At 47.3% G+C, this 72,089-nt stretch overlaps 1 protein-coding gene across 2 annotated transcripts; it reads left to right on the top strand.

Annotated features, from left to right (window-relative positions):
• The first annotated feature begins 22,757 nt into the window (after positions 1 to 22,757).
• Positions 22,758 to 68,907, top strand: wrap53 (WD repeat containing, antisense to TP53). Of its 2 annotated transcripts, none has more exons than XM_072258442.1 (12): positions 22,758 to 22,806; positions 24,072 to 24,265; positions 29,482 to 30,080; positions 44,120 to 44,218; positions 50,697 to 50,805; positions 52,905 to 52,993; positions 56,253 to 56,343; positions 58,194 to 58,326; positions 59,735 to 59,943; positions 62,546 to 62,649; positions 64,435 to 64,569; positions 67,669 to 68,907. In XM_072258442.1, exons 3-12 carry the CDS (start codon positions 29,662 to 29,664, stop codon positions 67,874 to 67,876), a joined length of 1,596 nt encoding a protein of 531 aa, XP_072114543.1. In that variant the 5' UTR covers positions 22,758 to 22,806; positions 24,072 to 24,265; positions 29,482 to 29,661; the 3' UTR covers positions 67,877 to 68,907. The 2 variants fall into 2 exon arrangements, with proteins under 2 accessions (XP_072114543.1, XP_072114544.1); XM_072258443.1 differs by having other exon boundaries at positions 29,442 to 30,080.
• The last annotated feature ends 3,182 nt before the right edge of the window (positions 68,908 to 72,089 follow it).

Raw genomic sequence — 72,089 nt, 5'->3', positions numbered from 1 at the left:
CTAAATTGGAGAAAGACCAATTTTGATGCTATCAGAAAGAATCTGGCAAGTATGGATTGGGACAAGCTGTTTTCAGGCAAAGGTGTGCTTGGTAAGTGGAAGCCTTCAAAAGTGAAATTTTGAGAGTGGAGTTCGTTTGTTCCTGTCAGAATAAAAGACAAGGGTAACGGGTTTAGGGAACCTTGGTTTTTGAGAGATTTTGAGGCCCTGGTTAAGAAGAAGGAGGAATGTAGCAGGTATAGGTAGAAAGGGACAAAAGAGGTACTTGAGGAATGTAAGAAATACAGGAGAACACTCAAGAAGGAAATCAGAAGGTCTAAAAGAAGGCATGAGGAAGTGAAGGAGAATCCCAAAGGCTTCCATAGATATATTAAGAGCAAAAGGATAGCAAGGGACAAAATTGGTCCTCTTGAAAATCAGAGTGGACATCTTTGCATAGAGCTGAAAGAGATGGGGGGAGATCTTAGATTTTTTTGCATCTGTATTTACTTGGGAGACAAACACAAAGTCTATAGAAGTGAGGTCACGGTCCAGATACAGATTACAGAGGAGGAGGTGTTTGCTACTTTAAGGCAAATTAAGGTGGATAAATAAATTAGTGTTCACGATAGACTGATGTCCTATCTGTGGGGGAGTCTCTTACTCTCAGTCGCTTCACGCCATGGAAACCGGCATAAGCACCGGCCTGATGAGCCTATAAGGCTCGGGACAGACTTTAAATTTAACTTTAACTTTAACTAAATTAGTGTGGGCCTGACAGCTGTTCCTAGACTTTGTGAGAGGTTAGTGCAGAAATTGCAGGGCCTCTAGCAGAGATATTTAAAAACTCCTTAACAATAGGCGAGTTGGCATAGCATTGGAAGATCACCCATGTTTTCCCATTGTTTAGAAAAGGCTCTAAATATAAGCCAGGATATTATAGGCTGATGAGCCTAACATTGGTAGTAGGTAAGTTATTGGAAGGTATTCTGAGAGATGGATATAAGAGTATTTGGATAGATAGGAACTGATTAGGGATTGTCAACATGACTTTGTGCATAGTAGGTCATATCTAGTCAATATAAGAATTTTTGAGGAAGTTAACGGGAAAATTGATGAACACGTGGAATTTGACAAAGTCCTGCATGGGAGGTTGGTCAAGAAAGTTCAGTTGCTTGGTATTCAGGATAAGGTAGTAAACTGGATTGTGGAAGAGAGGGAGTAGATGGTTGCCTCTCTGATTGGAGGCCTGTGACAAGTAGAGTGCTGAATGGATTGCTGCTGGATCCATTGTTGTTTGTTATCTGTATCTCTGATCAAAATGATAATGCGGTAAACTGGATCAGCAAATTTGTGAATGACAAGTTTGGGGGTATAGTGGACAGTGAGAAAGGTTATCAAAGCTTACAGCAGGATATGGACTAGCTGGAAAAATGGGCAGAAAAATGACAGAAAACATTTAATGCAGACAAGTGTGAGGTGTTACCTCTTTGGGAGGACCAACCAGGGTGTGTTACATGGTGAGTGGTAGGTCAGTAAGGAGTACAGTAAAACAGAGGGATCTGGGAATACAGATCCACAATTCTTTGAAAGTAGTGGCACAAGTAGATAGGGCCGTAAAGAGAGCTTTTGGCACATTGGACTTCATAAATCAATGCATTGAGTACAGGAGATGGGATGTAATGTTGAAGTTGTACAAGATGTTGGTGAGGCCTAATTTGGAGTATTGTGTGCAGTTCTGGTCACCAACCTACAGGAAACATATCAATAAGATTGAAAGAGTGCAGAGAAAATCTACAATTACGTTGCTAGGACTTGAGGATTTGAGTTCTAGGGAAAGGTTGAACAGGTTCAGACTTTACTCCCTGGAGTGTAGGAGACAGAGGGGAGATTTGATAGAGATATATAAAATTATGAAAGGTATAGATAGAATAAATGCAAGCCGGCTTGCTCTACTGAGGTTGGGTAAGACTAGAACTAGAGGTCATAGGCTTAGGGTGAAAAGTGAAATGTTTATGGGCAACATGAGAGGAAGCTTTTTCAGTCAGAGCGTGGTGAAAGTGCGGAATGAGCTGCCAGCAGAAGTGGTGGACGCGAGGTCAATTTCAACATTTAAGAGAAATTGGAATGGATACAGGGATGGGAGGGATATGGAGAGCTATGATCCGGGTGCAGATCAATGGAACTAGGCAGGTTAATATGTTGTTCCATGACTATGACTCTGGAGATACAACACAGTAATGGACCCTTCCGAGCTAATGAGCCCATGCCACCCCATTACATTGTGACCAATTAACCTACTGACCGTACATTCAAGGTTCCAAGTACAAAGTGAATTTATTGTCTATTCCACCTTGGTAGTCTCCAACCTGATGACATGAATGTTGATTTCTCTCAACACAAGAAACTCTGTGGATTCAAAATGCTGGAAGAACTCAGGAAGTCAAAGAGCATCTATGGAGGGGAATAAACAGTTGACGTTTTGAGCAGAGACCCTTCTTTGTAACCCCTCACGAAAGGCACCAAAACTACCTAACTGGAATTTGTAAAAAAAATCAGATAACTTGGTTTATTATATGGACACGTTGGATTGGGATGTAGAATTGTTATTTTTTTCTTAGTTTAACTTTTCTATGCTTACTTGGATTTTTTTTACAATTATCTATAATTGTTCAGTGAACTTCTCAGCAAGTACAGTTGCTTCTGTATTTTTCTAGAAACTTAGTTTTCAGTTTGAATCTGGCTACTTTATAGGTTAATTGTATCACGGAAATTTTTGATTATCTCTGGTCCGAGTATGAGATGACCATGGCTGCTTTATTCGTTGTTCTCTCTGCCCATTCTTCACCCTTGTAACATTTAATAAACAGTAAACGGCAAGTTTTATGCCTCATTCTTGACGTCTGAACCTTTGGATCGCAAAAATACTTGGATCCAATATATATCAAGAAGGCTTGTGGTGTCGTGGGACCATATAAGACAAAAGAGACTCCTCTGAATAAATAAAAGTCTTTAAAATGGTCAAATACGTAACTCAGTGACCACTCTATCACCTGTAACTAATGAAGAGGCCACTGAATGTATGTTCATGCTCTTCTGCTGCTGTAGCCCATCCACTTTCAGGTTCAACATGGTGTGTGTTCAGAGATGCTCTTCTGCACACCACTGTTGTAATGTGTGGTTATTCGAGTTACTGTTACCTTCCTGTCAGCTTGAACCAATCTAGCCATTCTCCTCTGACCTTCCTCATTAACAAGGTACTTTCATCTATAGAACTGCACCTCATTGAATGTTATTTTTTGTTTTTCACAGCATTCTCTGTAAACTCTAGAGACTGTTGTAATGAAAATCCCAGATCAGAAATTTCTGAGATACTCAAACCATCCCGTCTGGCACTAACATCATTCCACAGTCAAAGTCACTTATATCACATTTTACCCTATTCTGATGTTTGGTCTGAACAACAACTGAACCTCTTTACCATGTCTGCATGCTTCTTTTATCCACAGAGTTGCTGCCATATGATTGGCTGACTAAATATTTTCATTAATGAGCAGGTGTACCTAATAAAGTGGCCACTGAGTGTAGATGCTGAATGAAAGGAGGTGGTTCAGCCCACCAGTCTTATGCTAGTTCCTGGTACATCAAACCCATTGGCCCTATTTCCCATACATTGTGCAAATTGCTCACTCTAACTGTCTGTCCGATTTTCTTTTGTAGGCACTAATTAATTTTAAACTATCACTGTGGATAGCAAATTCAACATCAACCCCCTCCCTCCCTTGGAGTTATAGAGTTCTGCAGCCTGGAATGAAGCCCTTCGGCCCAATTTGTCCCTGCTGAGGCTAGCCCATAGCCCTCTCAGCCTCTCCTATCCACGTACTTATCTTGTCACCTTTTAAATATTGGTATTGAGTGCACTTCAACCACTATTTCTGGAAGCTCATTCCAAAAATCCAAATATCATTTGTGTGAAGGAGCTGCCCCTGATGTCTCTTTCGGCTCTCTCACTTTTGATGTTAAACATATACCCTCTTGTTTTTAGCACTCCTTCCTGGGAAAAAGACATGTTTTCAGTGGGACTATGGCCCTCATGATCTTGTATACCTCTGACTGGTCACCCCTCAACCTCCTACAGTCCAGGGAGTAAAGTCAGCCTCTTCGTAATCCTGGCCTCCAAGTCCAGGCAACATCTTAGTAAATCTTTTCTGTAAGCTTTCAAGTTTAATAACATTTGTCTTGTAAGAGGATGACCAAAACTGTACACAATACTCCAAGTGAGCTTCCAATGTCTTATATAACTACCACATAGCATCTCAACTCCAATATTCAATTACTCAAAGTTCTAAATGTATTCCCTGGTCCTGCTAATGTGAATACCTCCCTTCACTCAACTCGATTTAAACCGATCTCAACAATGGCATCCTCAATATTCTGAGTGCTATAAAAGTCCCTCTTTCTTTTTAAAAAATTATTCACAATACAAGAGTTTAAAATGATGAGTCAGCAGTAAAAGTTTTGAGGTCTAATGGCCAGAGCCCCAAGTCTGTGAATCTCTGCATGTTCGAAGGCCAATATCTGTGAACCTGCAAGTCCACTGGAGGCTGTGGGCCAAAGACGGCTTGTCCTCCAGTTAGAAGACTGCGCATGTGTGCAGGTGGATGGCTGGGAGGGAGAAATGGGATGTTTTGCTGTTGCTGCTTTGTCATTTGCTTGGTATGTTCTGTTTTGTTGAGTTCTGTGTTGTTCTGTGGAACATGGTGGGCGTGCAGTGTTGGTGCCAGAATGTGTGGCGACACTTGTGAACTGCCCCAGCACATCCTTGGGAGAGTTGGTTGTTAACACAAATGATCACATTCCACTATGTTACCGATAAACAAATTGAATCTGAATCTGAAGCCCTGGAGGCTAATGCCCAAGTGTATATCCAGATTCTCTTTAAATGCATTCCGGGGATTTGCCCTGACATCCCTCAAACTCCAGCTATCAAAACAAGAGGATGTAGTATTAAGGAAAGAGGTAAGAGTTTAAAAGAAGATATAAGTGTTTTGTTCGCAGCTACAGAGTGGTTGATATCTGGAAATTGCTGCCAGAGGTGGTAGTGGGTTCAGACACAATCACTATAGAAACATAGAAAACCTACAGCACAATACAGGCCCTTCGGCTCACAATGCTGTGCCAAACATGTACTTATGCTAGAAATTACTTAGGGTTACCCATAGCCCTCTATTTTTCTAAGCTCCATGTACCTATCCAGGAGTCTCTTAAAAGACCCTATCCGCCTTCATTACTGTTGCCAGTAGCCCATTCCACGCACTCACCACTCTCTACGTAATAAACTTACTCCTGTCATCAAGCAACACACATAAAAGTTGCTGGTGAACGCAGCAGGCCAGGCAGCATCTCTAGGAAGAGGTGCAGTCGACGTTTCAGGCCGAGACCCTTTGTCAGGACTCAGGCGCAGCAGCTTTGAGCATCCTATGGACTCAAACCGTAAGATCCCTCTGATCCTCCACACTGCCAAGAGTCTTACCATTAATACTATATTCTGCCATCATATTTGACCTACCAAAATGAACCACCTCACACTTATCTGGTTTGAACTCCATCTGCCACTTCTCAGCCCAGTTTTGCATCCTATCGATATCCTGCTGTAATCCCTCCACAGTATCCACAACACCCCCAACTTCTGTGTCATCAGCAAATTTACTAACCATCCCACCAACTCCTCATCCAGGTCATTTAAAATATCATGAAGAGAAGGCGTCCCAGAACAGACCCCTGAGGCACACCACTGGTCACCGACCTCCATGCAGAATATGACCCATCTACAACTACTCTTTGCCTTCTGTGGGCAAGCCAATTCTGGATCCACAAAGCAATGTCCCTTTGGATCTCATGCCTCCTTACTTTCTCAATAAGCCTTGCATGGGGTACCTTATCAAATGCCTTGCTGAAATCCATATACACTACATCTACGGCTTTACCTTCATCAATGTGTTTAGTCACATCCTCAAAAAATTCAATCAGACTCGTAAGGCATGACCTGTCTTTGACAAAGCCATGCTGACTATTCCTAATCATATTATACCTCTCCAAATGTTCATAAATCTTGCCTCTCAGGATCTCCTCCATCAACTTACCAACCACTGAGGTAAGACTCACTGGTCTATAATTTCCTGGGCTATATCTACTTCCTTTCTTGAATAACCGAACAACATCTGCAACCCTCCAATCCTCCAGAACCTCTCCCGTCCCCATTGATGATGCAAAGATCATTGCCAGAGGCTCAGCAATCTCCTCCCTCACCTCCCACAGTAGCCTGGGATACATCTCATCTGGTCCCGGAGACTTATCCAACTTGATGCTTTCCAAAAGCTTCAGTACATCCTTTTTCTTAATGTCAATATGCTTAAGCTTTACAATCTGCTGTAAGTCATCCGTACAATTGCCAAGATCCTTTTCCAATAGTGAAAACCGAAGCAAAGTATTCATTAAGTATCTCCACTATTTCCTCCAGTTCCATACACACTTTTCCACTGTCACACTTGATTGGTCCTATTCTCTCATGTCTTATCCTCTTGTTCTTCACATACTTGTAGAATGCCTTGGGGTTTTCCTTAATCCTGCTCGCCAAAGCCCTCTCATGACCCTTTCTGGCTCTCGTAATTTCATTTTTAAGCTCCTTCCTGCTAGCTTTTTAATCTTTTAGATCTCTATCATTACCTAGTTTTCTGAACCTTTCGTTAGCTTTTTTCTTTTTGACTAGATTTTCAACGGCCTTTGTACACCACGGTTCCTGTACCCTACCATCCTTTCCCTGTCTCATTAGAATGTATCTATGCAGAATGCCACACAAATATCCCCCTGAACATTTGCCACATTTTTGCTGTACATTTCCCCGATAACATCTGTTCTTAATTAATGCTTCCAAGTTCCTGCCTGATGGCTTCATATTTCCCTTTACTCCAATTAAACACTTTCCTAACTTGTCTGTTCCTATCCCTCTCCAATGCTATGGTAAAGGAGATAGAATTGTGATCACTGTCTCCAAAATACTCTCCCACTGAGAGGCCTGACACCTGACCAGGTTCATTTCCCAATACACAGATCAAGTACAGTCTCTTCTCTTGTAGGCTTATCTACATATTGTGTCGGGAAGCCTTCCTGAACACACCTAACAAACTCCACCCCATCTAAACCCCTCACTCCAGGGAGATGCCAATCAATATTTGGAAAATTAAAATCTCCCTCCACGACAACCCTGTTATTATTACACCTTTCCAGAATCTGTCTCCCTATCTGCTCCTCGATGTCCCTGTTACTATTGGGTGGTCTATAAAAAAAACCCAGTAGAGTTATTGATCCCTTCCTGTTTCTAACTTCCACCCACAGAGACTCAGTAGACAATCCCTCCATGTCTTCCTCCTTTTCTACACCAGTGACACTATCTCTGGTCAACAGCGCTACGCTCCCACCTCTTTTGCCTCCCTCCCTGTCCTTTCTGAAACATCTGAAGCCTGGCTCTCTAAGTAACCATTCCTGCCCCTAAGCCATCCAAGTCTCTGTAATGGCCACAACATCATAGCTCCAAGTGCTGATCCACGCTCTAAGCTCATCCATTATGTTTAAGAGACAATCGGATGGACATTTGGTTAGGCAAGACAAAGAAGGAAATGACCCTGACAGAGCAAATGGGATTAGTGTAGATTGGTGCAAAGGTTGGCATGGATGTGATGAGCTGATTTAGTCTCCTGATATTCTCTTTCCTCTTCTGTCTTAGGCTCTTAATTTCCTACTAAACTCCATGCCTCTCTGTACTAGTATCCTCTTCCATTCTATACCATCCACAATATTCCATCCTCCCTCTGCTCCCAATATCCCGTTAGTCCTATTGTTCCATGGCTCCTCCAGTATTTGCCCCATCCTCTGGCACCCAATATTCCCACCTCATGAACTGATGTTCTCGATCCACACCCCAAAGTTTCCAGCTAACACCCGCTACCTTGCCTCCAATTAACTCTTTTTATAGCCTTCCTGCCCTCAACGCCCTCCTTTTCCCCTGCTTCCTCCTAATTAATATTCCCAATATTTGCTCCTCCCATCCCACTCCAAAATGTTTGTCCATTACTTCTCGTCTCTCAAAATATTCCTTTAATCCTCACTATTTTATCTTCCTCTCCCTCCCCCATTCTTCATCCGCTCCAGACACCCGATACCTGTCCTCCCTCCCAAAATTCTGTACTATATCCCTCTCTCCACCTAATATTTTCCCGTCTTTCCTCAAGATTCCTCACTCCATCCATGACTGCCTCCAATAATCCATATCTGCTTGTCAATATTCCAATTTCCCTCAAATCCTGTGCCTTCAATATTCCCCCTCCCAGCACACAACATCTCATATTACCACCTCTGCCCGATATTCTTTTCTGCAGTTTTCATCCTCTTCCCCCAATATTCCATCCCTCCTTATCCCTTCAATATTCATATTGTCCTAATTTCCTGCAAAAGTAATCTTTCCCTGCACCCTATATTCCCCAAACCCACCTTTCCTGTCAACCAATAATCCACCCAATCTCACTGCTCCATTCCTGTGCCCTATACTCACCCTCTCACTCTGCCTTTCAATGCTAATGCCTCACTCCAATATTCCTCCCTCACACTCTGCTCCCCACTATTCCCCGATTTCTGCCTCTCACCTTGCACCGAATATTCCTCCCTCCCCGCCACCAAAGTTTCCATTCACCATTGTCAATTTTCCCAACTCTTTCCATTTAGTGTTTCCACCTTCTCATGTTCAAATGTTGTTCTCTTCCATCCCTACTTCCAATATTGTCTGTACATCCCCATCCATTATTGGACACCTTCCCTAAACTCCTTTGCAGCCAATTTCCTCTCTCCCCCTATGTTCCTGTCTCCTTCACAAATCCCACAGCGTCTCCGTCTTTTCTACTACACTTTTTATTATTAACCCCTCCATCCCTGCACATTCCATCGTCCCATAATTCCCTTTAATATTCTCCCCATTTTCACTTCCCTCTCACTGCCCCAATAGACCCTCCCTGCACCCCTCCTTTCCCTCCCTTTGACCCTGTGCCAATACAACCCCCATTCATTTGTATCCCAAATATTCCTCCACCTCTCTCTCCTCTGATCCAATATTCCCTTTCGTTATTAAACAACTCCCCAGTATCACCTCTCCTATCCCCCAAATTTCTCACCTCATTTCCCCATCGGGCTGCAGCATTCCACAACCCTCCCATTCTCCTCCCTAATAATTGCACTCCTCATGGTGTGTCCATGACTCTAATATTGATTGATCCCCCATTACCTTGCGATAATTACCCTCTCTCCAACTGATCCCTGAGTGATTCTCAATATTTAATCCCACACACTCTCCTGATAACCCACCCCCATCCCTACCTCACCCAATCTTCAGTCTCCTCCTCCATGTTCACCTCTTTTCTGCCCCCAATGTTTGTATGTTCCCTGTCCCACACTACACCAAAGCACCTACTCCGCATCTAATGAAACATGCATCTCCCACATATCGCCAACCCCGTTCCCAACCAGAGGTACCTCAACCCCAGTATATTGCTACAACACGCAGTTCCTTTCCAGACACATGTTATCTACTTCCTCGCCTTCAACATCTGTAGCAGCTTCCTTCACAATGTCCATTGCCATTACCTCAACTTCACATCTATATTGTCCACTTTCCTCCGTCTCCAAGCCATGTCCACCACACACACCCTCCACCTCACTCTCTCTTCATGAAACATCCTATGTAACTGATCATCCGCTCTCCACACAAATAATGTCAACCCCTCCATTCCCAAAGATCAACACCTCCAATCCCAAAGATCCTCAACCACTCCAATCCCAAAGATCCTCAGTCCTTTCACTCCCAATGATCCCCAATCCCTCCACTCCCAAAGACCCCCAATCCCTCCACTCCCAATGTTCCTCAATCCTTTGACTCCCAATGAACCTCAATATCTGCACTCCCAATGGTCCCAAACACTCCACTCCAAATCATCCCCAATCATTTCACTCCCAATGATACCCAACCTTCCAAATGATCCTCAATCCTTCCACTCCCAATAATCCTCAATCACTCTGTTCCCAGTGGGTCCCAATCCTTCCTCTCCCAATGATCCCAACACCCTCACAATGAACCCCAAACACTCCCAATCATCCCTAGTAACTCCACTCCCCATTATCCCTAACTCCTCCCACTGATCCCCAACCACTCCACTCCCAATGATCCCCAAACCCTCCACTCTCAATGATCCCAAATCTGTCCACTCTTAATGATCCCCTCTCTCTCCACTCCCAATAATTCCCCTGCCCCTGCAATCCTAATGATCTCCTCACCCCTGGGTTCTCAATGTTCTCCCCTCTGTCTCTCCTCCCACGCTAGGTTCCCCCTCTTCCTTCTCACCTCTGATATTCCCTCCACTCCATGTTCTCGCTCCCTCAATGTCATCCTCACTCTCCCCCTACCCTTCTGCCCCGAACACCACACTCTCCATTTTCCGCAATACTGTCTTTTCCTCTTCCGTCCCAACATTCCCACCCTGCTGCAAACCGCCCACCCTCCATCTTTCCCCTCGGCAGCCCTCCAGTTTACCTGACAAGGCGCCGCCCGTGTCGCTATGGAGACTGTGCTCCCCTCGCTCCCCCCTTGCTCTGTGATTTCACGCGTGTCGCTATCGAGATTCAATTTCAATCTGCAGCTGAGCGCGGGAGCCCACGTTGCTTGGCGGATTCTAACTGTCATTTGCTGGGCACCGTCATGAGAAGTTCGCGGGGAAACTTCGTGAATTTACTACTGTTCTCGGACACACAACATTGAGCGTATTATCTTAACTACCTTCTTTGCGTTTCAATTTTTTTTTCGAGTACGCAAAGCTTGCATTTAGAACTGGCTGAGAGTCTGTTCGACTCATTCTTTTCATAAAACTGCTGGGATTTCTCTGCTTGCAGGTTTTTGGGCAATTTAATTCCTGGACCATCTGTGCTTCAGAAGTGTCTACAAAATGTATGAAGGAAGTAAAAAATAAAGTCTTTTTTTTATATCGCCTTTCTCTTGCCTTCTAGAGTAGCCAATCTAGCAGTTTTATACACTTCAAATATAAATGTATAAAGTTATGAGAGGCATAGATAGGAGGGAGATTCCTTAAGGCTGTTTTAGCCAGGGTTGGTAGTGAGCATAAGCTCCCACTATTTATTAAATACTCCCAATGACGTTCGTCGCAAAGGGCCTCTGACAATCACGTCCAGCTCCTGGCCTTCACGTGTGGCTTAGGTAGTAAACCTGGTGGAACAGGAAAAGGAGCACTGGCGGCTTAAAGCCAGTCGCTTCGGGCAGATGGGGCTCGTCAGCCGTGGTCGCAGGTCACCCAGGCGAAGGAACACTCTAATCTCAAACCTCCACTGCCTGCCGGCTATACCCATCACCGAGAAGGCTTCAGTAGTAAACCCCGAGGGAAAAATCCGGAGCGGGGTCCCTAAGGCAGTCCTATGTTGAGTTCAATGCCGACTGGCAACTCTTGCGACGCTGCTGTATCGGTCTCTGCCGATCAAATGCGCGGGGTTGGGGGGCAACAGTGTGCTCTCCCTATTGTAGTGTCCAGGCTCGCACATCTAGACAGCTAGGATGCACCATCCACGGTCAACCATGAGTAACGGAGGCCTCCGGGAGAGTCTATTGCCTCATTTCCGCCATGGTGGTAATGTCAATAGTAGATGGATTAACTTTAAGGAGGGAGGGAAAGCTTTAAAGAAAGTTATGAACAAAGGTTTTTTTGTGTGTAGTGGGTGCCAGGGATAGCGATATTTAGATACAACATGAACATACAGGAAATGAAGTGATACAGACCATGTGCTGGCACATGGGATTAATTTCAGTTGGCAACATGGCCAGCATAGACATCGCGGGCCGAAGGACCTGATCCGGTGCCCTGCTGCTCGATATTCCATGCACGGTGACAGCACAGTTACAGCGGTCACGGCAACAACTATGGGAACATCCTCAGTTTTGCAATAATGACCATGTGATCACCTGAAACAGAGTCTCAGTCAGATCCCTCATCACTAACTTACACGTCATGAAACTGGTCACAAAAATTAGTCATTTACAATCAGATATAAGAGGAATATCGAGGTGGTGTTTGTGGATCGTTCAGAAACCTGGCGGCTCCTGAATCACTGCGTGTGTGCCTTTGGGCTCCCGTACTCCCTGTCTGATCAGAGGACAGAGAAGAGGGCACATCCCGGATGGTGACAGCTCTCAGTGTTGGTTTCGGCTTTCATAAGGCAGCTCCTTTTTAAAATGTCCTCAGTGGGTTATGCTCATGATGGGGCTGGCTGAATTTACCACCCTCCGCAGCTTCTTGTGACCCTGTGTACAGGAGGCTCCAAATCAGGCTGTAATGCATCCAGTCAGAAAGCTCTCCAACATACAAATCTGTAGAAATTTGCAAGACCCGTTGGCGACGTAACAATTTTCCTCAAATTCCTAACGAAACATAGCCACAGACAGGTGATACCTACCCGGCAACAGAGAGCAGTGTAGATAGTGATGGTTACCACACTAAAGTAAGGAAAGAGAATGCACAGGAGATTTACATAGAACATAGAACAGTACGGTACAGTACAGGCCCTTCGGCCCACAATGTTGTGCCGACCCTTAAACCCTGCCTCCCATATAACCCCCAACCTTAAATTCTTCCATATACCTGTCTAGTAGTCTCTTAAACTTCACTAGTGCACCTGCCTCCACCACTGACTCAGGCAGTGCATTCCACGCACCAACCACTCTCTGAGTAAAAAAACCTCCCTCTAATATCCCCCTTGAACTTCCCACCCCTTATCTTAAAGTCATGTCCTCTTGTATTGAGCAGTGGTGCCCTGGGGAAGAGGCACTGGCTGTCCACTCTATCTATTCCTCTTAATATCTTGTATACCTCTATCATGTCTCCTCTCTTCCTCCTTCTCTCCAAAGAGTAAAGCCCTAGCTCCCTTAATCTCTGATCATAATGCATACTCTCTAAACCAGGCAGCATCCTGGTAAATCTCCTCTGTACCCTTTCCAATGCTTCCACATCCTTCCTATAGTGAGGCGACCAGAACTGGACACAGTACTCCAAATGAGGCCTAACCAGAGTTTTATAGAGCTGAATCATTACCCCGCGACTCTTAAACTCTATCCCTCGACTTATGAAAGCTAACACCCCATAAGCTTTCTTAACTACCCTATCCACCTGTGAGGCAACTTTCAGGGATCTGTGGACATGTACCCCCAGATCCCTCTGCTCCACCATACTTCCAAGTATCCTGCCATTTACTTTGTACTCTGCCTTGGAGTTTGTCCTTCCAAAGTGTACCACCTCACACTTCTCCAGGTTGAACACCATCTGCCACTTCTCAGCCCACTTCTGCATCTTATCAATATCTCTCTGCAATCTTCGACAATCCTCTACACTATCCACAATACCACCAACCTTTGTGACATCTGCAAACTTGCCAACCCACCCTTCTACCCTCACATAAGACAAAGGAGCAGAAGTGGGCCATTCGGCCCATCGAATCTGCTCCACCATTCTATCATGAGCTGATCCAATCTCCCATTTAGTCCCACTCCCCCGCCTTCTCACCATAACCTTTAATGCCCTGGTTACTCAGATACTTATCAATCCCTGCCTTAAATACACCCAATGACTTGGCCTCCACTGCAGCCTGTGGCAGCAAATTCCACAGATTCACCATCCTCTGGCTGAAAAAATTTCTTCACATCTCTGTTCTGAATGGGCGCCCTTCAATCCTTAACAACTCCAACACCTCCTCTCCCTTAATATCACCATGCTCCAGAACATCAACCTCACTCATATTGTCCTCATTGTCATCGTTCCCTCTCACTGATGAATACCAAAGAGAAGTATTCATTGAGGACTTCGCTCACTTCCACAGCCTCCAGGCACATCTTCCCACCTTTATCTCTAATCGGTCCTATCTTCACTCCTGACATGCTTTTGTTCTTCACATAATTGAAGAATGCCTTGGAGTTTTCCTTTACCCTATTCGCCAAGGCCTTCTCATGCCCCTTTCTGGCTCTCCTCAGCCCCTTCTTAAGCTCCTTCCTTGCTACCCTATATTCCTCAATAGACCCATCTGATCCTTGCTTCCTAAACCTCATGTATGCTGCCTTCTTCCACCTGACTAGATTCTCCACCTCACTTGTCACCCAAGGTTCCTTCACCCTACCATTCTTTATCTTCCTCACCGCGACAAATTTATCCCTAACATCCTGCAAGAGATTCCTAAACATCGACCACAAGTCCACAGTACATATTGCTGCAAGAACATCATCCCTATTAACACCTGCAAGTTTTAGCCTTATAGCCTCATAATTTGTCCTTCCCTAATTAAAAATGTTCATGTCTTCTCTGATTCTATCCTTTTCCATGGTAATGTTAAAGGCCAGGGAGCGGTGGTCACTGTCCCCCAGATGCTCACCCACTGAGAGATCTGTGACCTGACCTGGTTCATTTACCAGGACATTGCTGTGATAGAGGAGAGCTTGGATATGTTGAGTTTGTTTCCTTTCGGGGTGGGGGGTGGTAGGTGCCTGACAGACCTTTAAAAATCACGAGGGACACAGATAGGAGAGGTAGAATTGTTTCCCCTTAGCAGAAGTGCTCATAGCTCGAGATAAGGAACAGAAGCTTTAGAGGCGACTTGAGGAAGAGCTTTTTCCATCTAGAGTGTGGTTGGACTTTGGAATTCACTATCAGAAGGGGTGGTGGAGGTGGAAATGTCAACATTTAGGGAATATTTGGAGGAGGCCTTAAATCACGAAGACATTGGAGCTGACAAACTAAAAATGTCTAATAGGATTACTATAGGTGGCCAGCAGTAACACAATAGGCTGAATGGCCTGCTTTCATGTTGTACTGCTCTTATAAGCATGCCTTGCTGATCTTTCCCCCTCACTAACATTTTATGTGCATTCTACAAGATTTCAACTGCAGTGCTCCATTGCCGGGTGGACTACATTTTCCCTGCTACACAGCCAGGTAGATTACACCCATCCCTCTCCATTGCTGGGTAGATTACACCCATCCCTCTCCATTATTGGGTAGATTACACCCATCCCTCTCCATTGTTGGGCAGATTACACCCATCCCTCTCCATTGCTGGGTAGATTACACCTGTTCCTCTCCATTGTTGGGTAGATTACACCCATCCCTCTCCATTGTTGGGTAGATTACACCTGTCCCTCTCCATTGTTGGGTAGATTACACCCATCCCTCTCCATTGCTGGGTAGATTACACCCATCCCTCTCCATTGCTGGGTAGATTACACCCATCCCTCTCCGTTGCTGGGTAGATTACACCCATCCCTCTCCATTACTGGGTAGATTACACCCAACCCTCTCTGTTGCTGGGTAGATTACACCCATCCCTCTCCATTACTGGGTAGATTACACCCATCCCTCTCCATTACTGGGTAAATTACACCCATCCCTCTCTATTACTGGGTAGATTACACCCATCCCTCTCCATTACTGGGTAGATTACACCCATCCCTCTCCATTGCTGGGTAGATTACACCCATCCCTCTCTATTACTGGGTAGATTACACCCATCCCTCTCCATTACTGGGTAGATTACACCCATCCCTCTCCATTGCTGGGTAGATTACACCCATCCCTCTCCATTGCTGGGTAGATTACACCCATCCCTCTCCGTTGCTGGGTAGATTACACCCATCCCTCTCCGTTGCTGGGTAGATTACACCCATCGCTCTCCATTACTGGGTAGATTACACCCAACCCTCTCCGTTGCTGGGTAGATTACACCCATCCCTCTCCATTACTGGGTAGATTACACCCATCCCTCTCCATTACTGGGTAAATTACACCCATCCCTCTCTATTACTGGGTAGATTACACCCATCCCTCTCCATTACTGGGTAGATTACACCCATCCCTCTCCATTGCTGGGTAGATTACACCTGTCCCTCTCCATTGTTGGGTGGATTACACCCATCCCTCTCCATTACTGGGTAGATTACACCCGTCCCTCTCTATTGTTGGGTAGATTACACCCATCCCTCTCCATTGCTGGGTAGATTACACCTGTCCCTCTCCATTGTTGGGTGGATTACACCCATCCCTCTCCATTGCTGGGTAGATTACACCCATCCTTCTCCGTTGCTGGGTAGATTACACCTGTCCCTCTCCATTGCTGGGCAGATTACACCCATCCCTCTCCGTTGCTGGGTAGATTACACCCATCCCTCTCCGTTGCTGGGTAGATTACACCTGTCTCTTTCCATTGCTGAGTAGATTACACCTGTCCCTTTCCATCGTTGGGTAGATTACACCAGTCCCACTCCATTACTGGGTAGATTACACCTGTCCCTCTCCATTGCTGGGTAGATTACACCTATCCCTCTCCGTTGCTGGGTAGATTACAGCTGTCCCTCTCCATTGTTGGGTAGATTACACCCATCCCTCTCCATTACTGGGTAGATTACACCCATCCCTCTCCGTTGCCGGGTAGATTACACCCATCCCTCTCCATTACTGGGTAGATTACACCCATCCCTCTCCATTACTGGGTATATTACACCCATTCCTCTCCATTGTTGAGTAGATTACACCCATCCCTCTCCATTGCTGGGTAGATTACACCCATCCCTCTCCATTGCTGGGTAGATTACACCCATCCCTCTCCGTTGCTGGGTAGATTACACCCATCCCTCTCCGTTGCTGGGTAGATTACACCTGTCCCTTTCCATTGCAGGATAGATTACACCTGTCTCTTTCCATTGCTGAGTAGATTACACCTATTCCTTTCCATCGTTGGGTAGATTACACCTGTTCCTTTCCATCGTTGGGTAGATTACACCTGTCCCTCTCCATTACTGGGTAGATTACACCTGTCCCTCTCCATTACTGGGTAGATTACACCTGTCCCTCTTCATTGCTGGGTAGATTACACCTATCCCTCTCCGTTGCTGGGTAGATTACACCTATCCCTCTCCATTGCTGAGTAGATTACACCTGTCCCTCTCCATTACTGGGTAGATTACACCTGTTCCTCTCTATTGTTGGGTAGATTACACCGATCCTTCTCCATTGTTGGGTAGATTACACTCATCCCTCTCCATTGTTGGGTAGATTACACCCATCCCTCTCCATTGCTGGGTAGATTACACCCGCCCCTTTCCATTGCTGGGTAGATTACACCTGTCTCTTTCCATTGCTGGGTAGATTACACCTGTCCCTTTCCATCGTTGGGTAGATTACACCTGTCCCTTTCCATCGTTGGGTAGATTACACCAGTCCTACTCCATTACTGGGTAGATTACACCCATCCCTCTCCATTACTGGGTAGATTACACCCATCCCTCTCCATTACTGGGTAGATTACAGCTGTCCCACGCTGCTGCTAGATAGATTACACCTGTCCCTCTCCATTGCTGGGTAGATTACACTTATCCCTCTCCGTTGCTGGGTAGATTACAGCTGTCCCACTCTGCTGCTAGATAGATTACACCCATCCCTCTCCATTGTTGGGTAGGTTACACCAGTCCCACTCCATTGCTGGGTAGATTACACCTGTTCCTCTCCATTGTTGGGTAGATTACACCCATCCCTCTCCATTGTTGGGTAGATTACACCCATCCCTCTCCATTGCTGGGTAGATTACACCCATCCCTCTCCGTTGCTGGGTAGATTACACCCATCCATCTCCATTGCTGGCTAGATTACATCTGTCTCTTTCCATTGTTGGGTAGATTACACCTGTCCCTTTGCATCATTGGGTAGATTTCACCAGTCCCTCTCCATTGTTGGGTAGATTACACCCATCCTTCTCCACTGCTGGGTAGATTACACCTGTCTCTTTCCATTGCTGGGTAGATTACACCTGTCCCTTTCCATCGTTGGGTAGATTACACCAGTCCCACTCCATTACTGGGCAGATTACACCTGACCCTCTCCATTGCTGGGTAGATTACACCTGTCCGTCTCCGTTGTTGGGTAGATTACACCTATCCCTCTCCGTTGCTGGGTAGATTACACCTATCCCTCTCCGTTGCTGAGTAGATTACACCTGTCCTTCTCCATTACTGGGTAGATTACAGCTGTCCCAGTCTGCTGCTAGATAGATTACACCCATCCCTCTCCATTGTTGGGTAGGTTACACCAGTCCCACTCCATTCCTGGGTAGATTACACCTGTTCCTCTCCATTGTTGGGTAGATTACACCCATCCCTCTCCATTTTTGGGTAGATTACACCAGCCCCACTCCATTGCTGGGTAGATTATACCTGGTCCTCTCCATTGTTGGGTAGATTACACTCATCCCTCTCCATTGTTGGGTAGATTACACCTGTCCCTCTCCATTGCTGTGTAGATTACACCTGTCCCTCTCTGCTGTTGGGTAGATTACACCTGTCCCTCTCCGTTGCTGGGTAGATTACACCTGTTCCTCTCTGCTGCTGGGTATTATTACACCTGTCCCTCTCCATTGTTGGGTAGATTACACTTGTCCCTCTCCGTTGCTGGGTAGATTACACATGTTCCTCTCTGCTGCTGGCTGGATTACACCTGTTCCTCTCCGTTGCTGGGTGGATTACACCGGTCCTGCTCCATTGCTAGGTAGATTACACCTGTCCCTCACCATTGCTGGGATAATTACACTTGTCCTGTTCTGTTGCCAGGTAGACTACACCTGTCCAGCTCTGTTCCTGGGGTGATTACACCTGTCCTGCTCTGGTTCTGGATCGATTACACCTGTCTCTCTCTCCCTTGCTGGATAGATTAAACCAGTTCTGCTCTGTTGCCGCGTAGATTCTTGGAAAACTGAAAGTTCTGAAAGTAGTTAACTCACCTGAACCAGGTGGTGTACACCCCACAGTTCTGAAAGAGGTGGTTGAGGAGATCGTGGAGGCATTAGTAATGATCTTCCAAGAATCACTAGGTTGTGGAATTATTCCGGAAGACTGGAAAATTGCAAATGTGACTGAAAGAGGCAGAAGAAAGGAAACTATAGGCCTGTTAGTCTGACCTCAGTGGTTGGGAAGATGTTAGAGTCGATTATGAAGGTTGATGTCTCAGGGTACTTGGAGGCACATGTAGTCAGCATGGTTTCCTCAAAGGAAATCTTGCCTGACTAATCTGTTGGAATTCTTTGAAGAAATAGCAAGCAGGATAGACAAAGGTTGATATTTTGTACTTGGATTTTCAGAAGGCCTTTGACAAGGTGCCACACATAAGGCTGCTTAACAAGCTACGAGCCCACGGTAGTACAGGAAAGATTTGAGTATGGATAAAGCAGTGGCCAATTGGCAGGAGGCAAAGAGTGGGAATAAAGAGAGCTTTTTCTGGTTGGCTGCTGGTAACTAGAGGTGTTCCACAGGGGTCTGTGTTGGGACCAGTTCTTTCTATATTATATGTCAATGATTTGGATGATGGAATTGATGGCTTTGTTGCACAGTTGGCAGACTTTGAAGATAGGTGGAAGGGCAGTTAGTTCTGAGGAAGTAGAAAGGCTACTGAAGGACTCAGGAGAATGGGCAAAGAAATGGCAGATGGAATACAGTGTCAGGAAATGTATGGTCATGCACTTTGGTAGAAGAAATGAAAGGGTTGAATGTTTTCTAAAGAACATAAGAAATAGGAGCAGGAGTCGGCCATCAGGCCTGTAAAACCTGCTCTGCCATTCAATAAGAGCATGGCTGATCTGACTATGGACTCATCTCCACCTACCTGCCTTTTCCCCAAAACCTTTAATTCCCCTACTATGCAAAAATTTATCCAAACTTGTCTTAAATATATTTCCTGAGGTAGCTTCCACTGCTTCATTGGGCAGAGAATTCCACAGATTTACCACTCTTTGGGAAAAGTAGTATCTCTGTCCTAAATTCACTCCCCTGAATCTTGAGGCTATGTCCCCTAGCTCTAGTCTCACTTACCAGTGGAAACAACTTTCCTGCCTTTATTTTATCTATCTCTTACATAATTTTACATGTTTCTACAAGATCTCCTCTCATCCTTCTGAATTCAAGCGAGTACAGTCCCAGGTGATTCAACCTCTCCTCATAGTCTAACCCCCTCATCTCTGGAATCACCCTGGTGAATCTCCTCTGCACCGCCTCCAAAGCCAGTATATCCTTCCTCAAGTAAGGAGACCAGAACTGCACACAGTTCTCCAGGTGTGGCCTCACCAGTACCCTGTACAGTTGCAGCATAACCTCCCTGCTCTTAAATTCAATCCTTCTAGTAATGAGGCTAACATACCATTTGCCTTCTTGATAGCCTGCTGTACCTGCAAACCAACCTTTTGTGTTTCATACATAAACACTCCCAAGTCCCTCTGCACAGCAGCATGCTGCAATATTTTACCACTTAAATAATAATCTGATCTTCCATTTTCCTTCCAAAATGGATGACCTTGCATTTATCAACATTGTACTCCATCTGCCAGACCCTTGCCCATTCACTTAACCTATCTATATGTCTCTGCAGTATCTTCTGTACGATTTGCTTTTCCACTCAATTTAGCATTATCAGCAAACTTAGATACACTACACTCAGTCCCCTCTTCCAGATCGTTAATGTATATTGTGAACAGTTGCAGGCCCAGCACTGACCCCTGCGGCACACCGCACACCACTGATTGCCAACCAGAGTAACACCCGTGTATCCCAACTCTCTGCTTTCTATTAGTTAACCAATCCTCTGTCCATGCTGATAAATCACCCCCAACTCTATGCATCCTTATCTTATGAATAAGTCTTTTATGTGGCACCTTATCGAACACCTTCTGAAAATCCAAGTAAATAATGTCCACTTCTTCCCCTCTACCCACTGCGCTCATTATATTCTCAAAAAATTCCAGTAAATTGGTCAAACAGGACCTGCCTTTGCTGAATCCATGTTGTGTCTGCCTGACGGATCCGTTTCTTTCCAGATGCCTGGCTATTTCTCTAATGATAGCTTCAAGCATTTTCCTAACTACAGATGTTAAACTAACTGGCCTATAGTTACCTGCCTTTTGCTTCCATCCTTTTTTGAACAGTGGCGTGACACTTGCCCTCTTCCAATCTGCTGGGAGCTGCCCGAGAATTTTGGTAAATTATCACTAAAGCCTCTACTATAACCTCTGCCATTTCTTTCAGTACCCTGGGATGCATTCCATCAGGACAAGGGGACTTATCTATCTTTAGGCCCAGAAGTTTGCTCAGCACTTCCTCTTTAGTGATAGCTATTGTACCGAGGTTCCCACCTCACATCACATCCATACCATCTCTCTTCAGCACGTTAGACATGTCCTCCACTGTGAAAACCGACACAAAATAGTCGTTCAAAGCCTTAGTCATTTCCTCATTACCCAATAGCAATTCCCCCTTCTCTAGATGGAGAGAAAATACAAAAAAACTGAAGCACAAAGGCACCTGGGTGTCCTTGTGCAGGATTCCCTAAAGGTTCATTTGCAGGTTGAGTCTGTGGTGAGGAAGGCAAATGCAATGTTCACATTCATTTCAAGAGGGCTAGAATATAAAAACAAGGATGTAACATTGAGACTTTACAAAGCACTGGTGAGGCCTGACTTGGAGTACTGTGAGCAGCTCTGGGCCACTTATCTTGGAAGGGATGTGCTGAAACTGGAGAGGGTTCAAAGGACTTCATGAAAGTGATTCCAGGATTGAACAGCTTGTCTTGTGAAGAACATTTGATGGCTCTGGGCCTATATTCAGTGGAATTAGAAGAATGAGGGGTGACCCCATTGAAACCTATTGAATAGTGAAAGGCCCTGATACAATGGATGTGGAGAGGATGTTTCCTATGGTGGGGGAATCTACGACCAGAGGACACAGCCTCGGAATAGATGGTGTCCTTTTAGAATGAAGATGAGGAGGAATTTCTTTAGCCAGGAAGCGGTAAATTTGTGGAATTCTTTGCCACAGGCAGCTGTGGAGGCCAAGTCTTTATGTATATTTAAGGCAGAGGTTAATAGATTCTTGATGGTCATGGCGTGATAGGATACGGGGAGAAGGCAGGAGACTGAGGCTGGAAGGGAAATAGGATCAACCCTGATGAATGACGACACAGACTCGTTAAGTCATGTGGCCTAATTCTGCTCCTATATCTTATGGTCTATCCATTGCCGGGTAGATTACACCTGTTCCTTTCTGTTGCTGGGTAGATTACATCTATCCCACTCTATTGCCGGGAAGATTACACTTGTCCCACTCTGTTGCCGGGTAGATTACACCTGTCCCACTCTGTTTCTGGGTAGATTACATCTGTCCCACTCCATTACTGGGTAGATTACACCTGTCCCTCTCCATTACTGGGTAGATTACGCCTATCCCTCTCCATTGCTGGGTAGATTACACTTGTCCCACTCCGTTGCCGGGTAGATTACACCTGTCCCACTCTGTTGCCGGGTAGATTACACTTGTCCCATTCTGTTGCCGGGTAGATTACATGATCTCTGGTCCTGATGAAGGATCTCGGCCCGAAACGTCGGCTGTACTTTTTTTCCATAGGTGCTGCCTGGCCTGCTGAGTGTGTTGTTTGATTTCCAGCCTCTGCAGATTTTCTCTTGTTCGTGATCACACCTGTCCCACTCTGTTGCCGGGTAGATTTCACATGACCCGGCTACGTGGGCGGGATGGAGAAACGAGCCGGTGATTGGTGGAGGACGGGAGTCCTGACAAACGTGCATTCTCGCGAGAGCGCCTCGATCTCGTTGGCCTGGCGCTGCAGTATGGCGGCGGTAGTGTGACGAGCGATAGAGAAAGTAAGCCTGGTCCGTTCCTGATATCAATAGAGAGAGAGAGACAGCGAGGCGTGGGGAGCTCCACCGCCATAACTGGGAGTTAACGTGTGTGCGGCCTGCTGTCCACACTGTGGGGCTGAGGCAGAGGGAGACCGCCCTCTCCCGTCCCCTTATCCCAGGCATTGAAGAGGGAAGGGGAAGCGGCCTCTCCCTGTAACCTGGGTTCAGAGGGAGATCCCTCCCTTCCCCAGCCTGGAGTACAAGACGGAGCGCGACCCTTCCCATTAACCTGGTGATTAAAGAGGGAGACTGCCACTCACAGTCTCCATCGGGGTTCAGAGGGAGGCGTCAACCCACCTCTCCCCCTCGCCCAACCTGGCATCAATGGTAGGGAGAGCTTGCCTTCCTCCTGTGGAGGGATCTGAAGGGGAGGAAGCTTTCCTTCTGCAGAGGTATTGGGGCGGGTGGTGGGGGGGCTCCCTAATCTGGGAATAGGAGGCAGTACTGGGCTAGCTTTGATCTGAAGGAGGAAGACCCCAGTCTGCCAGACCATATCTAAGCTCATTCACATTAGAAAGTTTACAGATTTCGTCCCTCACTTAACTTTACAGTAACTTGCTATTTTCTGGATTCTGCAATATTGTCCCACAGTTAATTACTTGTCTTTTCTTGCCCTGCTTCTGTGGTGGGATTCAAACTTGTGTCAGGCTCAGTGTTTAACCTGCATACTGTCGGTGGAGAATTCAGAAGCTGAGCAGCCCTCTTTGTTGAAGAAGTTTCTTGGTCTTAAGTCCTCAAAACTTCACTTCCTAGTTCTTCTCTCTACTATCACACAAAAAATGTTGGAGGATCTAAGCAAGTTAGGCAACATCTATGGAGGGGAATATACAGTTAACATTTTGGGTCAGGATCCTTCAGGACTAGAAAGGAAGGGAGAAGTCATCAGAATAAAAAGGTGGGGAGGTGGAGTACAAGCTGGCAGGTGATATGTAGGAGAAGGGGATAAAGTGAAAAGCTGGGAGGTGATGGGTGGAAAAGGTAACAGGATGAATCAGGCATTTGATTGGAGAAGAGGGTTGACCATGGAAGAAAGAGAAAGAGAGGACCACCTGAGGGATGGGTAGACAAAGAGAAGGAGTGAGAGGGGAGCCAGAAGGCAGTAGCTGACACCATCTGTCCTTCAAAGGGTTTGACACATTGCCTCTCATTCTAAACCTTTACACTTCTGTCCCAACTATGGCTGCCATTCACAAAAAACATCTTAAACTGAATCTCTTTCTTTTAAGGAGCGAAGATAAGAGGATATGAATGCGCTACTTTCTGGAGGATCCTGCCAATGTAAATGGCTGGTGGCAGCTGATCACTAGTGTTAAATCATCGTTTCTCACTCTGTACATTTGTCTCACTGTCTGACGAAAACAGAGGCTGCTCAGACTGAATCTCTTTATTCCTGACATCACACTTGTGCCCAGCACAGAGGGTAAGTACTTGTCTTGGCCTACATTGTCGATATCAAGGTAAATTTATTTTTTTCAAGTACGTGTATGCTGCCATATACATATCATCTTGAGAATTATTTGGAAGGACTAATTTTATTCTCTATATACGTTTACACATATTAAAATTTTCTGCCCGTGTTCAGCTTAAAACCCTCCAAGCCCCTCCGCTCCATGTACCTATCCAAATGCCTCTTCAATATTGCAATTGTACCCACCTTGACCACTTTCTCCTGCAATACCCTGTGCCTTCTGTGTAAAGAAGCTACCTCCCTTGTATCTGTGCCCTCTAGACTTGGACTTACCAACCGTAGAGTCATAGGGCACCGCAGCACAGAAACACACCCTTCAGCCCATCTTTAATCTGCTTGGTCCCATCGACATGCACCCAGACCATAGCCCTCCCACCCATGTACCTACCCAAGTTTCTCTTAAATGTTGAAATCAAACATGCACCCACCACTTGTGCTGGCAACTCGCTACACACTCTCACCACCCTAAGTGAAGAAGTTTCCCCTTATCTTTCATCCTTAACCTCTGATCTCTAGTTGTAGTCTCACCCAACCTAAGTGGAACAAGTCTACTTGCATCTACTGTATACTACTCAGAACTTTGTACACCCCTATCAAATTTTCCCTGAAACGTCTCTGTTCCAGGGAATAAAGTCCGAACCTGTTCAACTTTTTCCTACAGCTTGTGTCCTCAAGTCCTGGCAACATTCTTGTAAATTTTCTCCGTACTCTTTCAATCTTATTTACATCTTTCCTGTAGGTAGGTGACCAAAGCTACACATAATACTCCAAATTAGGCCTCACCAACATCTTATACAATTTTAACATAATGCCCCACTCCTGTACATTGATTTATGAAGGCCAATGTGACCCTATGTACCTGTGACTCGACTTTCAAGAAATTATGGATCTGTACTTCCAGACCCCTCTGTTCCACAGCGTTCCTCAGTGTCCTTCCGCTCACTGTAAGACCCACCCTGGTTGGTCCTACTGAAGTGCAACACTTCACACTTGTCTGTATTAATTTCCAGCAGGCCCAAATCCCTCTGTAAACTTTGATAGTCTTCCTCACTGTCTCCTACAGCCCCAGTCTTAGTGTCATCCACAAATTTGTTCATCCAGTTAACCACAATCATCAATAGATCATTGACATAGATGATAAACAACAACAGACCCAGCACCAATCCCTGCGGCACACCACTAGTCACAGGACTCCAGTCAGAGAGGCAGCATCTTCAACAGCTCTCTGGCTTCTTCCACAAAGCCAAGGCCTAGTCCAGTTTATGACCTCTGGCTGCTTACTCTCCCAATTAAGAATGCTATGGACTCGATCCAAGATGTTCCTGACCTTGGCACTTGGGAGGCAACAAACCATCCGGGAATCATTTCTCATCCACAGAACTTCCTTTCTGTTATCCTAACCAATGACTCCCCTATCACTACAGTTCATCTCTTCGCACTCCTTCCCCACTGGGCCTCAGTACCAGAGACCTGACTGCTGTGGCTTTCCTCTGCTGGGCTATTTCCTTCAACAGTGTCCAAAGTGTTGTGAGAGGAATGGCGCTGGGTGCTCTGTATAACCCCTTCTCCCCCCCCCCCACCCTGGCAGACACCTAGTCATCCATGTTCACTGGCTGTCTAGCCCCTTCTCCCCTCCCCCCCCCCCGGCAGACACCCAGTCATCCATGTCCACTGGCTGTCTAGCCCCTTCTCCCCCCCTCCCACCCCCCCCCCCGGCAGACACCCAGTCATCCATGTCCACTGGCTGTCTACCCCCTTCTCCCCGCTCCCACCCCCCCCCCCCCCGGCAGATGCCCAGTCATCCATGTTCACTGGCTGTCTAGCCCCTTCTCCCCCCCCCCCCACTGCCCCGGCAGATGCCCAGTCATCCATGTTCACTGGCTGTCTAGCCCCTTCTCCCCCCCCCCCCCACTGCCCCGGCAGATGCCCAGTCATCCATGTTCACTGGCTGTCTAGCCCCTTCTCCCCCCCCCCCCCACTGCCCCGGCAGATGCCCAGTCATCCATGTTCACTGGCTGTCTAGCCCCTTCTCCCCCCTCCCACCCCCCCCCCCAGCAGACACCCAGTCATCCATGTCCACTGGCTGTCTAGCCCCTTCTCCCCCCTCCCACCCCCCCCGGCAGACACCCAGTCATCCATGTTCACTGGCTGTCTAGCCCCTTCTCCCCCCTCCCACCCCCCCCCCCGGCAGACACCCAGTCATCCATGTCCACTGGCTGTCTAGCCCCTTCTCCCCCCTCCCACCCCCCCCGGCAGACACCCAGTCATCCATGTTCACTGGCTGTCTAGCCCCTTCTCCCCGCTCCCACCCCCCCCCCCCCGGCAGATGCCCAGTCATCCATGTTCACTGGCTGTCTAGCCCCTTCTCCCCCCCCACCACCACTGCCCCGGCAGATGCCCAGTCATCCATGTTCACTGGCTGTCTAGCCCCTTCTCCCCCCCCCCCCCACTGCCCCGGCAGACGCCCAGTCATCCATGTCCACTGGCTGTCTAGCCCCTTCTCCCCCCTCCCACCCCCCCCCCCGGCAGATGCCCAGTCATCCATGTTCACTGGCTGTTTAGCCCCTTCTCCCCCCCCCCCCCACTGCCCCGGCAGATGCCCAGTCATCCATATTCACTGGCTGTCTAGCCCCTTCTCCCCCCCCCCACTGCCCAGGCAGATGCCCAGTCATCCATGTCCACTGGCTGTCTAACCCCTTCTCTCCCCCTCCCACCCCCCCCCACCCCCCCAGCAGATGCCCAGTCATCCATGTTCACTGGCTGTCTAGCCCCTTCTCCCCCCCACTGCCCCGGCAGACGCCCAGTCATCCATGTTCACTGCCTGTCTAGCCCCTTCTCCCCCCTCCCACCCCCCCCAGCAGATGCCCAGTCATCCATGTCCACTGGCTGTCTAACCCCTTCTCCCCCTTCCCACCCCCCCCCGGCAGATGCCCAGTCATCCATGTCCACTGGCTGTCTAACCCCTTCTCCCCCTTCCCACCCCCCCCCAGCAGATGCCCAGTCATCCATGTCCACTGGCTGTCTAGCCCCTTCTCCTCCCCCCCCCCCCCCCGGCAGATGCCCAGTCATCCATGTCCACTGGCTGTCAAACCCCTTTAACTCCCCACCCCCGGCAGACACCCAGTCATCCATGTCCACTGGCTGTCTAGCCCCTTTAACTCCCCACCCCTGGCAGACACCCAGTCATCCATGTCCACTGGCTGTCTAGCCCCTTTAACTCCCCACCCCTGGCAGATGCCCAGTCATCCATGTCCACTGGCTGTCAAACCCCTTTAACTCCCCACCCCCGGCAGTCAACTAGTCATCCATGTTCACTGGCTGTCTAGCCCCTTCTCCCCCCTCCCACCCCCCACCCCCCACCCCCGGCAGACACCTAGTCATCCATGTCCTGTTCCTTGGGTGTAACTACCTCTATGTTCTGTCTGTCAACCCCTCAGCCTCCCAAATAACCTATAGTTCATCCAATTCCAGCTTCAACTCCTTAACACGATCTGCTAGAACCTGCAGGAGGCTGCCCTATCTTCCCACATCCCACAAGAGGAGCATTCCAGTACCCTGTCTGGCATCCCCACTGTTCTAAATGTTCAATAAGAAAGAAAGAATAAGTAACGAAAAATATTTGCCAACAGCCTACACCTCTCCAAAGCATCAATTCCCCAATCTAACACTGTCCCGCTCACACAATAGCTGCTCCAGTTAAACCCAGCCTCTTTACTGGACCTTGCTAAGTGCCTAGTAATGCACAGTCCAATGCCTTAGGAAACATGGCTCACAATATGTGCCAACTGCCCCCACTCACTTCTTTTAAGCTCTCACTCCTCCGCTTTTACACAAGCAGGTCTAATAAACTCTCTCTCCCTCTACACAACCTGAGGGAAAAGGCTACAAGAGTCCACCTTATCCACACCCCTCATGATTTTACAAACTCCTTGGTCACCGCCCATTCTCCTGTGCTTCAAGAAATATAGATTCAGCATGGCCACCCTCTCCCTGTAACTCGGGCCCTCTAGCATCCAGAATAAAGTGTAAAAGCCACCAAAAAAAGTGCAGTGCAGGTAAACAAAATGCAAGATCCTAACACAGCAGATTGTGAGGCCAAGGGTCTATCTTGCCACACAAAACAAAAACTTCTCACCACATCTCAGTGCACATGACATCAGCAAACCAATTATCTCACTGTGTCACAGCTGACTCAGTAACTTCTTCAGTTTTGACTTTCTTCACACTGAATAGTGGTAAACCCAAATGCAGAGAAAAGTTGCATGGAATTAGAGGGAAAAAAATCCAACAAGTCTTCACTGGTGGCCATTTTGAGGTGTGACACACTGTTGAACACATCTCTCATGCACTAAAAGTAAGCTCTGGATCTCCAGTTCTACCTTGTGGTGGCCCTTGTTGACTACCTGCACTGTGCTTTCTATGCCTGATAAGAAGCTAGGTTGTTGATTATTTATTAACTTTTAAAATATATTTCTTAATGTAAATAAAGCAATTTCAATTGTTTAATGTTTTCCACTGTACTGCCGTAAAACAAGAAATTTTAAGGCATACATTCAATGGCCACTTTATTAGGTACACCGATATATCTCGTTCATGCAAATATCTAATCAGCCAATCATGTTGCAGCAACCCAATGCGTAAAAGCATGCATAGTCAAGAGGTTCAGTTCAAACATCAGAATGTGGAAGAAATATGATCTAAGTGACTTTGACTGTGGAATGACTGTTGGTGCCAGACAGGTGGTTTGAGTGTCTCTGAAACTGCTGATCTCCTAGGATCTTCACGCACAGCAGTCTCGAGAGTTCACAGAGAAGGGTGCGAAAAACAAAGAAAAAGCATGCAGTGAGCAGCAATTCTGAGGGCAAAAACACCTTGTTAATGAGAGGGGTCAGAGGAGAATGGCCAGACTGGTTCAAGCTGACAGGAAGGCGACTAACTGAAATAACCATGTGTCACAGTAGTGGTGTGCAGAGTAGGCTCTCTCTATGCACAATATGTTGAACCTTAAAGTGGATGCTCTACAATAGCAGAAGACTGCATCATGTTCTACTCCTGTTCCTAATTAAGTGGCTACTGAGTGTATGTCATTGATAATAAAGCTGAATCTAATTGTATTTGGAAATTGCAGGTCTCAGGGGGTACTCTGACTGAATGTGTATTGTCCCCAGCTGCCTGCTGCTTCAGTCCAGTGCCGAGACGGTTCAGCCCCCATCGTCCGTTGTGATGAATACGGTGCCTCGGCACAAGGTCTCCACAGTCTATCAGCACACGGCCTCCAGAAAGCGATCCAAGAACTTTAAAAAGCGTTACCCTTGTAGCACCGAAGGGATCTGACTGCGGCGAGAACCATGAACGCGGATGCCACAGGGGAGCCCGAGGATGGGCATGACTCCGACCCGCTGGGTGCGCCCAAAAGCCAGATCTGCGAGGACGAGCCCCTGGCAAAGGCTGCAAAGCTGGAGAGCGATGATGGATCCCCGCCTCCTACTGAGGATGGTGACCTGGCTCTGACCTCTGACCCTGGGGAGCAGCCGGAAGTAGACAGCGCCTTAGTGCCCTTGGACCTCCCAGCGGCCTCCAGCCCTGAAGTAACCGCTGAGCCGGGCCAACCCTTGGCAGGCGAGGACATACAGCTGTTGGTGACAGAGGGTGGAGTGGACGAAGTCCAGGATCATCCCCAGTGGTTGGGTGGAAATGTCAAGGCCGAGGCCGAGATGATGTCAGCAGGTGACACAGAGCAGTGTGTGGAAGGGAACAACGTTTACTAGTAAGTAACTCGTGGTTAAGAATTACACCATGTGTATGTGTATATCCTCCCCTTGACCACATGGGTCTTCCCCAGGTGATCCAGTCCCTCCCACATCCCAACAGCATGCGGGGATTATGGGTTGTAAATTACCCTTCCAGTGTGTGGGTGAGGGGTAGAATGTGGGTGCACGTGACAGGAAGGTGGGGACAATAGAATGGCCAGCATGGAATCAATGGAAAGAGCCTATAACTGTGCTCTTGACTCTAACCTTGAGCTCGATGTCAGAGAGGGTGAATGTTCACACTCAACTCGTCTCTTTCCTTCTGTTCAGTTCTCTGGGAATGTGCATGTTTTCCAGGTCCCTGACCTGCTACTGTGTGGGTGAGGGTTGGAGTCTGGGGGGGAGATGACCAGAATGTGGAGAGAATGATATGAAACAGGTGGTTCGTGGTCAGCACAGACTCAGTGGTGAAAGGGTCTGTTTGACTCTAATCCCGATGTTGATGACAGAGAAGGTGAATGTTCACACGCAATTTGTCTCTTCTGTTCAGTTCACTGGGAATGTGCATGTTTTCCAGGATCCCGTGTTTAGTATGAGTGTGTATAAAAAAAAATGTGCACATTCCCTTTGAAACCCATATCCCAGCAACATCAGTATATATAGTGACTATTTTATTAGGTACACCTTTACATTAATACAAGTATCTAATCAGCCAATCACGTGGCAGCAACTTAATTGCATAAAAGCATGCAGACGTGGTCAAATGGTTCAGTTGTTATTCAGACCAAACGTCAAAATGATGAAGAAATGTGACCTAGGTGACTTTGAACATTGTTAGTGTCAGATGGGATGGTTTGAGTATCTCAGAAGCTATAGATTTCCTAGGATCTTCAGGCACAACCATCACTAGAGCAGGGGTTCCCAACCTGTGGTTGTTGGTAGGGGTCCATGGCATAAAAGGTAGGAAACCCCTGCTGTAGAGTTCTTAGAGTATGATACAAAAATCAATAGAGATCCAGTGGCAGCAGTTCTGTGGTGAAAACACCTCGTTAACAAGAGAGATCAGAGGAAAATGGCCAGACTGGTTCAAACTGACAGGAAAGTGACCGTAATTCAAACAGCCACACATTACAACAGTGGTGTGCAGAAGAACATCTCTGAATGCACAACATGTCAAAATTTGAAGTGGGTGGGCTACAGCAGCAGAAGACCATGAACGTACACTCAGTGGCCACTTTATTAAATACAGGAGGTACCTTACAAAGTGGCCACAGGGGTGAGTGTATTATATGTACATGCAATGTATGTTGCAGAAATATTCTGGGTGTATTATAGGTGGAGATTGATAAGTTCTTGATAGGTTAAGGGTTGCTGGAGAATGTGGGAGAATTCTGGGGAAGAAATTGTCCAGTGGTGGAACAGACTCAATGGGCCGAATGGCCGACTTGTACTCATATATCTTACAGTCTACATTCAGCTGTAGGGTTTCTGAGAAAACAGGTACTATGCAGACAAATAACCATTTTCTTTCTGGATGGCACTGCTACCCCAGATTAAAGATTAGCTTTATGTGTCCTGTACCTCCAAACACTGAAACAGACAGTGAAATGCATCAATTGCGTGAACAACCAACACAGTCTGATAATTGTGCTGGGAGTTGGGGGAGCCCACAAGTGTCTCCATGCTTCCAGTACCAACGTAACATGGCCACATCTCACAACTCCTACCCTATACTTCTTTGGAATGTGGGAGGAAACCAGAGCCCCTGGCAGAACATGGAGGATTCTTCACGAATTCCCACAGCTTCTGATGATCCTGTCTTTTCAGACTCAGGCCAACATGACAGCATCTTTCAGAAGGGTGAACCCACGGAAAACATCCGGCCCAGGTGGAGCACCTGGCCAAGTACTGAAGACCTGTGCTGATCAACTGGCTGAAGTGCTGACTAATATCTTTAACCCCTCACTTCAGCGGTCTGAGGTATCTAGCTGCCCCCAGCAGTCTTCCATTATACAGGTGCCTCAGAAGGCCGTGGTAAGCTGCCTCAATGATTTTCACCCAGTAGCACTCTCGTCCACGGTGACGACGTGCTTTGTGAGGTTGCTGATGAACCATATCAACTCCTGCCTGAGAAGCAACTTGGATCCGCTCTAATCGCTCTAATTTCCCTACCAGCACAACAAGTGCCATTTCATTGGTTCTTCACTCAACTCTGGAACATATGGACAGCAAAGATGCACACATTAGGATGCTTTTTATCAACTGCAGCTCGGTGTTCAGTATTATCATCCCTTCAAAACTAATCAATAGGCTTCAAGACATTGGCTTCAATACCTCCTTATACAATTAGATCCTCGATTTCTTCACTTGCAAGCCCCAGTCAGTCTGGATTGGCGACAACATCTCCTCTACGATCTCCATCGTCACAGGCGCACCACGAGGCTGTGTGCTTAGCCCCCTGCTCCACTCACTTTACACTTATGACTGAGTGGCTAAGCACGGCTCCAATGCCATATTTAAGTTTTCTGAAAACACCACCGTCGTTGACCAAGTCATATGTGATGATTCAGCATTTGAGAGGGAAATTGAAAATCTGACTGGTGACACAACAGCCTCTTACCAAGGAGTTGATTATTGACTTCAGGAGGAGGAAACTGGAGGCCCATGAGCCAGTCCTCATCGGGGAATCAGACGTGGAGAGGGTCAGTAACTTTCATAGTCATACTTTATTGATCCCGGGGGAAATAGGTTTTCGTTACAGTTGCACCATAAATAATAAATAATAAAACCATAAATAATTAAATAGTAATATGTAAATTATGCCAGGAAATAAGTTCAGGACCAGCCTATTGGCTCAGGGTGTCTGACCCTCCAAGGGAGGAGTTGTAAAGTTTGATGGCCACCGCCAGGAATGACTTCCTATGATGCTCGGTGTTGCATCTCGGTGGAATGAGTCTCTGGCTGAATGTACTCCTGTGCCCAACCAGTACATTATGTAGTGGATGGGAGACAACTTTAAATTTATTATAAATAAATTCTGTTATTTCCTAAATAATAAATATGATTTCATGAGTTATATCCTCAGCCCAGTACTTAAGTGACATTACAAAGAAAGCACGGCAGCGCCTCTGCTTAGAAGTTTGAAAAGATTTGGCATGACATCCAAAACTTAGGCAAACTTCTGTAGTGGAGAGTATATTGACTATTTGCATCATGGCCTGGTATGGAAACACCAATGCCCTTGAACGGAAATTGCTGCAAAAAGTAGTGGAACACAAGCACAAGAAAATCTGCAGATGCTGGAAATTCAATCAACACACACAAAATGCTGGAGGAACTCAGCAAGCCAAGCAGCATTGATGGAAAAGGATAAACAGTCAACATTTTGGGCCAAGACACTCTTTCAGGACTGGATAAAAAGATTGAAGGTGGGGGTAAGGGGGGAAGTAGTGGATACAGCCCATTCCTTCATGGGTAGAGGCTTCCCCATCATTGAGCGCATCTGCGCAGAGCATCACATGAAAGTCGTATGCATCATGGGACATGCTCTCTTGTCGTTGCTGTCATCAGGAAGAAGGTACAGGAGTCTCAGGAACAGTTATTACCCTTCAACCATCAGGCTCTTAAGCCAGAGGGGGTAACTTCACTCGCCCCCATCACTGAATTTTTCCCACAACCAGTGGACTCACTTTCAAGGACTCTTCATCTCATGTTCTTGATATTTATTGCTTATTTGTATATTATTATTATTATTTCTTTCTTTTAGATTTGCAGAGTTTGTTGTCTTTTCCACGTTGGTGGTTGTTCATCCTGGTGGTGCGGTCTTTCATTGATTTTAATGCGTTTCTTGGATTTATTGAGTATGCCTGCAGGAAAGTGAATCTCAGGGATGTATATGGTGACGTGTATGTACTTTGAGAATAATTTTACTTTGAACTTTGAAACCCACACGGTGACAGGGAGAATGTAAAAAGTCCTGACAGATGGCAACCAAAACTAAAACCTGATTGTAATAGTATTATGATAACCGCTTATTCTACCCCCTTGCAGCTTTCGATCCTCGTGTCTGCTGCTATCTGCCTGGAGTTTCAAGTTGAAGTTTATTGTTATCTGACTGCATATACTGTGTACTACCAAATGAAACAGCATTCCTCCAGACCATGTTGCACCCGCACAACATGTATCACACACAGCACATACGCCAAAATATTATGCTATAAATAAGTAAATAAAATATTATTAAAATTGCATGTAGTAAAGCGCAGCACGGGTAAACCGTAAACAGCTCACTGTCTTAGGGTATTCATTAGTCTCACAGCCTGAGGGGAAGAAGCTGTTACCCAATCAGACAACTGTGGTCCTGATGCTTCTGTACCTCCTTCCTGGGGGCAGATTGTGGGATGGGTGGTAGAGATCCTCAACAGTGCTTTGTGCCCTTCGTCCCAGTAAATGTCACAAATAGAGGGGTGGGATCCTTTCAGCGGTCCGATGCCTTGCAGCTTCCATACCACACACTGATGCAGCCAGACAGGATACTTTCAATGGTGCTCCTGTTGAAAGTTGTTAGAATGGAGCAGGGAGCCTCGCATACCTCAGTCTCCTCAGAAGGTGTAGACACTGCTGTGCCTTCTTGAGTAGTGAGGGGATGTTGTGGGTCCAGGATAGTTAGTCTGCTATGTGCACACCAAGGAACTTTGTGCTCTTCGCTTTCTCCACGTTGGAGTCGTTGATGTGCAATGGAGAGTAGTCGACCTGCACCTTCCCAAAGTCCACAATTAAGTCTTTTGTTTTGTCTACGTTGAAACTTAAACTGTTGTTCTTGCACCATTTGACAAGCCTCTCTACCACCTCTCTGTATGTCGTTTTATCACTGTCGTGTCATCATTGAGCTTGGAGCAGTTTAAGCTGAATCTGGCAGTGCTGTCATGAGTGAGCAGTGTGAACAGCAGCAGACTAAGCACACAACCCTGGGGGACACTAGTGCTCAGTGTGACAGAGCTTGAGATGTTGCTGCTAACTCAGACTGACTGGGGTCTTTCCATCAATTATCCAAGTTACAGAGAGGGGTGTTAAGTCCCAAAGAGGGATGATCATGTTAAACATCAGGCAGAAATCAGTGAACAACATCCTGGTGTGTGAGGCATTGTCCTCTAGGTGGGTCAGGATGGAGAGGAGGGCCAAGGCTATGGCATCATCAGAGGATAGGTTTGAGTGGTAAGTGAACTGGAAAGGGTCCAAGGTAGATGGAAGGTGGGAATTTATACAATCCATGACCAGCCACTCAAAGCACTTCATTATTGTTGAAGTCAGTGCCACTGGTCAGTAATCGTGTAGGCCAGTTACTGTTGTTCGCTTGGGTACTGGAATGATGGTGGCTGCCCTGAAGCCTGCAGGGACAGTGAACAGTTTTGGAGAGAGATTAAGGATTGCCATTAAGACCTCTGTTAGCTGGGCTGCACAACCCCTCAGCACCTGACCAAGTATATTGTCCAACCTTGCAGGTTTACCATGGCTGGGATCCTCCTCACCTCGGCTGCAGCCAGTTCCTCAGGAAGAGAGGAGGATTTTCTCGATGTCACGTCATTCAGTTAATCAAATCATGCATAGAAAGCATTCACCGTATCAGAAAGATGTGTGTCACTGTAGCTGACACGCAGGATGGACTTGTAATTAGCTATGGCTTATGTGCCAAGTGGCCCCAGTGTCTCAAAGGTGTCTGGCTTTTCTGTGCGTACTTGTGCTTTGCCTTCCCGATGACACAGTAGAGTGCAGCTCTCGCTGACCTTGGAATCATCCTGTTTCCCCCCACCACCAATCTAAAAGCAGTGTCCTGATCCTTAAGCAGTGCACAAACCTCTTCAGTCAGCTGTACTTTCTGGTTTGCCCTGGCAGTGTAGTGTTTAATCACATCAATGTCTTCAATGCACTTTCCTATGTAGCCAGTCACCAATTCCATCTATTCATTAATGTTGATGTGTTGATCATAGGTAACCACCTCCCTGAATATCCAGCCTCTGATTTTGAAGCAGTCCTGCAGCACCTTCTGGCCAGGTCCTAATCACCCTGTGAACTGGTTTGACTTACTTAACCAGAGTGGTCTGTATGCAGGGATTAGTGAAATGGGTATGTGGTTTGAGTATCCAAGTTGAGGGCGGAGGATAGCCTTGTAAGCTTCAAGAGCATTGGTATATACTACATTCTGTCCTCTGTTTGTGAAGTTGACCTGCTAGAGCTCTGGCAGGATTGATTTTAAGTTGGCATGATTGAAGTCACCAGTGACAATGAAGACAGCATCGGGGTGAGTGGCTTTGAGGTTGCAGATTGTGCTGTAAAGATCCTGCAACGCTTCCCTGGAACTAGCACCGGGTGGGGGGGAGGGGGGGGGATGGAAACAGCAAAAATGACAATGGCGTGAACTCCCACGGTAAATAGAATAGCCTGCACTTCACCATTAAAAATTCTATCTGCGGTGAACAGTGGGCCATTAATACCGCGCCGTTCACCACCAGTTCTTATTGATCTCCTCCACGTGTCTTGCTGAAGGTTACTGCATATCTGTCTGCTCAAAAGGAGATTACGCTTTCTAGCTAGACGGCCGAGTCTGGAATGGTGCCTTGAAGCCAAGAGTGCAACAGTCCCTCATATCCCATTGGTTCAGGCGCAGACGTCGGTAATCCAGTTTATTTCCCAGAGATGAGAAGTTAGCAAGTAGAATTGACCTACAGAGATCCGCTTTGAGTCTCAATTTAATACCAGCACATTTACCGTGCTTCTGCTTTCAAGCTCACTGCTTCCGATGGACCCTTCCCTGTGTAGCTGTAATACACTGCGGTACCTCTCCATGCGGTAATACACAACTTCGCAGCACCTTCATTATTTCACTTGCTAGCAAGGTAGACTTGCAGATTTTAGTGTTCTCAATGTTCAGCAGTGTTTCTCGGTCATAGAAAAGGTGAACAGGACAAGTAATTTCACCATTGGTTGGAGCCAGAGTGGCCACTGCAACTGCACACGCCATCTTGTGATGTAATTTGTACATTCAAGAGTGACCCTATGGATCTCCCTGTACATGCTCCTCTTTCCTCCCAAGTTGAAGGTGGTAGGATAATGGATGGTGTAAATTGTCCCTGGTATGTAGGTGACTGTTAGATCAGGGGGAGTTGATGGGAGAAGGTTTATGTGGATATTTGGCAATCAACATGGAATAGATGGGTTGAAGGCAGTTTCTGTGCTGTCTGACTATAATATAATAGGTTGTCAGTCGTCCAGATGGAGCGTGGAGCCTGATCTCTGGAAAGTTTGCTCAGTTTCCCAACTAGCCATCTCTGAGAGGTCCCTCCTGTGAGGCCTGCAAAGAGAGCACGTTCCTGTTCGCCCCCTGGCCAGCATCCAAGGTCACTCCACTGATGACATGCAAGCTTTGTATGTGTGACAAGTTGATGCCACTCAACACCAGGTCGTTGTTCCATAAAACACTCCAGTTCGACCTTGAAACTTAGCCCTGGCATTGGCAGACGGCTGCAGTAAACACAAACAAGATGCAAGGCACGGGAAGAGGCAGTTTGACCCATCACTCAAGTCCCTTTCCTAAAAAACTCAGCAAGGAGGGCAGCTTCTGTTTGTATTGTCGCTTCCTTTGTCTGCTCACTCCTCATAGGAGCCAATCTGGTTAATATAATTTTCTCACCCTTGGCTCCATCTTGAAGTTCTCACTGACAGTTCTCTACTCGAGACCCAATGAACGTTTGTAGAATGCTGCTGGTTGTCTCCTTCCCTACCGTTTAATGGCTCTGTGTCTATACTTGCTGGAGTATGAGAGGGGATCTCGTTGAAACCTACCAAATATTGAAAGGCTTCCTTAGGTAGATGGTGCTAGGGAAACAGTGACAACTTGCTGGCGGAAAACACAACTATTACTTTATTACGCACACTTTTCCCTCAGAAAACAATCACTGAAATCAACGGCCTGTAACTTCCCTTTCGGAGCTGAGTTTTTGAACCACCTGTACGACCTGACATTTTTTCTGGAAATAGAACACACAGAACAGTACAACACAGTACAGGCCCTTCGGCCCACAATGTTGTGCCAACCCTCAAACCCTGCCTCCCATATAACCCCCTACCTTAAATTCCTCCATATGCCTGTCTAGTAGTCTCTTAAATTTCACTAGTGCATCTGCCTCCACCACTGACTCAGGCAGTGCATTCCACGCACCAACCACTCTCTGAGTAAAAACCCTTCCTCAAATATCCCCCTTGAACTTCCCACCCCTTACCTTAAGGTCATGTCCTCTGGTATTGAGCAGTGGTGCCCTGGGGAAGAGGCGCTGGCTGTCCACTCTATTAATATCCTCTTAATATCTTGTATACTTCTATCGTGTCTCTTCTCATTCTCCTTCTCTCCGGAGAGTAAAGCCCTAGCTCCCTTAATCTCTGATCATAATGCATACTCTCTAAACCAGGCAGCATCCTGGTAAATCTCCTCTGTACCCTTTTCAATGCTTCCACATCCTTCCTATAGTGAAGCGACCAGAACTAGACACGGTACTCCAAGTGTGGCCTAACCAGAGTTTTATAGAGCTGCGTCATTACCCCGCGACTCTTAAACTCTATCCCTGGAGTTATGAAAGCTAACACTCCATAAGCTTTCTTAACTACTCTATCTACCCGTGAGGCAACTTTCAGGAATCTGTGGACATGTACTCCCAGATCCCTCTGCTCCTCCACACTTCCAAGTATCCTACCATTTACTTTGTACTCTGCTTTGGAGTTTGTCCTTCCAAAGTGTACCACCTCACACTTCTCCGGGTTGAACTCCATCTGCCACTTCTCAGCCCATTTCTGCATCTTACCAATGTCTCTCTGCAATCTGCGACAATCCCTTTACACTATCCACAACACCACTAACTTTTGTGTCGTCTGCAAACTTGCCAACCCACCCTTCTACCCCTTACATCCAGGTCTTTAATAAAAATCACGAAAAGTAGAGGTACCAGAACTGATCCTTACAGGACACCACTAGTCACAACCCTCCAATCTGAATGTACTCCCTCCACCACCACCCTCTGCTTTCTGCAGGCAAGCCAATTCTGAATCCACCTGGCCAAACTTCCCTGGAACCCATTCCTTCTGACTTTCTGAATAAGCCTACCGTGTGGAACCTTGTCAAATGCCTTACTAAAATCCATATAGATCACATCCGCTGCACTACCCTCATCTATATGCCTGGTCACCTCCTCAAAGAACTCTATCAGGCTTGTTAGACACGATCTGCCCTTCACAAAGCCATGCTGACTACCCCTGATCAGACCATGATTTTCTAAATGCCCATAGATCCTATCTCTAAGAATCTTTTCCAACAGCTTCATTGAAGTATTCATTGAGGACCTCGCTCACTTCCACAGCCTCCAGGCACATCTTCCCACCTTTATATCTAATCGGTCCTATCTTCACTCCTGTCATGCTTTTGTTCTTCACATAATTGAAGAATGCCTTGGGGTTTTCCTTTACCCTACTCGCCAAGGCCTTCTCATGCCCCCTTCTTGCTCTCCTCGGCCCCTTCTTAAGCTCCTTTCTTGCTACCCTATATTCTTCAATAGACCCATCTGATCCTTGCTTCCTAAACCTCATGTATGCTGCCGCCTTCCACCTGACTAGATTCTCCACCTCACTTGTCACCCAAGGTTCCTTCACCCTACCATTCTTTATCTTCCTCACCGCGACAAATTTATCCCTAACATCCTGCAAGAAATCTCCAAACATCGACCACATGTCCATAGTACATTTCCCTGCAAAAACATCATCCCAATTCACACCTACAAGTTCTCGCCTTATAGCCTCATAATTTGCCCTTCCCCAATTAAAAATTTTCCTGTCCTCTCTGATTCTGTCCTTTTCCATGATAATGTTAAAGGCCAGGGAGCGGTGGTCACTGGTCACTGTCCCCCAGATGCTCACCCACTGAGAGATCTGTGACCTGACCCGTTTGTTACCTAATACTAGATCTAGTGTGGGATCCCCCCTAGTCGGCCTGTCAACATACTGTGACAGGAATCCATCCAACTCTGCCCCGTCTAAACCATTGGAACAAATCAGGTGCCAATCAATATTAGGGAAGTTAAAGTCACTTATGATAACAACCCTGTTATTTTTGCACCTTTCCAAAATCTGCCTCCCAATCTGCTCCTCTGTATCTCTGCTGCTACCAGGCGGCCTATAGAATACCCCCAATAGAGTAACTGCTCCCTTCCTGTACCTGACTTCTACCGATTCTGACTCAAAAAAGGATCCTGCTATATTACCCACCCTTTCTGTAGCTGTAATAGTATCCCTGACCAGTAATGCCATCCCTCCTCCCCTTCCCCCCCCTCTATCCCTTTTAAAGCACTGAAATCCAGGAATATTGAGAATCCATTCCTGCCCTGGTGCCAGCCAAGTCTCTGTAATGGCCACTACATCATAATTCCATGTATGTATCCAAACTCTCAGTTCATCGCCTTTAATCTGCTCCATTAATCTGCTGGCTTTTTAAACTCTCCCGCTGTCTCACAGGCTGACTTTTTACAGTGTAAACTGAAGTCTCAAAGGTGCAGGACATTTTCATTATGGCGTATATGGGCCGAATCAAAACAGCTGGGCCCAAGAGTGGGGAATAACCCAGTGTTTGGCCATTGCTGGAGCAGACGAGACGATTTGAAGCAGCAGAACTGAAGCAAGCCAGTTAAGGCGGAAGGGCCCAGGATGGAGAGCAAGGAAGAACCTGCTGTTTGGTTGAATTAAGCACTGGGTCAGATTGGAAAGGTCGAGAACGGGCTGGATCGAGCCTGTAGGGCCCAGGACCGAGAGCAAGGAATGATCAGAGGTTTGGCCGATTTAAATACGGACCAGACTTGAACAGGTTAGGGTGTCAGGGCCAGATGCGAAGGCCGGGCCAGTGTTCAGCTCACTGCTCCGTGAGGTTTACTCGTCTCTGCATTGAACTAGGCCTGTGGCTGCAACTAATGGGCTCCTGGATTGTCTGTGACTGGTTTTGTGGCTGTGGACTCACGTTCGTGACCTTCAGTTCTGAATGTTACTTCCTTATTTTTATTGTTTGCATGATTTGTTTTTTTTCTGCACATTGGATGTTGTTTCTTTGGGTTTCTTTGTTTTGTGTTTGCCTGAAAGGAGACACATCTCGGGGTTGTATATAGTATACCTACTTCAAATGTACTTTGAACTTCCAGTGGGCATGCAGAAGATGTTTCCTATTGTGAGGTGTCTAGGACCAGAGTGGAGGGACAGAGATGAGGAATTTCTTTAGCCAGAGGATAGTGAATCTGTGGAATTCATTGCCACAGATGGCTGTGGAGGCCAAGTCATTGGGTATTTTGTGTTACGTACCCCGTAACTGGGTTGCCAAACCAGCAGAAATGGACCACTCAGTTGGAGTCTGGATTACTGGAACTAAGAAAGTTTTATTAAAGAAATAAGCAACACAGTACTCTAATAGTAAGGGTATAAATGCAACAGGTTAGCAATGAATAAACACACATGTACACAGAACTAGGATAATAGGATCAATCAAGCTCTATCGCAGTCTAGGGGTAAAATGTTCAATCACAAGTGACAGAGTTCAGTTTAATTCAGTTCGCAGTAGTCGCCGTTGTGTCGTTGGGGAGAGAGAGAGAGAATGAATGAATATGCAAATCAGATTCCAAACAGACCTTCGATATTCCTCGCAGTTAGCTTTCGGGCGAGCCCTTTGTAATATCTTCTGAGGTCACCGACTGTGACCCCTCCGTTCCAGATACGATCGTTCCTCTGCGGTGAACCCGGCACCCAGGCAAAGGTGGACACACACACCAGGTTCCCGCCGACCGTATCTTTCCACCCTGTGCGTCTATGGCTGGTCCCGCGATCAGTCCTCCAAAAACTCCCACCGACTTGTGGGGGGCACACCGCTTCCAGGGTCTCGTTACCTCGTGGTGTCGTGTGTGGTGTCTTAGCGAACCTGCCCCTTTTTATCCCCCTGCTGGGGTATCGCCTGTCCATCACACTTCAAACAGTTCAGGGTTCAAAAGGAGCCGGTCTTGACAATATTCAGTCCGGTGTCTCCTTCCGTTAAACTCTCTCGTCTCTTCATTAACATTTCCAAATGCTGCTCCATTGTCTTACTTATCTCTCTCTCCTGAAGACAAGTGGTAGATCAACTGTTGATCCCACTGGTGCCAGCACAGGACAGTTAACATCTTAGTCTATGTGTACTTTTGTAACCCTCTTTCGTCACATTTGAAAGCAGAGGTTCTTGATTAATCATGGTGTCAAACGTTACGGAGAGAAGGCAGGAGAACGGGGTTGAGAGGGAGAATATATCAGCCATGATCAAATGGCTGACTCAATGGGTCGAATGGCCTAATTCTGTTCCTATGTCTTGTGGTCTTTCATGTGGCAAAATCGGAAATGGTTAAGCTGGCAAATTTTTATTTTTAGTTTAACCAGCACCATGGGCCTGAGGGAAAGTAGGAATGTAAATTGTTTTTGGTTACTTGTGGTGGGGGGGAACATTTGTTGAGGTAAACTAGGCACTTTATACCATCCTTTATTAACTTCAGAGTCCCAAACTGTTTTACAGCAAACTTTGATGCACAACTATCGAAATATTGGAGATTTGTGACTGTAAAATGGAGTCTGAGGGGCTTTGTATGTGTCTGCACATAGCAAATTCCCACAGACACCACTTTAAAGATCAGGTTAATGAGGGGGTGAAATATTAGGGCGTCAGACCAAGTACAGTATGTATACAGGCCCTTCGGCCCAATTTGTCCACACTGATTACAGTGCACCCTGTTCCCCCCAATTTCCTCTGTTCAGCCCATTTCCCTCCGAGACCACCCCCTACATGTACCCATCCAGGTGCTACTTCAATGATACTGTTGTAGCTGCCAAAGCCACTTCCTTTGGCAGCTCACTCTGTGTACTCACCACCATGGGCAGCATGGTAGGGTAGTGGTTAGCACAGGGTTTTACAGTACCAGTGACCCAAGTTCAATCCCTGCCACTACCTGCAAGGAGTTTGTATGTTCTCCCTGTGACCACATGGGCTTCCTCCAGATGTTCCAGTTTCCTTCCATAGTCCAAAGTCATACTGGTTGGTAGGTCGTAAATTGTCCCGTGATTAGGCTTGGATTAAATCGGGGTTGCTGGGTGGTGCGGTTTGAAGAGCAGCCGGAGGGGCCTATTCCGTGCTGTATCTCAAAAAAGAAAAATACATAAATAAACAGAACATAGGTCCTTTGGCCCACAGTGTTGTACCATCCTTTCAACCTACTCTTAAGATCAATCTAACCCTTTCTTACTCCGTAGCCCTCTATTTTTCTATGATCCATGCACCTATCTAAGAGTGTCTTAAATGTCCTCAATGTATCTAGCCGTTGTTGACTGTCAGGTTTCTTCCCCCACCCGCCCCAAATCTATGCCACCTTGTTTTGTTCACCCCTACTCTGGGGGAGGGGCCATTGTCCCTGGTTGGAGAGCTTCCCCAGCTTATCTTGGGGTCATACATCAGCAGACAAATTCCCCTCCAAAAGGAGTGCCTCTGGTGGTACAGCATTCCACCACGATAGCACCAGGGGTATCAGCCTGGATTAATTCCAAAGCATGAACACTTCACGTGTGGGAAATCTAATATAAAATAATGCTCAGCACATCAGGCAGTGTCTGTGGAGAGGAAACCAGAGGTCATCATCTTGACGCACTAACTCTGTTTCTCTCTCCATAGGTGCTGCCTGACCCAGCGAGCATTTTCAGTACTCATGCCCTCCAGGCGCTGGGGTAGGCCTCGAACCCACAACCATCTAACTGGGTGAGTCTGCTGCCCACCAGTAATTCTCCACACTGTTCTCCTCAGACACCATCCATTGACAAGGCAACGCCATAGTTCTGGGTGATTTAATCGATGACTATACTTCATGCAGACAGCTCTGTGGATATAGCAGGTGCAGGTTGGGGGGTTTACCGGAAGTATTCTTCTCGCCGAGTGGAGTGTGACTGAGTCCGTTGTTTCTGCTACATTCAGCCAGGTTGAATACGATTTTAGCCGTGAGCCCCGGTTCCTGGTGGGCGCCTGGGAAGAGTACACTGGCGTGGCGGAAAATTTCCTGAAAGGATGCAAGTGGTAAGCGGCTGAAAGGAAACTCCACCCCATATGGTCCCCCCCCCCCCAATCCAGTCCACCTCTCCAAACTACACTTTGTGGCCACTTCATTGGGTACACCTGCACAGCTGTCCGTTAATGCAGTTATCTAATCAGCCAATCATGTGGCATCAATTCGGTGCATAAAAGCATGCGGACATGGTGAAGGGTTTCAGATGTTCGGACCAAACATCAGAATGGGGGAAGGAATGAGATCTAAGGGACTTTGACCATAGAAAGATTGTTGGTGCCAGACAGGGTGGTTTGAGTATTTCAGAAACTGCTGATTTCCTGGGATTTTCACACACAACCGTCTCTAGAGTTTACAGAGAATGGTACAAGAAACAAAAAAACATCCAGTGAGCAGCAGTTCTATGGGCAAAAGTCCCTTGTTAATGAGAGAGGTCAGAGGGGAATAGTCACAACTGGTTCAAGCTGATAGGAAGGCGACAGTAACTCGAATAACCACACGTGACAACAGTGGTGTGTAGAAGAGCATCTCTGAACACACAGCACATTGACCTTGGAAGTGGATGGATTACAGCAACAGAAGACCATGCCAGGTTCCACTCCTGTACCTAATAAAGTGGTCACTGAGGTATGTACCCATTTCACCGTCCCTTTCTTACAGTGGCCCCTGTGAGAGCTTGCTGTGCACAGTAAGCTCCCACAGACTCCTTTTACTTCTTCAACATATCCCCTCGCACCCACCTGCCTCCCCCCCCTCTCATTTTCCATTCTTTATTCTGGTTCCCTTCTCACCCCTAATCTCCTCATCTGTCCATGGCCTTCCTCTGGATGCCCTCCTCCTTCCTTTTCTTCCATGGTCAACTTTCTTCTCTTATCAGATTCCTCCTTCTGCCCTTTACTCTTCCAATTACCACCTCCCAGCTTCTTACTTCATCGCCTCTCACCCCTTACCTGGTCTCACCCATCACGTTCCAACCTGTACTCATTCTGTCCTCCCAAAACCCCCCCCCACCTCCCATATTACTCTGGCTTCTTCCCCCTTCCTTTCCAGACCTCAGCACGAAACAAACATCAACTGTTATTCCCCTGCATAAATGCTGCTTGACCTGCTGAGTTTCTACAGATCTTTGAGTGTGTTCATCAAGATTTCCAGCATTCTGTTACATGTGTGTGTGTGTGTTCGTGTCCGTTCCAGTGTTTCGGTAACTGAGCATCAAGATTTGCTGTGAAACAGTTTGGATCTCCATAGTTTATCAAGAATGGTTAAAAGTGGCCAGTTTACCTCAGCAAATGTTTTTTTCCAGCTAACCAGAAACAAATCCTATCACTTGCCAGCTTCTCCCTCCACCCCCCACACCTTATTCTGGCTTCTTCCCCCTTCCCTTCCAGTCCTGATGAAGGATCTCAGCACGAAACAAAGGCTGTTCATTCCTCTGCAGAGATGCTATTTGACCTGCTGAGTTCCTGCAGCAGATTTTAACAATCCTTCAGGTCCACTTTACTGGTTAAAGTAAAAATAATACTGAATTGGGGGGAGCATATTGGGTAGGGTTCACAGGTAAGATGCCCGATCTGACCATCTGATCAGAATCAGGTTTAGGATCACTATTGTATGTTTTGCAGCAGCAGTACAGTACTTATTTAGATTCAAGATTCAAAGATTCAAAAAACTTTACTGTCATTCTAACCGTACATCAGCTCTGCAGGGCAGAATGAGACAGCGTTTCTCAGGAGCAGTGCAATCATAAGATAACAAACGCAACGCTAAGTAATAAACATAGCAATAATTAGTAAAACGCAACAGCCACATGTCAGTTAAAATCAAGTTATAGGTGTCCAGTGCAAGTTAAAAGTGTCCAAAGCAGAGTCAGGTGGAGCAGCTATTTAGCAGTCTGACGGCCTGTGGGAGGAAGCTGTTTAGTAGCCTTGTGGTTTTAGTTTTGATGCTCCTGTATCGTTTGCCTGATGGCAGAAGAACAAACAGTTCATGGAGAGGGTGTGAGGGGTCTTTAATGATGTACTGTGTCTTCTGGAGGCATCGACTCTGAAAGAGGTCTTGGACAGAAGGTAGGGAGACCCCAACTTGAGTCCTTAGCTCCCAGTGGAGCATCGGCCATCGAAGACCTCCATCTTCATTGTCCTCTGAAGTCAGTGGTATGATTTGAGTTCATCAACCCTTCTGCTATTCGTTGGCCTATACAGCTTCACCAGAGCCCTGTTGCCCGGCCTTACTCATTTCCACCTCGCACGATGGGGTTGTAGGGTTGGAACTCAAGAAGCACCAGCAGTACAGCACAAGGCATAAAAAATTACTCTTAAGTTACAATAAAAATAAACGGTGCAAAAGAGAAATAACAAAGTGGTGTTCATGGGATCATGAACCGTACAGAAAGCTGATGGCAGAGAGTAAGAGGCTGTCCTAAAACTCGTCAGGGTGGTTCGTGAAGGAAGATAAATGCAATATTAGCATTCATTTCGAGAGGACTAGAATGTAAAAGCAAGGATGTAATGCTGAGAGGCTTTATAAGGGATTGGTCAGACGGCATTCGGAGTATTTGTGAGCAGTTTTGGGCTGCTTATCTGAGGAAGGGTGTGCTGGCAGTGGAGAGGATCCAGAGTAGGTTTACGAGAATGATCCTTAGAATGAAAGGGTTAACGAGTGAGCATTTGATTACTTTGGGCCTGTACTCGCTGGAGTTTAGAAGAATGAGGGATTATCCCATTGAAACCTATCGAATATTGAAAGGCCCAGATTGAGTGGATGTGGAGAGGACATCTCCAATGATGGGGGGGATTCAGTAGCCTCGGAATAGAATTTACAGAATCTCTTTAGAACAGAGGTGATTAAATTACAGGTTCAGAGGAGGCTTATTAGAATAATTCCAGTTAATATATGAGGAGCTTTGATGGCCTGGGCCTGTATTCACTAGCTCTTAGAAGAATGAAGAGAGATCTCTTTAAAACCTATTGAATATTGAAAGGCCTAGACAGAGTGGATGTAGAGAGGATGTTTCCTATAGTGGGGGAGTCTAGGACCAGAGGACACAGATAGAGTGGATGTGGAGAGGATGTTTCCTATAGTGGGGGAGTCTAGGACCGGAGGACACAGACAGAGCGGACGTAGAGAGGGTGTTTCCTATAGTGGGGGAGTCTAGGACCGGAGGACACAGACAGAGTGGACGTAGAGAGGGTGTTTCCTATAGTGGGGGAGTCTAGGACCAGAGGACACAGATAGAGTGGATGTGGAGAGGATGTTTCCTATAGTGGGGGAGTCTAGGACCGGAGGACACAGACAGAGTGGACGTAGAGAGGGTGTTTCCTATAGTGGGGGAGTCTAGGACCGGAGGACACAGACAGAGTGGACGTAGAGAGGGTGTTTCCTATAGTGGGGGAGTCTAGGACCAGAGGACACAGATAGAGTGGATGTGGAGAGGATGTTTCCTATAGTGGGGGAGTCTAGGACCGGAGGACACAGACAGAGTGGACGTAGAGAGGGTGTTTCCTATAGTGGGGGAGTCTAGGACCGGAGGACACAGACAGAGTGGACGTAGAGAGGGTGTTTCCTATAGTGGGGGAGTCTAGGACCAGAGGACACAGATAGAGTGGATGTGGAGAGGATGTTTCCTATAGTGGGGGAGTCTAGGACCGGAGGACACAGACAGAGTGGACGTAGAGAGGGTGTTTCCTATAGTGGGGGAGTCTAGGACCGGAGGACACAGACAGAGTGGACGTAGAGAGGGTGTTTCCTATAGTGGGGGAGTCTAGGACCAGAGGACACAGATAGAGTGGATGTGGAGAGGATGTTTCCTATAGTGGGGGAGTCTAGGACCAGAGGACACAGATAGAGTGGATGTGGAGAGGATGTTTCCTATAGTGGGGGAGTCTAGGACCAGTGGACGTAGAGAGGGTGTTTCCTATAGTGGGGGAGTCTAGGACCGGAGGACACAGATAGAATGGACGTAGAGAGGGTGTTTCCTATAGTGGGGGAGTCTAGGACCAGTGGACGTAGAGAGGGTGTTTCCTATAGTGGGGGAGTCTAGGACCAGTGGACGTAGAGAGGGTGTTTCCTATAGTGGGGGAGTCTAGGACCTTATGGCACAGCTTCTGGATAAAAGAACTTCCCTTTAGAACAGAGATGAGGAGGAATTTCATTATCCAGAGAGTGGTGCTGCCTGATCTGAACATCTCTCATTGTCTTCTGTTTTCTGTTCTAAATGGTCATTGTTGATAAAAATAGATTTCTCTCACAAGCAAGAGAGAATCTGCGGGTGCTGGAGATCCAAGCAGCACATGCAAAGTGCTGCAGAAGCTCAGCAGGCCAGGCAACATCTATGGAAAAAAGTACGGTCAACTTTTCAGGCCGACACTCTTCGGCAAGACTGGAGGAGAAAAAAGATGAGTAGATTTAAAAGGGAGGGAGCAAGTGAAGTAAATAGCTGGGAAGTTGATTGGTGAAGGGGATACAAGACTGGTGTAGTAGGAGTCTGATCGGTGGGGATAGAAGGCCATAGAAGAAAGAAAATGGGGGAGGAGCACCAGAGGGAGGTGATGGGCAGGCAAGGAGATAAGGTGAGGGAGGGAAAGGGGGAACGGGGAGGGGGGACCATTTCCGGAAGTTTGAGAAATCAATGTTCGTGCCATCGGGCTGGAGGCTACCCAGACAGAATACGAAGTGTTGTTCCTCCAACCTGACTGTGGCCTCATCGCGACAATAGAGGAGACCATGGATTGACATATTGGAATGGAAAGTGAAATTAAAATGGGTGGTCACTGGGAGATCCTGCTTTTTCTGATGCTCGGCAAAACAGTCTCCCCGATATACAGGAGGCCACACTGGGAGCACAAGACAATAGATAACCCCAACAGACTCACAGGTGAAGTCTCACCTCACCTGGTAGGACTGTTTGGGGCCTAAATGGTAGAGAGAGAGGAGGTGCAGCGCTTGTTCCGCTTGCAAGGATATGTGCCGGGGGAGATCAGTGAGGAGGGAAGGATGGACAAAGGAGTTGTGTAAGGAGCGATCCCTGTGGAAAGAAGATGGGGGTGGGTGGAAGATGTGCTTGATGGTGGGACCCCGTTGGACATGGTGGAAGTTCTGGAGAATTATATGCTGGATGCGGAGGCTGGTGGTGTGGTAGGTGAGGACAAGAGGAACCCTATCCCTGGTAGGGTTTCGGGAGGATAGGGTAAGAGCAGATGTGTGTGAAATAGAAGAGATGCAGCTGAGGACAGCTTTGATGGTGGAGGAAGAGAAGCCCCTTTCTTTGAAAAAAGAGGACATCTCTTTCACTCTGGAATGAAAAGCCTCATCCTGAGAGCGATGCAGCAGAGATGGAGGAATTGAGAGAAGAGAATGGAGGTTTTTTTTTTTTTTTTAATACAAGTTACAGGGTGGGAGGAGGTATAGTCAAGGTAGCTGTGAGAGTCCGTGGATTTATAATAGACATCAATAGATAGAAACAGTGAGATCGAGAAAGGGGAGGGATGTGTTGGAAATGGACCAGGTAAATTTGAGGGCAGGGTGGAAGTTGGAGGTAAAGTTGACGAGCTCAACATGGGTGCAGGAAGCAGCACAAATATAGTTGTCAATGTAGCATAGGAAAAGTGAAGGACGGTCACCAGTGTAGGCTCAGAACATGGACTGTTCCACGTAGCTGACAAAAAGGCAGGCATGTGCCCGTGGCCACCCCTTTTGTTTGAAGGAAGTGGGAGGAGCCAAAGGAGAGATTATTAAGAGTGAGAACAAGTTCCACTAGACGGAGGAGAGTGGTGGTGGAGGGGAACTGGTTGGGTCCGGTATCCAGAAGGAAACGGAGAGCTTTGAGGCCTTCCTGGTGGGGGGTGGAGGTGTATAGGGACCGGACATCCATAGTGAAAATAAGATGATGGGGGCCAGGAAACTTGAATCATCATTGAAAAGATCCAGAGTGTGTGAAGTGTCACGGATGTACATAGGAAGGGACTGAGCTTTGGGGGATAAGACAGAGTTGAGGTATGCAGATATGAGTTCAGTGAGGCAAGAACAAGCTGAAACAATGGGTCTACCTGGAGAAGCGGGTTTGGATTTTGGGTAGGAGATAGAAATGGGAGATGTGGGGTGGGGGAACTATGACTTTGGTGGCAGTGGATGGGAGGTCCCCAGAGCTAATAGGTCATTGATGGTGTGGGATTCTGTTTGAGGGGCAAGAGGAGGTGTCTTAAGAGTTGTTACTGGGCCTCAGCAAGGTAGAAGTCAGTCTGCCAGACTACTATAGCACCTCCCTTATCTGCAGGTTTGATGATGAGGTTAGGATTAGTGTGGAGGGGGTGGCGAGCAGAGCATTCGGAAGGGGTGAGGTTGGAATTGGAGAGAGGAGTGTTAATTTCTCTCAGCCCAGTTTTACCCCGAGTGGACCACACTTGTTGAATTCCTACAGCTTGTTGTGGGGCTGTTCTGCCTAACCGGGGTAAGTGGAAGCCTCTGTTACTGACCATGTTCTGTTGTCCTTAGGGCCCCGGATGGTTCTTGCATTCTGACCAACAGCGCTGACAACGTGCTGAGAATCTTCAACCTCCCCACTGAGCTGTACGAGATGAGATGGAGCGTCCTGCCTGAAATGGTACGTGTTTCCCTTTCTCTCGCTTTCCCCTCCACTGAGTCACTCCATCGTTGGTCAAGCCCTACCCCCCCCCCCCCCCCCGGGGGATGCTCCCGGAGATTCACCTGTTTGACTGCACCGTCCTGATAACTCCTCACTAGGTTAGTGGGGATTGTGGTCTGATCGCCCTCCTGTGCCTTGGGACATTTCACTCTGCAGGATGCAAATCCAGCCCATTCAGCCTGTTGTGACTGTGATCAAAGTCACAGGAGAGACACTGAGGCTGGTGATATACATAAATGTCTTTGTTCATCTCGGCAAGCAGTTATTCTTCTGAAAATCCTCTGAGTTGAGCCTCCAAAGCCCAAAAGTATATAACGTTTTCATATCATTAACATTGGATGATTCAATACAATTCAACAGTTGCAGGAATATTGTTTATTTTGGGTTGACATTCCTTCCTAAGAGTTACACATGCCTTGAATGGAAAATCCGACAAAAGATGGTGGGTTTGACCCAGTCCACATTGGGTAATGCTGTCCCAACCATTGAGCACATCTACATGAAGCGCTGTGGTAGGAAAGCAGCATGCATCATCAAAGACCCTCACCACCCAGGCCATGCTCTTTTCTCACTGCTGCCATCAGGAAGAAGGTGCAAGAGCCTCAGGACTCACACTACCAGGTTCACCAGTTACTACCCCTCAACCATCAGGCTCTTGAACAAAAGAGGATAATTACTGTCATCTATTGAGATGTTCCATCAACCAATGATCTCACTTTAAGGACTCTTTATCTTGTTATTTCATGCTGTCGTTACTTATTGCTATTTATTTATGTTTGCATTTGTACTGTTTGTTGTCTTCAATGCTCTACTTGATCTTTCCTGGATCCTGTTATAGTTGCTGTTCGATAGATTTGCTGTGTATGCCCGCAGGAAAAAGAATCTCAGGGTAATATGTGGTTACCCAGTCATGTGTTCTGTATTATGTATTCTGATAATAAAATTTACTTTAAACGTATCTACAGTTGGAGACACCTCTGAATGTTCAAACAACTTTTCTGGACAAGTAATTCACACAGATGGCCTAAAAGGGATGGCACGGTAGTGTAGTGGTTAGCACAACATTTTACCATACCAGCGATCTGAGTTCAACTCCTGCTGTTGCCTTTAAGGAATTGTACGCTGTCCCTGTGACTTTGTGGGTTTTTTCCCACAGTCCAAAAATGTACCAGTTGGTAGGTTAATTGGTCAATGTAAGTTGTCCCGTGATTAGACTAGGGTTAAACTGGGGGATTGCTGGGCAGTGTGGCTCGAAGGGCCAGAAAAGTCTATTACACGCTGTATCTCAATCGGTTGATAAATTTAAAAAATTTGAAAACTTTAAAAAGCTTCTGCGGGCAGAGGTCTCAGACACCCAAAATAATGTTGTCAGGACTGACTGAGTGTACAACAATTCCATCAATTATACCTGTGACCATGTTTGATGTGCTAAGTGATGTGCTAACATCTGTCTGGTCTCTGGCTTGAACTCAAGTGACAGTGGTGCAAGTAACTCAGCAAGTGCTGCTTTGTTTGATTCAGGCCAGTTAGCACAACCCCATTGTTTTACATTTTGCTGATGCATATGAGAATGTCTCATGTATTCAGTTTGTGGACCATCTCTCTTACCAGACGTCTCCCCAGCTGTGGGACAGCAGCCTGTGCTTTGTAGACACCCCTGTTTGTAAAGCTGTCCTTTTAACTTCAGACTGATTATTGCTTGCAATTTACAAGAAGAACTGAAATCTGGTTCTTGTTTAAATTATTACCTGCTATATTCACATAACTCCAGAACACTCCCTAACTTGCCCAGGGATGTTTCACTCTGCAGAAACTGCTTAAAGGTGCAAATCCAGCTCGTTCGGCCCATATGGCCTGTGATAGCTCTTTGAAGTGATATCTGATTGGTTCCACCAACACCTACTCATTAGCCCAGCAAATTATTTTTGCAGATTACCTCTTCCCTCCCTCATTTCAGATTTCCAGGTGGCACCAACTTGAATCTTTAAGAGTGAGGAAGAAGCATATCCATCTTGTGTCTAATTCATGTTTTTTGCTATTACTATCTCTGTTTACAGAGTCCTGTACTGCGGATGTCCGAGGGAGATACTATATACGATTATTGTTGGTACCCGCTCATGTCCTCCATGGCTGCGGAAACGTGCTTGTAAGTTTTGAACCTGTCATGTTTATTGGTGGATTTATTCATGGTCTTGTTCCCTACTTTATTTTATTTAGAGATGTAGCACAGTAACAGCCCCCCCCAAGGCAAACAGCTCACGCTGCCCAATTACACCCACGTGACCAATCAAACTACCAACCCACACGTCTCTGGAATGTGGGAGCAAAGCAGACCAGCCAGAGAAAACACACGCAGGCACAGAGAGAACACACAAAACTCCTTATAGGCAGCAGTAGGAATGAACCATAATACCATAAAACGTTGGAGCAGAATTAGGCTATTTGGCCTATCAGGTATGCTCCGCCATTTCAGCATGGCTGATCCATTTCTCTCTAAACCCATTCTCCTACCTTCTCCCCATTACCTTTCAACGCCCTGACTAATCAAGAACCCATCAACCTCTGCCTTAAATGTGCCCAGTGTCCTGGCCTCCACAGCCGCCTGTGGCAACAAATTCCACAGATTCACCACCCTCTGGTTGAAGGAATTTCTCCTTATCTCTGTTCTAAATGGATGTCCCTCTGTAGTGAGGCTGTGCCCCGTAATCCTAGGCTCACCCACCTATAGGAAACGTCTTCTTCAGTCTACTCTATATAGGCCTTTCAACATTCCGCCCCCCCCCCCCCACCCCATTCTTCTAAATTCCAGTGAGTGCAGGCCCAGAGCCTTTAATCACTCCTCATACAACAACCCTTTCATTCCCCGAATCATTCTCATGAACCTCTTCTGAACTCTCTCCAATGTCACCACATCCTTTCTTAAATAAGGGATTCAAAACTGCTGACATTACCTCAGGTGAAGCCTCACTAGTGCCTTATAAAGCCTCAGCATTGCACCCTTGCTTTTTATATTCTAGTCCTCTCGAAATGAATGCCAACATTGCATTTGCTTTCCTCTCCAGCGATTCGACCTGCATTATGCTCTATTATGGAACCCCGATCGCTGGGGCTGTAAAGCACTGCGCTAACCACTACACCGCACTGTTGTTATAATCATTTTATTTCTTTAGCGACACAGTGGAATGGACTCTTCTGGCCCAACAAGACGCGCCCAGTAACCCATCTATTTAACACCAGTCTAATCACAGGACAATTTACAATGACCAGTTAGCCGACTAACCTACACGTCTCTGGACTGTGGGAGGAAACCTGGGCACCCAGAGGAAATCCACACAGTCAATACTTTGGGCGTGAATGTTGCAACCAGGCTACTGAACCTGCAACAGTCAGACTCCTTCGGATGTACTGTTGAAAGTAACCTGACTGGTTGCAGCATGGTCAGGTACGGGAATTCAAATGCAAAGGAACGCTGCACGTACTCTCCTGAAATGCCTGCAACCTTGGGTTTGTGGCAGTCGTTTGACCTGTCATATCTTTGACAGCTGGCAAAGAGCTATTCAGGTCCCACCCACTTCCCTGCTGCCTGTCCCTAACCTTGTTCTTGAGGTGCTGTTCGGGGTGATATTTTAAATGTAACAAGTTCTTGACTATAGTCCTCTTTCAGGAAATGAGTTTTGCCGTGCCATTATAGAACAGTACGATGTTGTGCCGAATTTATAAGATCAATCTAACTCTTCCCTCCCACATCATCATGTGCCGTGTCATATGACGTGGGCCATCATGGAAATGAAGATTGTTCTTGGAAAATTTTCCTACAGAAGTGGTTTGCCATTTCCTCCTTCTGGAGAGTGTCTATACAAGATGGGTGACCCCAGCAATTATCAATACTCTTCAGGGATTGTCTGCCTGGTGTCAGTGGTTGCATGACTTGGGATGTGCACCAGCTGCTCATATGACCATTCACCCACCACCTGCTCCCATGGCTTCACGTGACCCTGATGAGGGCTAAGCAGGTGTCTTAGCTAAAATTTGCCAAGAACAACGAACAAGCGATAAGGCCACCTTCAATCTCCAGCATTCCAGGGAATAAAGTTCTAGCCTGGTAACCTCTTCTTATAACTCATGTACTTGAGTCCTGGCAACTTCCTCATAAATCTTCTGTGCACTCTTAAGAATTGAATGATGTTTTTCCTGTAACGGGGGATCAAAACTGTTACATGAAACTCCAAGTGCAGTCTCACCCAACCAGAGGTAACATCCTCATAAACCACACATGATAGTGTGGCGGTTAGCATAGCGCTTTCTGGGGCCAGCTGTCTGTAAGGACTTTGTATGTTCTCCCCGTGACCGCTTGGATTTTCACTGGCTGCTCCAATTTCCTTCCACGTTAAAGGCTTAGTGAGTTAGTGGACAGGCTATGTTGGCAGCGGAAGTGTGGTGAGCACTTAAAATTAATTTACAACCTAACAAATTAACTGTGCTTTTAGGAATAATTTCTCAAAATATCCGTGGTATCTTTGTGTCTGACCAACATGTTATTGCATTTGTTACATTGATAGCTAGGAGGGCCATTTTGTTGAAGTGGAAGGATACGTCGGCACCTATTTTGTCACAATGGTTCTCTCAAGTGATGCTATGTCTTAATTTGGAGAAAATTAGAAGTCAAACCTTTGAACCTATGTTTGATTTTGAGAAAAGATGCTTGTTACTATCATTTGAGTTAATTGATAGATTTCCTCCACAATCTAATTGTAAATTTTTGGTACATTTATTTTCTTGCTGGCGGTTGATATTTGTCTTTAGAAGCTTTTTGTATGACGCATTGCTCCGGGGTTGAACACCTAATAGGTTTTTTCCCCTTACTTTTCTTTGCTTTAGTAGGGTTTTTTTTCTCTTTTTTTTGTTACCAAAATTTTTTCAATCTTTAAAACAATTTTTTTTTCTCTTGAGACATTGTAAGTGTTTCCTGCTTCAATGTACTCTTGTAAATTTTGGATAATAATAAAAAAAGATTTGAAAAGAAGGGAAGTATGGTGACACTTGCAGGCTGCCCCCAGCACCTCCCTGGGACTGTGTTGGCTGTTGATGGGGATGATGCATTTCTCTGTATGTTCTGATGTAAATGTGATAAATAAAGCTAATCTCCACTGCCACGTCCTTACTGTAGACTGGTGACCATAACTGTGCTGGTGTACAAACTCAGCAGGAAATTTCCTGCTTTTTTTACACCTGGGCCAGCGAACGAGGGTATTGCACACTCACCTCCAGCACTTCATCTGCCACTTGACTGTGCGTTTCTGAGGTTGCTTATTCTCCTAAAGCAGCTCCACCCACCAGTGTGTGACCTATGCTAATGAGGGTCAGGGTTCAGTCTTTAAACACTGGCACCACCGTTCCTTTCACAGCCTGGCCAGCAGCAGCCGCGAGAATCCCATCCACATCTGGGATGCCTTCTATGGAGACCTGCGGGCCACCTTCAGGCCCTACAATCACTTGGTAAGTCCCCACCAGCCCATGGGGTTTAACCCAGTGGGGTGGCCAGTATGGATTCCGCTGGTGTGTGGTGTTAACATTTCTGGGCCCATGCCTCTGTTCTGGGTAAATGTATGTTGTATCTTGATGGCTTTGGGTTTTTGAAGAATTGTGTGTGTGTGTGTGTGTGTGTGTGTGTGTGTGTGTGTGTGTGTGTGTGTGTGTGTGTGTGTGTGTGTGTGTGTGTTTGTGTGTGGAGGGGCGGGGGGAGAGCTCAGTGAAATCTACCAATTATTGAAAAGCCTGGATAGAGTGGATGTGGTGAGGATGTTTCCAACGGTGTGGAAGTCTAGGGCCAGAGGGCACAACCTCAGAATAGAAGGATGCCCTTTTTGAACAGAGATGAAGAATTCCTTTAGCCAGAGGGCGGTGAATCTGTGGAATTCATTGCCACAGAAGCCTGTGGAGGCCAAGTTACTGAGTCCATTTAAAGCAAACATTGATAGGTTCTTGACTGGTAGGGGGAATCAACACTTGTGGGGAGAAGGCAGGAGAATGGGGTTGAGAGGAATAAAAAATCAGCCTTGATTGAATGGCGGAACAGATCAATGGGCCGAATGGCCTAATTCTGCTCCTGTGTCTTGTTAGATCATAGGTGTATAAGACCTAGGAGCAGAGTTAGCCCATTTGGCCCATAGAGTCTGCTCTGCTGTTTGATCATGACTGATCTACTTTTCCCCTCAACCCCATTGTCCTGCCTTCTCCTCATGACCTTTAGATGCATTTTTTGGTCCTATTGTGGACAGGAGCTGGAGTGGGGAGTGCAGGCGAGCTGCCAAGGGTCGCCATTGCTGCTAGTCAGTTGGCGTTGGACCGTGTTGCAGAGAAATAGCAATTATTTACAATACACCTTTGGTGGTTCAGGTGATGGAGCAGCTGTCTTACCCTGTGGGAGACTGGGTTCAATCTCGACTTCAGGCACTGTTGGTATGGAGTTTGCATATTTGCCCTGTGACTGCCTGGGTATTCCTCCTGGGTACTCCAGTTTCATCCCACTCTCCAAAATGGGTTAATTGGCTGCAGTAAATTCCACCTAGTCAGTGAGTGGTAGTTCTGTGGACAAGGGAGGGGTGGAGAGGTGATGAGAATTGGGTTTGCACAGACTGATGGGCTGAAGGGCCTGTTTCTGTGCTGTCCGTCTCTGACATCAGCCTCCCTGAGGGAGAGTGGGAAGTTCTGCATGAGCAGGATGTCAGCCAGGTCTCTAGCTGCTGTATTGTCACAGAAAACAGAGTTGTGTTAATTCATGTAAGATCAGCAGGCTCAGCTCAGGGCTATAAGGCTAGAGGAGGTTGCAGAAGTCGGAGGGGGTGATCTCGGAGGGTTGCACCAGGTTACAGGGTTAGGGAGGATGGAGATCTTGGGTTTGAAAGGACAGTGGAGATCTGGGAGCAATGTAGGGCTGGAGGACATTGCAGGGGTAGGTAGGATGGTGATCCCTGCAGGTTGTGGGGTGGATTTTGATCTGAGACAGTTGTAGGGAGAATGAAGATCTGAGAGGATTTTAGAAGGTTACAGAGGTAATGATGTTGGAGATCTCAGGTTTGTAAGGATGGTGGAGATCTGGGTGCTGTTGTAGGGAGGTAGGTGATCTCAGGATTGTGGGAGAGTGAAGATCTCAGAGATGTATGGGAGGTAGGTGATCTCAGGATCGTGGAAGGGTGCAGACCTCAGAGAGGTGTGTGGGGGGTGATCTCAGGGTTGTAGGGAGGGAGGTGATCTCAGAGGGTTGTAGGACTGATAACTTGACTGCTGCAGAGTATCCATTATCCCACCTCTCCAGTGTATGTTCAGTGCCTGTTCACTGTTTGCAGGATGAGCTGACAGCCGCTCACTCCCTCTGCTTCACACCCGACGGCTCACAGCTCTACTGTGGCTTCGACAAGATGGTGCGGGTCTTTGAGACTTCTCGCCCAGGCCGGGAATGTGAGAAGAGGCCGACCATGAGTATGTTTTTGGGATCTCTACATTTATTGGATATAAAGGGAGTGCGGACGAGGTTTTATTTTATATAACACTGTTCATTCTTCGGCATCTTCCTACCCTTATGGGAGGAAGTTTAAAACCATATTGCTGCACAGTTTTACATGCCCACGGTATGGAATACCCTCGGACCATTCCTCACAGTTGGAAGTTAGAAGTCAAGTCCCTGTCTGGAGATGTAGAGTGAGACAGCTTGGAAACAGCCCCTACTCCCCCTGCGGCTTAACTGGTCCACGTTGACCTAGATGCCTATTTGTTCACATTTGACCCATATCCTTCTAAACCGTTCCTATCCAAACGTCAAACACAGCTTAAATGTGTTACTGTACCGACCCTCAACCACTTCCTCTGCAAGCTCATTCCAGTCATGGACCAGCCTCTGGGTGAAGAAATTACTCTTTCAGTCTCTTTAAATCTTTCCCCTCTCACCTCATATTTAATTGTCCTAGTTTTTTTTATTTCCTTTACCTAGCATTCACCATATTAATGCCCCTCTCATGATTTTTTACACCTCTGTAAGATCAACTTGAGTGTAAAATCCAAAGGTGTTTCCTTGTGCTGTGCTGTAGGAGCTCTGTACTGCTGGAGGGCTGAGGTACAACACGGAATAGGCCCTTTGAGCTGCGATGCCCCAAATTTAATCCTGGCCTACTCTCAGGACAACTTATATTGACTAATTTACCTACCATCCAATATGCCTTTACACTGTGGGAGGAAACCAGAGCACCCAGAGGAAACCCATGTGTTCACTGGGAGAGCATACAAACTGCTTACAGGCAGTGGCAGGAATTGAACCGGGGTCACCTGTACTCTAAAGCATTGTGCTACCGTGACACACTCTTGGATGTTTTGAATGTACAAAACCAATTATAATAATTTTTATGTGTGGCACTGTACCACTGCAACAAAAAAACAAGTTTCGTGATGTACAGCAGTGATAATAAACCTGATTCTGATTCTATGCCCATGATGGGACTGGATGAGTACCACCATTCTCTGTAGCCCCTGTAAGTTGGAGTTGTTTAGCTTCCCTGCATGACGTGGGCAGAAATCCCATTGCCACCACTGTAAAACAGGATTAATTAAATATTTATTTTGATAATTATTACAGGATTATTAATAATCCTGCTTTTATTCCTGAAGTGGTCTCTGCCTCTTGAGCCAGTCTCAGTTCCTCACTCTAACACTGCCCACTCCAACAAGTGCCACTCCCACAATGGCTGCTGTGCTTAAACCTCGCTTCATTTTATTAGCTCAAGTGAAGCTCGCTCACAACAAGGCTGAATAAAAACCGGATTATTCGTCCAGCAGAAGGCAGTGAGCGTGCCAGCCACCCTTGCAGCAGCTCCTCACCTGCAGCTTTCCCTTGCAGCAAAGAAGCAGGGCCAAACGGGCATCATCTCGTGCATCGCCTTCAGCCCCGAGCAGGACCTGTACGCCTGTGCCTCCTACTCGAAGACGGTGGGGCTGTACGCCCGGGACGAGGGGACTGTGCTGAGCATCCTGCAGGGCCACCAGGGAGGGGTGACGCACGTGGTGTTTTCGCCCGATGGGAACCTGCTGTACTCCGGGGGCAGGAAGGTAGGCGAGATCTTCCTGAGGGGCACACAAGCATAAGCATGTTAAACTGCAATAATGAATTGTGTCAAGTGTACCAAGGTACACTTTGTTTTGCATTTCAGTGATCTGAGATAGCACATGGTTCAGATTCAGTTATCACATGTACAGCACAGTGAGCTGAATTATTTGTGTAAGTGACCAACACAAGCTAAGGATGTGCTGGGGTTAGCCCACATTAGAGCACTAACATAGCATGCCCACAGTGCCCAGTAGAACAATAGCAAAACAAGCCCCTTTCATGCCCTCTTACCCAACCACCCACATTCACACATACAGACAGGCCACCTCTGGGCCTTCAGTCCTTGACTTCCGGACTCTCTGACATCAGGCATCCAACCTCCACTGAAAGCTATAACAAAAGGCATAAGCAGCCTAATCAAGGACCCTTCCTGCCCCAGACACCCTGTCTTCCCCCTCCCATCAGGCAGAAGATACAAAAGACTGAAAGCTCGTACTCCCAGGCATGAAGGTCAACTTCTATCCCGCTGTTATCAGACCCTTGAAAGGACCCCTTGTATGTCAAGAGAGGCTTTTGACCTCACATTCTACCTCATCATAACCTTGCACTTCAGTGTTTACCAGCACTGCGCTTTTCGGTAGCTGTTACACTTTATTCTGCATGGCTATTTTACCACAATGCACTTAGTAATGCTTTGATCTGTATGAACTGTATTGAGGTTGAGATAAGTTACAGATCGGACTAGGCCCTTCTGGCCCTTCGAGCCACACCACCCAGCAATCCCCCAGTTTAACCCCAGCCTAATCACAGAACAATTTCCAATGACCAATTAACCTACCATTGTTGGACTGTGGGGGGAGAACTGGAGCACTCGGAGGGCATGCAAACTCCCTTACAGGCAGCGGCGGGATGCAGGACAAAATTTTCAGTTCCTATGACAACAGTGAGCTAATACTGTTACTGCTGCACGTAAAGTGTGGAGCAGGCAGACAATAAGGTGCAAGGAGCACGACAGGGTAGATTGAAGAGTCCATCTTATCAGTGGAACTGTTTGATAGTCTTAAAACAGGAGGAGAAAAGCTGTCCTTGAGCCTGGTGGTGCGTGCTTTCAGGCTTTTGCATCTTCCGTCTAATGGGAGGAGGGGAGAAAAGAATATTCAGGGTGCCTGGGGTCTTTGATTCTGCTTGCTGCTTTACCAAGGCATTGAGAAGTGTAGACAGAATCCATGGAGGGGAAGCTGGTTCCTCCATTGTGCTGAGCTGCGTTCACAACTCTGCGGTTCCTTGCAGTCACGGGCAGAGTCGTTGCCGTAGGAATCCGTGATGTATCTGGATAGGATTCTTTCTGTGGAGCGTCCGTTTAAAAATGAGTGAAGATCAAAGGGCTCATGCCAAATTTCTTCAGCCTCCTGAGGAAGTCGAGGCACTGGTGAGTTTTCTTGGCTGCAGCATCTGAAGTATTGTGGCCAGTGCCGCCAAGGATGTCAGAGCCTTGGAGAGACTACAGAGGGTAAGGCAGAGAAGCTCAAAGTGAGGTTAAATGGAACCGTTCAAAACGGAGAGCTTGGACTGAATACACAAGGTAAAACGTTTCCCATTGTCACAGGGTTGGGTAGCATAAGAGGGCAGAGTGAACTTGATTGGTAAAACCATCAAGGGGTAGTTGAGATCCGCTCTGTGGTGTCTAATTTACCTGAAAGGACAATAAAGCAGAACAGTCCAGAAGGGAATGATGGCTTGAAAGAAAGAATCAGAGAGAGCCAGGAAATGGAACAAGCTTCTCAAAGTTCCAGCATTGAGACAATGGATGATGCTCCCTACACTGTGAAGCAGAGGTGTCTGGGCAGCAGTAAGCTGCAGGTAGATTCCATCACTGTCCTAACGCACAAGGTGCCAGAGGAACTCAGTGGGTTGGGTGGCACCATATTGTAGTGGTTAGTGCAACCCTTTACAGCGCCAGCTGCATATATCAATCAGGGTTCAATTCCCATCACTCTCTGTAAAGAACATTCTCTCCGTGACTGCATGCATTTCCTCTGGGTGCTCTGGTTTAGGGTTAGTAAGTGGTAGGTATGCTACGTTGGCAACACTTGCAAGCCGTCCCCAGCACATGTTGGTTGTTGATGCAAACATCACATTTCACTGTGTGTTTGGATGTACAGGTGACAAATAAATATAATCTTATCTTGAGTAACGCATACAAAATGCTGGAGGAACTCAGCAGGCCAAGCAGCATCAATGGAAAGGAATAAAGAGTCGATGTTCCGGGGGATGGGGAGATCAGGACGGTCTTATCCTGACTGTATAAGATCCACAATCTGTGGAGGGGAACGGACAGTTGGTGTCTTGGGACGAGGCACTTCACGTGAAGATAGGTTTCTGACCCGAACCATTGACTCTCCGTTTCCCTCCGCAGATGCTGCCCGACCCACTGAGTTCATCCGGCATTTTGTGTGTTGCTCCAGATTCCAGCGTGTGCAGTTTCCTGTGTCTCTCTTTACTGACCTGCTTGCTCCCCAGCACCCGGCTAACTGCAAACCTCAGGTGCCTCTCGTCTACCTTTTCCCATGGCTTGATTCTGTCTAATGGTGTGTTTTCTCCAAGGATCCAGAAATCCTGTGCTGGGACATCCGACAGCCTGGGAAAGTGCTGTTCTCCATGTTGCGCTCAGCAACCACTAATCAACGAATGTACTTTGACCTGGAGCTGTGAGTATACCTTTAACGCTTCACTGCTGAGTGGGTCAGGCGTTGACAATATTTCGTTTCCCATCACTGCTGGCCCGTGACTGTTGACGCTGCAATGATCACACGGCATCGTCATGAACGTCGGCAAACAACCCCGTGTAGAAAAATCACAGAATCACAGATAGTAGTGTAGCAGTTAGTGTAACACTATTACAGCGTGAGCAACACGAATTTAATTCCCGCCGCTGTCTGTACGTTCTCCCTGTGACCGCGTGCGTTTCCAAAGACGTGCAGGTTAGCAGGTTCATTGGGAGGTGGGGACTCATTGGGCCAGAAGGGCCTGTTACTGAGCTATCTCACTAAACAAATAAATAAAAAACCTTTGGTGTAGCCACATTGGAGTGGTGTGACACTGCCACGGAAAATACACACAGCTATACTACAATTACTGTAAATTTTACTGAACAGTTACATGCACGTAGTTGATTATATAAAGATTATAAGCAAGCATAGGAAAGTTTATTTACTTACTGCTGGCGTCTAGGGCGACAATGAAGGTCCTCCATCTCTGGCAGCGTTCAGGGCTTCCTTCATCATGTCAGTAGCTTCCTCTCAGCTTGCACTACTGTCAGTCACACAAGTCCTGGCTGGAGACTCAGGAATACCATCACACTCAGGTGTAGATGACTTTTCCATTGCTGTTTCCGTACAAATTTTGTTTTACCAGTCAGGGTCGTTTGTCGTGAGTTGAACCCCGAACCTGAAGGTCTGGTGGATCACTCTTAGTCTGGCCTCTACCCCTTGACCTGTTTGGCATGGGTTGACCTGACCAAGAGCCAAAGCATAAAGTCCTGACTCCAGCCAACATCGCTCTCCCAGTCACTGAGACAAACTTCCAAACCACAACAAAGTTCTGATCCTCTTGGAGGATAGGAAAAATACAAGGAAAATGACAATTCTGCACTCAAATCCAGGGCTTCACAACCTTTTTTTATGTCAGGGACCTGCTACCATTAACTGAGGGGTCTGTGGACCCCAGGTTGGAAACCCCTGTAAATCCAACAGCCCTGACCAATGAACACAAGTGTGTCACAACTCAGTTCTCTCGAGTTTCCCACTTCCTCGGACTCTGCACTTGTACCCCTAGGTCCCTCTCTTCTATAGCAGTCCCCAGGGCCTGCCATTAGCAGGGGGAGACATCTCCCAGCAGAAGAGAGGGAGTGGAGGACCGTAATATAAAACAAATTCTGAATATAAAGTTAGTCTTGCTTCATAGGAGGCCTTTCCGCCTCTCGGATCTGTCCCGACATCGAGTGAGTTCCCAGCCAGTTTGTAACCAGGTGGCCGTGTATAGTCGGTGTATGACTACAAAGTCCCCTGACCAGAGGTAGTGTGGTCACTGTATGCTTCACTTTCACGCCTGCATTAAAGAGTTCAACATCTTCAGAGTTTGCTACAGCAAAACAAGGTTCCAGCCTCTGCCTAGTAGGTGGCACCGTAACTTAACAGTTAGTGCAATGCTTTCCGGCACCAACGATCTAGGTTCAATTCCCACTGCTGTCCAAAAGAAGTTAGTACGTCCACCCTGTGACTGAGTTAGCTCTCGCATTACGGGTGAGGTCGAGGGTGAGAGTAAGCTGTGGGCATGGAATGATGGTGCCAGAAGTGCGGTGACACCTGTGAGCTGCCTCCAGCATATCCTCGGACTGAGTAGGTCGTTGACGCAGACAATGCTTTCACTGTTTGTCTTTGTGTACATGTGACAAAGAAAGCCAATCTAATCTGAAAATCTTGGTCTCTCTGCAGTTGTGGCCGCTACATCATCAGTGGCAACACGGAGGGTTCGGTTTCCATCTGGGATGCCACACAGCCGCCAGACGGTTCTGTGCTCGACCCAGTCCTGCAGTTCCACACACAGCAAGACTGTGTGAATGGGGTTGGGTGAGTCCAACACCAACCAGGGATGGGGTGGGGGTGCAGTACTGAGGACAGGAGAAATGGGAGGGTTTATTGGGGAAAGTGCCGGAGATGGTGTGTAGAGGAAAGATTGTAGATAGAGAGTCATTGAGGAATACAGTGAGGGGGAGGGTGGAGTACAGTACGGTGGGGTGGTTGAGAGAGAAGAGATTGGCGTGGACAGTGGGGATGAGGTAGACGGGCAGGAGGTTGGTGGCGGAGGGAGTGGCACATTATCACAAACACGTGTGAAAGAGCAGGGAAGGGTGTTTTCCAATGTGAGGATGTTAGAAAGATCATCACGGTGGGTTCAGAGACCTGAGGTAGTTTGCAGGTGGTTTTTGATCCCCAATGAACCCCAGACACACCACCTCCCTTCCTGAGGTATCACACCACAGAACTTCACTCACTGCTCCTGGCACCTTCACCAGCTGGTCCATACCCTCTACGTCAAAAACCCACCTCCTCGTTTGCCTCCAGTACACAGATCCAACTCCTCGGCCACCTCCCATCTTGTACCCTGCACAAGTGCCGACCCAGGCCTTCCCTCTTGTACCAGACACAAGTGCCGACCGAGGCCTCCCCTCCCGTCTTGTACCCTGCACAAGGGCTGACCCAGGCCTCTCCTCCCATCTCACCTGTCACCAACTTCCCAGTCTAGAAAGTCCCTTATGAAAAAAACTAATCTGGCATTTCAGACTGCACCCTACATCCCTCCCTGTCTCTGAAACCCCCTCCATCTACACCCCGTCTCTGTAATCCCCTGTACCCTTCCCTATCTCATAACCCCCTCCCCGTCTCTTGTAATCCAGTTCATCTCTTACACCCCTCCTTGTCTCATAACCCCTTCCGGTCCCTACACCCCTCCCTGTCTCTATAACCCCCTCCAACCCCAACACCCCTCCCTGTCTCTATACTCCCTCCAACCCCAACACCCCTCCGTGTCTCTATAACCCCCTCCAACCCCTATACCCCTCCCTGTCTCTATACCCCCTCCAGCCCCTACACCCATCTCTGTCTCTATACTCCCTCCAACCCCAACACCCCTCCGTGTCTGTATAACCCCCTCCAACCCCTACACCCCTCCCTGTCTCTATAACCCCCTCCAACCCCAACACCCCTCCCTGTCTCTATAACCCCCTCCAACCCCAACACCCCTCCCTGTCTCTATAACCCCCTCCATCCCCTACACCCCTCCCTGTCTCTATAACCCCCTCCAACCCCAACACCCCTCCCTGTCTCTATAACCCCCTCCAACCCCAACACCCCTCCCTGTCTCTATAACCCCCTCCAACCCCAACACCCCTCCCTGTCTCTATACTCCCTCCAACCCCAACACCCCTCTGTGTCTCTATAACCCCCTCCAACCCCTACACCCCTCCCTGTCTCTATAACCCCCTCCAACCCCAACACCCCTCCCTGTCTCTATAACCCCCTCCAACCCCAACACCCCTCCCTGTCTCTATAACCCCCTCCAACCCCTACACCCCTCCCTGTCTCTATAACCCCCTCCAACCCCAACACCCCTCCCTGTCTCTATAACCCCCTCCAACCCCAACACCCCTCCCTGTCTCTATACTCCCTCCAACCCCTACACCCCTCCCTGTCTCTATACTCCCTCCAACCCCTACACCCCTCCGTGGCTCTATAACCCCCTCCACCCCCTACACCCCTCCCTGTCTCTATACTCCCTCCAGCCCCTACACCCCTCCCTGTCTCTATAACCCCCTCCAACCCCAACACCCCTCCCTGTCTCTGTAACCCCCTCCAACCCCAACACCCCTCCCTGTCTCTATACTCCCTCCAACCCCTACACCCCTCCGTGTCTCTATAACCCCCTCCAACCCCAACACCCCTCCCTGTCTCTATAACCCCCTCCAACCCCAACACCCCTCCGTGTCTCTATAACCCCCTCCAACCCCTACACCCCTCCCTATCTCTATAACCCCCTCCAACCCCAACACCCCTCCCTGTCTCTATAACCCCCTCCAACCCCAACACCCCTCCCTGTCTCTATAACCCCCTCCAACCCCAACACCCCTCCCTGTCTCTATACTCCCTCCAACCCCTACACCCATCCCTGTCTCTATAACCCCCTCCAACCCCTACACCCCTCCCTGTCTCTATACTCCCTCCAGCCCCTACACCCCTCCCTGTCTCTATACTCCCTCCAACCCCTACACCCATCCCTGTCTCTATAACCCCCTCCAACCCCTATACCCCTCCCTGTCTCTATACCCCCTCCAGCCCCTACACCCATCTCTGTCTCTATACTCCCTCCAACCCCAACACCCCTCCGTGTCTGTATAACCCCCTCCAACCCCTACACCCCTCCCTGTCTCTATAACCCCCTCCAACCCCAACACCCCTCCCTGTCTCTATAACCCCCTCCAACCCCAACACCCCTCCCTGTCTCTATAACCCCCTCCATCCCCTACACCCCTCCCTGTCTCTATAACCCCCTCCAACCCCAACACCCCTCCCTGTCTCTATAACCCCCTCCAACCCCAACACCCCTCCCTGTCTCTATAACCCCCTCCAACCCCAACACCCCTCCCTGTCTCTATAACCCCCTCCAACCCCAACACCCCTCCGTCTCTATAACCCCCTCCAACCCCAACACCCCTCCCTGTCTCTATAACCCCCTCCAGCCCCTACACCCCTCCCTGTCTCTATACTCCCTCCATCCCCTACACCCCTCCCTGTCTCTATACTCCCTCCAACCCCAACACCCCTCCCTGTCTCTATACTCCCTCCAGCCCCTACACCCCTCCCTGTCTCTATACTCCCTCCAACCCCTACACCCCTCCCTGTCTCTATACTCCCTCCAGCCCCTACACCCATCTCTGTTTCTGTAATCCCTTTGAGCCCTCTACATTTCTGTCCCCTCCGCGGTTTAACCTGCCTGAGCCCCAAGATCTGGAATTTGCTTCCCTCTGCCCAGTCATCTCCCCCACTGTCGTGCCGCCAAAGCATCAGTGTTACAGCTGCCAGGTGTTCTGGGGATGATTTGGGCACCACGTGGTAGTTGGTACATTAAGCTGACTGAAGCCCTCTGAATCCCCCCCCCCATCCCCGCCACAGCTTTCACCCTTACCTGCCCATGTTGGCCACGGCCTCGGGCCAGCGCAAGTTCCCAGAGCCAACGGAAAGTGAAGATGAGGGCGACGGAGTCCTGATGACCCACCGCTACACCAGGGCCGAGAACTGCATCAAACTGTGGCTGTGCTCGGCTGCAGGAGGCGACGGGAGCAGCTTGCAGCCCGAGACTTCAGTGCTGGAGATGAACTGACCTGTCCTCACGGGAGGGAGGGATGACAGACCAAGTTCCTTACTGCCCCTCCCTCCCTATCATCTGTCCTCCCTCCCCCCCGTCCTCCCTCCCCCATCCTCTCCCTGCCCCCGTCCTCTCCCACCCCCCTGTCCTCCCCCATCCGCCCAGGTCAGGCAGCATCTGTTGAGAGAAATGTGAACAGCTGGCATTTTGAGTTGCGACCCTTCATCTGCTCCAGAAACATCTAATTGACCATTTCTCCCTGGCGTGTTGAGTTAGTGGGATTTAGCGTGATGCTCCATGTATCAGCAGCTGTATATTGTTATGTATCCTTAACCTTACCCCCACCCACACCCTGTTTTTCCAGCTTCCCAGACATCTCACTGTGGGAGTTCCATATGCTTCCCCACTCGGATTGAATCGGGATTTATTCTAGTGAAAGGATCCCCTCCTCCCCCCAGCAAAACCTCTCCAGGCGTTGAAAGGTTTCCACTTAGCCCCTCGCTTGTCCACGGGTGCACAGTTTGTCTCACAAGTGACCCATTCATCAAAGCACTGCCAGAACTTTAAGTAAACTTTGCAAAAACTTTCCTTCTGTTTACAATCGCTTTAACAAGGTTGGCACCCTCATGGAACAAGGTGTCCCTCCAGCAGAAGAGGGTCTCCATAAGTCACCTGTTCTTCGCCAGACTGCATATCAATTCTTTTTATCTGTTTCTGAGTGGGGACAGAACGAGAGCCATTCAATGATCATTTAATCCCATTTATACTTGCCCCAATGCGATAAGCAAATGTTGCAAAGCGAGGTGTTAATCGATCGCAGATGGGGGACTATCTTACCAGCCCCAAACGATCTCTCACCCCTGACAGTGGCTCTGGGTGGAGGGGATGTGGGTGCATCCTCACCTCGTGTAATGGTGATTGATCTGGGAGCACCCGCAGCATCTTTGTAGCAGACGTTTACTGCCAGGGAATGTTAAAACTCTTTTGTACAGTTTTGTAGTTGCCAATAAAAATATATATATGTATGTAAAATCATGGCCAGTTGCACGTTTATTTTTCCCCTGACGAGAACCAGCCGACCTTTCAACCTGCTGTTGCCATTAAAGGTTGAAGATGATTGGGTAGACAGCCTGTCAATCAGCCTGGTTGACTTTTCATCCATTTCAGATGTTATATTACCTGTAAAATTCATGCACTGAGTTACATCGAATCAGTCCACTGCACCAGGCAGGGCCACCCATTTTAATTTGACTTCCCATTCCAACATGTCAGTCCTTTGTTGCCACAATGAGGCTACAGTCTGGTTGGAGGAGGAACACCTCGTATTCCATTTGGGTGGCCTCCACCCTGGTGGAACGCTCATCGATTTATCTAATTTCAGGTGACTTCTCGCACCTTACCCCTTCTCTCTTTTCCCATTCCCCATTCCGGCTCCCCTCTCACCTGCCATCACCTCCCTCTGGTTCCCTTTCTCCCACTGTCTCCTCCTTCAGCCCTTTACCTTTTCCACGTATCTCCTCCCAGCTTCTCAGCACGCAAACCTTCCCCACCCACTACCTTCCCTGTAACCTGGGCCAAACTATCACCTGCCACTGTGTACTCCTTCCCCTCCCCTTCTTACTCCGACTTCAGATTAAGCCCTCCAGCCTGAAATGTCGACTGTTCATTCATTTCCACAGATGTTGCCTGACCTGCTGAGTTCCTCCAGCATTTTGTGTGTTGCGAATTTGTGCATGGTTCATCCAAGACCCCTTTCACCCACCTCATCGCATTTAATTTCACTAGCCTACATGAGACCTGTGTCCCTCCTTACCTCTCCAAGTGCCTGAACAATTAACACACGCAGAATGTTGGAGAAATGGGTCAGCCAGAATCAAAAGAGGGGAATAAACAGCCAGAGTTCCAGGCCATTGGGCTGGAAGCTCCTCTAACATCAATTTATTAAACTCATGGTAATTACCTCCCAAACCCCCTTCTGTCTTTTTCCATTCCCCAGTCCAGTCCTGGTTCCTCTCCTTTCTCCCATAGTTCACTCTCCTCTCCCATCAGATTCCTCCTTCCTCAACCCTTTACCTCTTCCGCCTCTCACCTCCCAGCTTCTTACTTCATCTACCCCTCCCCAGCCTATCTTTCCATTCACAGGTCTCATCACTTATCACTTGCCAGCTTGTACTCCTCCCCCTCTTTGCACTATATTATTCTAACTTCTCCCCCCTTCCCACGTATTCTAACTCCTCCCTTCCCACTATCTTAGTCTAACTTCCCCTTCCCACTATCTTATTCTAACTTCCCCCTTCCCACTATCTTATTCTAACTCCCCCCTTCCCACTATCTTATTCTAACTTCCCCCTTCCCACTATCTTATTCTAACTCCCCCCTTCCCACTATCTTATTCTAACTCCCCCCTTCCCACTATCTTATTCTAACTTCCCCTTCCCACTATCTTATTCTAACTTCCTCCCTTCTCACTATCTTATTCTAACTCCCCCTTCCCACTATCTTATTCTAACTCCCCCCTTCCCACTATCTTATTCTAACTTCCCCTTCCCACTATCTTATTCTAACTCCCCCTTCCCACTATCTTATTCTAACTTCTCCCTTCCCACTATCTTATTCTAACTTTCCCCCCTTCTCACTATCTTATTCTAACTTTCCCCCCTTCCCACTATCTTATTCTAATTCCCCCCTTCCCACTATCTTATTCTAACTCCCCCTTCCCACTATCTTATTCTAACTCCCCCTTCCCACTATCTTATTCAAACTCCCCCCTTCCCACTATCTTATTCTAACTTCCGTCCTGATGAATGATCTCAGCCCGAAATATCAACCGTTTATTCCCCTCCACACAGGCTGCCTGACCTGCCTTGTTCCTCCAGCATTTTGTGTGCATTGCTCCAGATTTCCAGCATCTGTACAATCACATGTGTTTATGATGGTGGGGGAGGGTCATGACTCAATATCTCTTGAAGTATCCTCGGAGTTCCTCAGGAAGGAACAGATGGCTCTGCCTATTGCCATCAATGCTGTGACCTACAACTGAATAACAATGATGTGGGAAACATTCTCAAAGACATTGACTTTGAAGTTGATGGAACACGTTATCAGAATACAACCTTGGGATTCTGCTCCTTACAGCCAGCTAGAAAACAATGAAACCCAACAGACGTCATTAAAAAAATAGAAAACAGTCAAATGCCCAATGCGCAGAAAATAGACAGATGTTTGGTCAAGTGATGGGATTTAAAGGAAAAATGAGGGCCAAGGTGGAGGAGCAATGGGAATTGAGTGACAGAGAATCTGGATTGGAGGGCAACGGAGATTGGGAGTGATGAGATGTGGAAATTTGGATCTGAGGGTATGATTGGGGTCCAGTATGGGATGGCAGAGAGGGAATGGGATCCAGGGCAAGTATGGACCTGAGGGCAGGGTTATGGGTGAAGGTTTTGGGAGAACAGCCAGATATGGAAAAGGAGGGTTGTGAGGCAAATGTGAAGGCTAAACAGAAAATGCAGGAGGAACTCAGCAGGTCAGGCAGCATCTGTGGAAATGAATAAACAGGCTGAGACCGTCCTTCAGGACTGGAAAGGAAGAGGGGAGACACCAGAATGAAACGCTAAGGGGAGGAGGAGGATAGCTACAAGGTGAAAGGTGGAGCCAGGTGGGTTGGAAAAGTAAAAGGCTGGAGAGGAAGGAATTTGATAGGAGAAGAGAGTGGACCATAGGAGGAGAGGATAGAGGGGGAAGTGAGAAGTAACAGGATAGACTGGGGTGGGGGAATATTTTACCAGAAGAAATGGATCATCATGAAGATGTGAAGGCTTCAGCAGTAGATTTGGTAGAGAAGGGGGTGATTAGATTTGTGCAATGAAAGTCTGAAACTCATAGACTAAGCTAATAGTAAATAAGATGATAAAACAACAAAATGGTGTAGAGACCGTGTGGCAAGAAGAAATCGTGAAGTGACAACAATGAAGGAACTGAGAGATGTATAAATCAAGAGTCTGAGAACATAGCTGTCCCACCAGGAAGGGGATGTGAAAGAGGTGACAGGTTCAGGACATAGAGCCCTTCGGTCCATGATGTTATGCTAATCCTTTAACTTATTCCAAGATAAATCTAATGCTTTCCTTCTGCATAGCCTTCCATTTTCTATCGTCTATGTGCCTATTTAAGAGTCTCCTAAATGTCTGATGTATCTGCCTCTACCTCCACCCCGGAGGCATGCACC

Source organism: Mobula birostris, chromosome 5 (genome assembly GCF_030028105.1).
Source record: "Mobula birostris isolate sMobBir1 chromosome 5, sMobBir1.hap1, whole genome shotgun sequence".
Lineage (NCBI taxonomy): Eukaryota > Metazoa > Chordata > Chondrichthyes > Myliobatiformes > Myliobatidae > Mobula > Mobula birostris.
The sequence above is the reverse complement of the archived record's forward strand: the minus strand, read 5'-3'. Positions and strand labels throughout refer to the sequence as shown.

Bases quoted from the DNA above. Each gene is read 5' to 3' on its own strand.
- wrap53 (XM_072258442.1), top strand. From the start codon at position 29,662: ATGAACGCGGATGCCACAGGGGAGCCCGAGGATGGGCATGACTCCGAC. The intron at 56,344-58,193 runs GTAAGTCCCCAC...CACTGTTTGCAG, and splicing joins TCAGGCCCTACAATCACTTG to GATGAGCTGACAGCCGCTCA. The intron at 59,944-62,545 runs GTAGGCGAGATC...GTTTTCTCCAAG, and splicing joins TGTACTCCGGGGGCAGGAAG to GATCCAGAAATCCTGTGCTG.